General features: G+C 36.5%; 3 protein-coding genes and 1 long non-coding RNA gene across 5 annotated transcripts; 1 reads left to right on the forward strand and 3 right to left on the reverse strand.

Moving 5' to 3' along the window:
• Nucleotides 1-5,834: 5,834 nt before the first annotated feature.
• LOC137728842 (protein SRC2 homolog) lies at nucleotides 5,835-8,802 on the forward strand. The gene is made up of 7 exons (XM_068467619.1): nucleotides 5,835-6,155; nucleotides 6,302-6,406; nucleotides 6,547-6,673; nucleotides 6,797-6,868; nucleotides 7,881-7,926; nucleotides 8,033-8,348; nucleotides 8,453-8,802. The coding sequence occupies exons 1-7, from the start codon at nucleotides 6,047-6,049 to the stop codon at nucleotides 8,488-8,490; spliced, it is 813 nt and encodes a 270-aa protein (XP_068323720.1). The 5' UTR covers nucleotides 5,835-6,046; the 3' UTR covers nucleotides 8,491-8,802.
• A 28,920-nt stretch (nucleotides 8,803-37,722) lies between these two features.
• LOC137728161 (uncharacterized) lies at nucleotides 37,723-38,343 on the reverse strand. Its single transcript, XM_068467033.1, has one exon. It carries the CDS (start codon nucleotides 38,341-38,343, stop codon nucleotides 37,723-37,725), a length of 621 nt encoding a protein of 206 aa, XP_068323134.1.
• A 381-nt stretch (nucleotides 38,344-38,724) lies between these two features.
• On the reverse strand, nucleotides 38,725-44,151 carry LOC137730292 (uncharacterized). Of its 2 annotated transcripts, XR_011068116.1 has the most exons (6): nucleotides 44,096-44,151; nucleotides 43,878-43,970; nucleotides 43,723-43,802; nucleotides 43,559-43,613; nucleotides 41,476-41,521; nucleotides 38,725-38,839 (listed from the first exon to the last, which is right to left on the reverse strand). It is a non-coding gene; the product is annotated as an uncharacterized lncRNA (long non-coding RNA). The 2 variants fall into 2 exon arrangements; XR_011068115.1 differs by lacking the exon at nucleotides 38,725-38,839 and having other exon boundaries at nucleotides 41,229-41,521.
• A 4,604-nt stretch (nucleotides 44,152-48,755) lies between these two features.
• Nucleotides 48,756-51,977, reverse strand: LOC137729427 (DNA-directed RNA polymerases II, IV and V subunit 3-like). Its single transcript, XM_068468373.1, has 3 exons — nucleotides 51,467-51,977; nucleotides 51,092-51,329; nucleotides 48,756-49,315 (listed from the first exon to the last, which is right to left on the reverse strand). The coding sequence occupies exons 1-3, from the start codon at nucleotides 51,910-51,912 to the stop codon at nucleotides 49,043-49,045; spliced, it is 957 nt and encodes a 318-aa protein (XP_068324474.1). The 5' UTR covers nucleotides 51,913-51,977; the 3' UTR covers nucleotides 48,756-49,042.
• Between the last annotated feature and the right edge of the window lie 20,112 nt (nucleotides 51,978-72,089).

Here is a 72,089-nt window from a genome sequence, read left to right on the forward strand (position 1 = left end):
TTGCATCAGAGACATTCCCCATATAAAGTTTTTCACCACTTGAATTTGGTACATAGGTAGAGAACAAGTTTTTGTCCCCACACATATGCCTCGTTGCTCCAATGTCAATCCACCAATCATTTATGTCAGATACTATGTTGGTTTCTGAAACAACACCAACCAGTATATCTCCTTCAGTCACATTGGCTTCATTGGTCCTTCCATTGTTGGTGTTTGAATTGGTAGATTTCATATCTTTTTGGTAGCGACAATCTTGTGCCCGATGCCCCTGTTTTCCACACACCCAGCATGCTCCTTTGATTTTTTTTTTTTTTTTGAAGTCCTTCGCTTTTGGTGCATGGATAGCAGAGTTGTATTTCTTTTTAGCATTCTTCTCCTTGTTTTTCTAGAAATGCTTTGGCCTTGGATTGCTTACCTCAACAAAGTTGGCCTCGACTTCCATGGAAGATGCATCAACTTTGTTGCCTTTCCTGTGATCTTCTTCGACCTTTAGCCTGAGAATTAAATCTTCCAAGGACATCTCTCTGCACTTATGCTTCAGATAGATTTTAAAGTCATTCCAAGATGAAGGCAGTTTTTCAATGATTGTCCCGACTTGGAAGTGTTCATTAATAGAGCATCAGTCAACATGTAAATCATGGATTAAGTGTTGGAGTTCTTCAACTTGGCCATGACAGGTTTGGAATCCACCATGTTGAATGTCAGAAATTTACCAATGATAAACTTTTTTGATCCAGCATCTTCAGTGATATATTTCTTGGTTAGTGAATGCCAAAGGTCCTTGGCAGTCTTGCATGATGAATATACATCATACATACAATCGTCCAGTCCATTCAAAATGTAGTTTTTGCAAAGAAACTTAGAGTGAGTCCAAGCATCTATTGCAGACAACATGTCCTTATCCGCTGGCAGTTCAGTCACCACATGAGCCTCCTCTTTCACAACATGGGCTAGGTTCATTGTGGTAAAAACGAACAACATCTTTTGTTGCCATCTTTTGAAGTCCACACCTTTGAATTTCTCTGGTTTCTCAGGGAGAGGATTCTTAACGCCTGTTGCGTTCACTGATGTTTGATCCTTCACAAATTCTGTCTTTAGATTGTTGGAACAAACAATCAGAATACAACTTTATTGATAACAAGTTATAATATACAACTGAAATAACTATAATCAAATATTGTATTGCAATCAATTTGTAATTAAAATATTGTAAACTAAAAGAAACAAGAAAGTAGAAAAACTGACTTGATCGAAAAGATAAAGGCTTGCAGGTTTTGCAGTGTCCTAAAGACAGAATTGCGCCCCTACTCCGTGCTTGTAGTTCAACGAGCGTCCGTCCCCCAGGATCCAACTATCTATAATTCAAAGTTCTAGCATCGGAACCTTGAATTCTGGCGAACTTTTGAATGCTTTCTCTTCCAAATGATATGTATATTATATGCAGTAGATGTATATAATTATTCTATATCTTGTGTCTGACCTCTTTGCTATTATATAAGATATTAGGTATCCTTTCCCAACAAGTATTAGGAAGTTAAGAAACTACCCGCATATGTCAAATTCAAATTGAAGAGATAAGCATGAAATTTTGAATTTGGCTTATCCAAATACCCGTTTGGTCTTTTACCAACAGACCCATATAATATATTATTCGCACCAAATTACTATTAATATGAAGATTGTAATATCAAGTATCTTGATAATATTTACACTAACGATATGTGACAATTTGCATACAAACTCCAACAGGCCCCACCTAACCTAACAAGTACTTGGTTTTTATCTAAATCAAAGGGGGTGGATAACAATTTACGTAGAACGAGTTTATCTTCACATTAGTGTTTCTGTCAAATACTATATTATTATGTAAGAAAACTTGCAAGTGTCAACACATTATTGGACTAAGACGCTACATCAGGAGTGAAGCCAAAAAAATAATCAAAAAGAGACACTTCACACAATATAAAGAACTATTTTTTCTAGTAAAAAGAAAAATTTATTGAGATCCACTAAGAACAAAACAAACTAGCAAGTAATACACTGTTAACACAATGATAGTACATAACAATATTAAGACTGTGTTCGGTTAAGGGATTTCCAAGTTCTAAAGGACTGAGATAGAGGAGATTTAGAAATGTCGTCCATGTGCATTACAAGGAATTGTGAGAGAAATGCAAATGACAGTTTTTAAGTATGAATTTATAAATTACTTACATGTCTTTGCAATACTCATGAAGGGTATTTCTTATCCTCTCAATGTAACATTATGTAGCCATTTCTTAGCCAAACGTAGCCTAAATAACTTTAACCTCTTCTCCTTACAAATATAAGGAAAAAAAAGTGGATTTTTAAATGAGGAACCAAGTAAATTGAGCAAATGAAGAAAAAACCAAATAAATTTTTTAATAGTTTGGGATAATATGATTTGCTCTGTTAGAACTTTTGTCAAAATAAGTTACGTGCCATGCACGTGAAGCTAAATCAAGGGGCAAATATGAAAAATCAAATGGGAAAATTGTAACAATGTTCCCTCAACTTTAACCCAATTGACAAAAATGACCATAGTTGTACGTTTTGATGATTTAAGAGACAATTTGTTACAGATTTTTAGTTGAGAGCCACTGCTCCAATTAAATTGAAGTTGAGAAACCATTGCTACAATTTTCTCTTTGTAATATATGTCCTTCAAAGGAAACAAGAGAATGACCAAATGGATGAAAGCTTGAAAAGTATAAAATATAGGCAAATTGAGATTAAGTAGCAATTTGAAGAAAAACACTTAAATAAAAATGTTGGTGTGTTGATTTCTTTAAATTTTGTACAATGATGCAATAAAATAAGAGAGAGCGAAAGTCAATTATTATATTTTTTTTGTTCGTTACGGAAGTCAATAAATTAAATACTACACGATCAAAATACAAATTCCATTAATAACATGACTCAAACATATAATAACATCAACTAAGAAGGTTTTTTTTTTTTTTTTTTTTTGAGTACATCGATATATTTTTACATTTAAATGAGAGGAAGTTTGGTTAAGTCACACAATGAGCAACCTAATTTGGTATCGAATCATCATCCACGAGATTTGAACCTAAAATCTCTCACTTTCAAATGAAGAGGAATACCACCGGACCGTAATATTGATTGGCGCATCAACTAAGAAGTTGAGTTCATAAAAAATACGCGTGCAAGATACAAAGTAATAACAGTGAAACTTTTAGCTAAGAAATGACCATACCAAGTCTACATAAAATTGAGCAGCCACCAATCAATAATATTACAAGATGATGACTTTGTACTACGGTCTAATGATATTTCTCTTCACTTGTAAGTTATAGATTTTAGGTTCGATTCACGTTAAAGGCGAATTTGAACCATATTATTGCTAGTCCATTATGAGGCTTAACCCTATTCCCCACACCATCTTGATAATATTGTTTGTTAATATATATATATAAAGCTATCAACCATGAGATTGACCTAAAGACACTACTTCAACAACATGTGGTTCATATTTTCCATGTTCAACTGATCAGTTAAGAAAATTTTCAGATGGGTTGTTCCTGCTAAAGTAATCCTATCATAAACTAATATGCATTGAAATCTGATGACGAAATTCTATTTCTCGTACACTTGTCGTTTCATTATTTGACTACTTTTTTGCATTGCCACCTATGGTTCTCAAAGACAGTAAGCGTTAGTCGGACGACGGGATGGAGCCTATCATTTAAGCGAACTAAGCGGATTTGAGTAAATTTACAATAAATCTTTAATACTTTGGTTAATTTGATGGAATGAAATAAAATTCAAATGATACAAATCTTAGTACTTTAGGATATATTTCAATTAGCAATTTAATCAATTAGATAAAAAATCTTAGTAAAAAATAAAATATTTAATCAACAATTTAAAAATTAAATAAAAAAAAGGAAGGGAAGGAGGCTGAGATGCATGGAAGGGAGGGATATGGGGCAAGTTTGTGCTAATTGTCCCATTCTTTATACATATCAGTCAAATAGGATTGCTAGGTTTCCAATTTTAATTGGGTGGTAGTTTAATATATATTAAATATGGAACATTGAGACCTGATAGTGGTCACGTGGAGTGAGAATCGAAGAGAGAGAAACTCAATTTTCTCTCTTCTTCTTCCTCTAATCTTATTCTCTGGAGTTCATAACCCAGAAAGTTCTGCATTTCTCATTCCTCACTTAAAAAAACAGAAAAATGAATCGAAATGCTCAAACCGCCCTGGCCATCAAGTCGCCCGCCTAGGCTACCCAAGTGCCGCCCAGACTGCCTCGACGCTTGCTTAATCCCTTCTCCGATTTTCTTCCTGACTAGAGACCAATCCTAGCGGCCGACCATCGCCTAACGCCTAGGAGCCTAGGCAGCTACCTATACTGATTTTTAGAACACTCACGTGACAAGAATAGCCCAACCAACGCTTATGAGGAATTCTTTAGGATTAAGTTTCAAATCAAAGCTTTTCCTAATGAAAAGATTAATCACCGACAATGGTAATAAATTCCTTTGTCCTAAATCCTAAATTCCTGATTATAAGGGGTTTTGGCTTTCTTTGTGTCCTCCTAATCCTATGTCCTAAATTCCAGTGTGTCCGCCCGGTCTTCTTGTAGCATTAAATCAATCTTTTGCGAGTAAATTATGCCGACGTGTAAGCCATTTAGTACTACGATACAGTAATTATAAGTGCGAGGTTTTAAATTCGATTATTGTAAAAAACGAGCGAATATAAACCACATTATTATTAGTTTATTGTGAGGCTCAATCTACCTTGAGTGTTTATCAAATATAGCCAAATATTAGCCCCTAATTTAAAAAATGTCAGTTTTTATAAAAAAATTCAAATATATTCAAAATCTCCCTTAAATAGACACAAATAACCTTAATTCATACAAATAACTAGTTGTTGATTAAAATACTCTTGTGAGATAATCAAGTGGTGCTTTCCCTAATATTTTTCTCATTTCTTTTATTAGTACAATTAATTGAGAATTTGTAGACCAAAATAAGAAGAATAAAAACACAAAAAAAGAAAATTTTCTATATCGTAAACTCTAATTTTTCTAATATGCATTAAATGAATTTCAATTAGCTTTCCTCTAATAGATCGGCAAATGGTATTAGGTTCGTCAATCTTCCCTTGACAAAAGAAACATAATTTTTCTAATATGTACGAGAAGAATTTCTATTCCGTAAACCTTAAAAATGTGCTTTTTGCATTTTCTAAGAACACAACAGATATCTCAATTCACTACTACAATCAATGAAAACTTTCAAAATAGAATCTAGACAAGAAAAACGCCCTTAATAAAACAAAGGTGTGGAAATTAAATACAAAGCACATATAATCCAAACGAAAATTGAGATAAATAATGTTACAAAAATTGACAATTCATTATTCCATAAATATTCAATTGAAGGAAGAAACTGCAAAAGCAAAGAGAAAACGTAGACGATGAAAAATGCAAAACAAATTAACCATCTACACTCACCTTTGTTTAGGGGTGCACAAGTCTCCACCAACACTCGATGCTTTTACTAGGTCTCCACCATTTTTTAGGTTTAGTAGTGAGAACTCTTCATCTAATAGAGTTCGTTTTTTAATTTATTAGGTTTAAAGTTTAAGGGTATTTGTGTCTATTTTAATGATATTTTGATAAATGCCCATTTACCTCACTTTTTATATATAATATCGTTTGTTAAAAAAAAATGAAAAATATTAAGCTGACTGGAAACAAAATCCATTTAATCGTAGCACGGAAAGTCTTGCTATTCCACGCGCTTTCCGTCTCTGAAACTGAGATTTCATACAATGTTCGTTCCTTTCCTCCAAGTCACAGAAACTGGAAAAAAAGTTAAAAAACGAAACACGACAGAAACCCTCCGCCAATCACAATTAATCGTGTCTATATTAATTTTATCCAACCATGCTTAAGAATTTAATAAAAAGTAATAAAAAATTCAAGAAATAAAAAACGCGGAATTGGATTTGTATAAAAAGTGCAACACCGTTTGGAGAGACATGTCAAGATTTGAACTTTCATCATCTGCACCATACGACTCATCGTTGCCTCCTGAATATTCCTTCATGTCGATTTCTGGAATTCAAGGCCAGCTTCTTGAAGTCACTGGTATGATTTCAATTTCCCATTATTTTTTGTGTCAAATTATAAGATAACCCATCAAAATTTTCTTGTTTTTCTTCCGTTTTCTGTTTTTGTTTTCTCAAATTTTGAGTTTTTGTGATATGGGTTTTGATTATCTGGTGGTGTTGCAGTTGTTGGTTGTAACAAATTGAGAGATACGGAATGGATTTCTCGGCAGGACCCATATGTCTGTCTTGAATATGCTCACAACAAGCACCGCACCAGAACATGCACAGGTAATTGCCGAATTAAACCCTGTTTACTTGGTTAATTTGGCTTAAATTTTAGTTTTTATTTCTGGGTTTATGTTGTTCTTGCAATCTGGAGATTTAGATCTGAATTTTGACTCAAACCCATGTTGTAATTATTGGTATAGATGGTGGTAAAAATCCCACATTCCAAGAGAAGTTCGTGTTTCCGCTGATTGAAGGTCTTAGGGAACTCAATGTTCTGGTCTGGAATAGCAATACTGTCACATTGGACGACTTCATTGGCGAGGGAAAGTATGAAATTCTCAACCAATATGCTTTGATATATTGATTTCGGCATAATTTTAGAGACCCCTTTGGTTATTCTGAAATTTTGAGTTTGCTGATTTCCGTTATTTGGTGTGTTACGAATTTTAGGGTTCAACTTCAGAAGGTTCTTACTCAGGGTTATGACGACAGCACATGGCAGCTTCAGACTAAACATGGCCGGTAACCACATAACTTTCATCTCATTGCTTTTTATTTGATCTATCTAATTCTAAATGGTTGGATTATAATATAGGTGTTATTTTTCTATAATGTTACTTTATTTTCCTTTTTCTTCCCGTCTGGATTGTATGTGTTAATCATGTATATGAAGCTGTAGATAATTTTTCTCTGCATCAACATCACATTACATCCCTTGATTTGGTTCTTCATATTTGTTTTTCATGATAATCGAAGATTAATTTTCGGTCTGCATTGCATTACCCGAAACAGCTATTCATTGTTGGCTTGTGAATAGACCATGCTAAGCACCCTGTGTTTTCGGAGCAAACATTCATTGAGTGAATTATGTGTAAGCACTCTGTGTTTATGCTGCAACATTAATGATCATCAAGTGGCCTAAATGAGACACTCTCTAAGTAGATTGATGCCCCTAATATACAATACTATTTCTTTGTCATCTGATCGTGCAGTCTCCACTCAATACTCAGTCTCCAAGCACACAAATAGTATGATGTGAGAATACGAATTCACTCAAATGACTTTCATATGGTTTTGTGTTCCATCTATCTATTCTCAGACAGCTCAAACACGGGCTGTGCAATCATTCACTATCGTATTCTTTATGTTCTGTAAAATACAAAGGCGAATAAAAAAAAGGAGGGAATTAATTTACCTTCCTTGTATGTAGTATTGAGAACCTTAGGAAGGGTAGGCTAGGATATGAGGTTATAAGTTGAGCGATATATATCCCTCGTATTAACTAGAGTAGTAATTTACAATCTGGGCTAAAGAAGGAAAAAGGGCTGGGAATTTGATTGAAGATCTTGCAATACATTTCATCCTTCTGAGTACCAGTTTTGTCTTTCCATCTTACAGATGTGGTTTGGTTTTTGCATGTAGAAAGTTAATTAAACAAACTGTCCTAGTAACTACATCTCTTTCCTATAATTAGATTTATTCTGTTGTGTTTTGAAATTGTTTGACTTCTGACACAAACTCTTTTTCATGGTAGATATGGAGGAGAAGTGCGGCTCATAATGCATTATTCGAAGACCAATGTAAGTTGCACCTTCTCTCACTATAATGGGGTGACTTTTGAACAGTCTTGTATATAGTCATGCTAATTATCTGTCCGGCTGACCTACTGTCTTTGGGTTGCTGCAGAAACCAGCATCAAGCTATGCTCCATCTGCACCACCATATGGAGCACCACATGCATCACAAGCTTATCTATATTCAACCCCCCCACCTGCAGGTCATTATGCACCACCGGCGCCTGGACCTTACCCACCAGCGCCAGCAGGGTACCCAGCTCCATCTCCCTATCCTTCGTACTCGCCTAATTCAGCAGGGTATCCACCATCTGCATATGGTCCCCCTCCGCCGGCATATGGCCATACTCCGTCTGCCTATCCTCCCCCACCATACCCACCAACTTCAACATATCCCCCACCCCCGCAATCCTCACCCTATCCTCCAAGTAAGCTCTTTCTTTTTTATTGTTTTTTTCTTTTCTGTTTCTTAGTTCTGGCTGCTAATATGATTCATCAAATACTAATTTTCTGTTGTACGCTTTTCGATCAGGACCTTTCCCTGGACTTTATCCTCCACCACCGTACTGAGATAGAGCTCCTCCAGTTGTACCAGCAAAAGAGATAGAGCTCCTCCAGACCTCGAATGAAGATGCGGTTGGTACTAATTGTGTTTAGTCTAATACTCGTAGTTTGGTTGTTGTCTTACCGCATGGACACTTTCTTTCTCCCCGATGTTTATAAAGCGCCTAGTGTTTGAACCAGAATTTTGGTGAGCTAGATTTGAACTTGTTCCAATCATTTGTATATGTTGGTGAATAGGTCGCAATAATAATGTATGTGTTTTCTGCTGGATTTGTACTTCAATAATCCTGAAGTTATAAAAGCAATTGGTGCTCTGAATTTTCGTCAGAACGGTAGAACAAGGATGCTTTATAATCGGCACCAGTCGGAACATGGTCTATTGCTATTGGTACTATGAATTTTCATCAGAACGGTGGAACAAGGACGCTTTATAATCGGCGCCGGTCGGAACATGGTCTATTGCCATTTCTTGGAGCCAATAAAATTTCGTTCTGCAGACTTGCAATCACTTTCAAGGAGTTCATGGAAACACCATATCTTATATATGTTTAAACCGGGTTTTAGGTCAGCACTAACCAATGGGATCGTTATTGGATCACTTGTTAAGAACTCGTTGACGGGTAACTCGTGGGTAACCCGTTTCGATCTATTAAAAAAAAAATTATGGAAAATACCCTAAAATTGGATAATTTCTTAATCTTTGGACAAAAATAGAACAAGCCGGTCATGCACACCAATGCACAAAATCGAAATTACCAAAATGCTCACATATAAATACTAAAAATCCTTAGTTCATTCCATCATTTTTGTCAATTGGAAGAGAGACATGCCAAGAGAGCTCTGGGTTTCTAGGTTGGGCTCGTATCTCTAAGCTCTAATTTCATAAAGAGGAAAGTTGAGAGTGGAGCTTTGAAGTGAGAGTTTCTCGTTTGCATTAGTGTTCCATCCTTAAAGATATGATTTTTGTACCAAAGTTTGCGTTTTGGCCGGAAAGATCCATTCTTTCTGGCCAGTGAAGCTTCGTAGCTCTCTCTCTCATCTCTTTCTCTCTCTAACTCGGTCATTGTCTCCTCTTATGCAACTAATTACTTGTTTGTTCAATTATGTTTTTTGAATTTGAAGTCGAACAAAAGAGGGATGTGGAAGAGAGGGCTTGAAATGTGTTCTGAAAATCTTTATTTGTTTATGGGTTTTGTTATTTTAGATTATGGGTTTCAATCTTAGAGTTTTGCGTTTTAATTTTTGTTTAGGGTATTGAAGATTCATGGAGTTGTATTGGTGAATTTAGCTTGTGGGTTTGTTACAAAATGCTCAATATTTGTTAATTTTGTTATGAACTTGCCAAATTTTTGTGAATTCGATCTGGAATGGGTGTTTGTTTGAAAAGATTTGTGAATTACAAGTCTTAGTTAAATGTGAAAGAAATTGTACACGATATACAAACGACATGCACACAATATGCACATGACATGCACATTTGTCATCTCCATAAGATTTTCCTTGTGCTTGTATATTGTTATTAGTATATACAAGTTGTTCTCGGTTTCAAAAGGTTCCTCAAATGATGAGTTAAACCATAACAATGGATTTAGAAAGAAAAAACAAAGAAAAAGATGTAAAAACCTCCAAGTTTTGAATCCATGTCTTGTTGAAACCATCAATGTGTAGTCCCCACCATCACAAAAATAGTTAGACATGCCTAGACCAACCCATGCACAACATGGTGTAGGGGATGAGATTTGATAACACACTAGCCTTTATGTTGGAAATGAAGTAACAACATTTGGACGCATCGTTCAAGTTGGAGAATGAAAAAGCAGTGGTGGGAATTCTTACAACTTTTGAAGGTCACATGCATCACATCCTCACCACATAAACACCTTCAACACATTCCTTCTTTTACCCAACTGATTTCATCCTCATGATGGTAGACTTGTGTATAAATATACTTCTCACACATAATTGCAATAACCATTAATACCCCTTCAAAGATTAGATTTCTCAGATAGCCAAAACAATTTACAACACAAATATGTCCAAGTTCCCACATGAAACTAAGGGCTTTAAAGCAGAACGTCCTCCACTTCCGGGGTCGTCAAAGACAAATCCTACGTCATTGTTTAGCTTTGTAGACTCGGAGACGTCGTTGAAAAGTATAAATCAGGTCCGTGGGAGACTTGAGTATGAGATGGGCATCGCCGAGTATTGGAACCATAAGCTAATGAAGGCAGAAAAAGAGCATGTGGATCTCAACAGTAAAGCCAACAAAGCACTCTACCATGCAAGCAAGCAAAAAACGAAGGCTGATACGTTTGGAGAAATGATAATATTCCTAAATTTTGAATTGTTCTAGAATTGTCAGGGCCATATTGAGTCGTGCGAGTGTTCTCGGGAGGGAAATATCAAAATGGAGGAGGAACGTAACAAAGGCTTTGAGGATTCTCATCGACTAGTGAAGGGAAAGGAACCGCGTCAACCATAATGTGATTATATGACATTTTATTGTTATGCAATGTATTAGCTAAGTATTTTATGATAATAAAATGCATACTATGTATCCTTGTTATATGCACATACCATGCACATAGAATGCACATAATATGCATAGCACATGCATATAATATGCCATGCCCAAGAAATGCACACCTTATGCAAGAATCCTGTAGAACATATGCACGTCGTATCCACACATCAAGAAAATTTTGTGAAATTTCTGCAATTGAACTTAAACACAAATTAGAACATAACCAGTATTGTACCATGTCAAAAATCAAAATTTTCCACACATTACTGTAACCCCAGTTGGAATTAGCATGTTGGCCTTGGGATACTGTTCAAGACTAGGCACCAAAAAGGATGAGACTTACCCCATTATTTAAGGGTTTCATATATTTGAAAATGCACCATCCTCATATTTGTGAAATCCCAAACAAAAAAGTGCAAATTGGATACCAAATTTTGCCTTCCATGCTTTGTTTCTAAATGTATTGGTTGGCAACCTAGTTAGAAATTTGACAAGACAAGGTACATGCGGTGTAGATGTGGTGTACATGACCCTCATGTCTTGTCCTAGCCTACTTAAGGTGTGCATTGCATTCAATATGTGTAAAATGGGCTTTTTCCTCGTGTCAACTCATGAATTTCTTAATGTTTAATAAGAATATATTACAAAAGTAGTGGATTTTAATTAATGTTTTGTGTGGGTACTTAATTCACCCAAAAAGGTTTGGGAAAATGTTAATTTTCCCAATTCCATATTATATGTTTTTAGTATTCAAGATGCACCATGCAGTGTGAATATCATGACCATAGGAGATCATTCAGTGTGCTTAGTATGTGCATAGTCTGTGTACATAATGACCATGCGTTGTGCATATAATGCGCATGCCGTGTATATGGAGGGCAATTATCATTAGTTTACTTCTACAATGGTATTTGGTGGTTTATTTTTGAATTATTACGTATTTTTGTCATGGGAAGTTGCACCGTTTGAATGACCCTTATTCTCCATTTACTTAAGCTATCTTGTGGGTCTGTGTTTCATTACAAAACCACAAGTTCAACTTACATCCTCCCAAAAAAAAAAAAAAAAAAACCAGAAGTTGAAAATGATGAACAAAGGCTGCACCATCTCTTGCTCAATGCAATCTGTTTTTGACGACCTTTTTCTCAAAATTCTCATCATCGTTGCTTCCCACTCGTTAAGGGACCTCTTTTCGGCGAAGACAGTTTTGAAAAAGTTCAAAGAAATAGCCGAAGGCCCTCGCGTTTACAAACACATCAATATTATAGACTTTGAGACCGTTAACCCCTTAAATCATGTGGTGCGTCATACAAAATCTCAAACTTCATCAATCTCTGCATCCAGTGCCGCAACCTCGAGGCCTTCTACATGGTGGAGATGCAATACTTCTTCCGAGACAATAGGAAGAAGCCAGAATTTAGTGGCTTAAATGTGCAATCTTTGAGGGCCAAGTAGCAACGTACATGTATGGTGCGATGTTGGTGTGTCATGGGTGGGATTTCAAGCACGAAGGGCTCAAACTTCTCTATTCTCTCAACCGTCACAACTCGGGATGGTTTAGTGTAATGGAATGCTGAGAGAGGTTTCAGCTGTGTTTGTTGGGTTTTTGGGTGCATAGGGAAATAAGGTCTCGAATCCTAAAACTTTACCACAACAACATTGCCACCAAACCTTGCAACAACTGTGGAAGTCCACAGGATCTGGTCACACTCTAATTGCATTGGGATGCATTTGACCATGAAAAATTCACTACTTGTAATGCTTGTAGACGACATTAGGAAGAGAATATATTTTGTGATATATTATGTGGTAGAGATAGGTACTAAGTTTGTTTTTTTTGTTCATTTAATTTTGTTGTAATCGCAGTGTTTAAATTGCAACACAACCTTTTGTTTTCCTTTATGTCTCTCATGTACTACTGAATTTGTAGTTCTATTGACTTTGTGCTTATAAATTTTTCTTCGTACAAATACACAAACAAGCAGCCTTAAAAACTAGGCATAATTACAAAAAACTAGCCAAATGTGTGATCATTACCATGTCATCGATCTACCTTGCTGCCACTTTTTCCCACTCATCAATGCTTGCATATCTTTTATTATTTTCTTTGAATATTGTGCATGAATGATTGACATGCAAACAAAATTTACCTTCCATGCGCCGAACATGCACAATATATGCACACGACATCTTCATGTCCCCTAAACGAATAAAAAAATCACAAATAATAATCAATGACTGGTTCTCTAGCTTTCGTGTGTGGTTGGGTTCTCGAGGGTTATTTGAATTAAGAGTGATGACAGTTGGCTATTGTGCATACACAAATAAGAATCTTAAAAAAATAGGCATAATTAGGAAATTGTGATAATTAATTATGAAATTGTGCATGAATGACTTTTGGGTTGCATGATAGGTGGTGTATTTATTCATGCTTGTCCAAGCATAAACCACCTCAGTTGCAGAACGATGAAGAAAGGCAAACTATGAAGAAGGGCAGAGTGATGAAGAAAGGCACAACGACCCCAACTTTTATACAATCTCTTCTAAACGAACTTCTTTTGGGAATACTCACAAGGTTGGTTCCTGCTCCTTACATTCCTTATATTCAGCAAAATTGGTGTACAAGAAGTTTAACCAACTCGTCCAACATGACCTGCATCTTCGAACACATCAGCATTCGAAGATTTGAAAGGGCCGACCTGTTGACTTCACAGAGGAGACATGAAGAAGTGTACAAGTTCTTGGAATGGTGCACAGAGTGGAACAATCCCGAGGCCTTGTACACACAAGGGATGCAATGATACTTCCGACACAATAATTCTGAACTTGGAATTGATTATCTGAAGACGATGATCTCTAAGGGTCATCAAGCATCAACGTACGTCTACGGTGCAATCTTGCTATGCAAGGGAGGATGAAAAAGAAAGAGGCCTCAGCCTTATGCATTCTCTGATCCATCAGAAATTTGGTAAGCGTAATGGAGTATAAAGAAAGAGCTTGGCGATTTTTTTGGTCAATTTGGGTGGACAGGGAAGTTAAAGGTAGAATAATAAAACTTCACGAGGACAATGTTGTCGTCAATGCGTGCAACAAATATGGAAGTGCACAAGGTCCTTTCACAATTCGACCCATTAGGATTATTGGTGCCATGACAAATTCAGTAGCTACAATTCATGTAGATGGCATCAGGAAATGAACATTTTTAGTGATATGTTAAATGGTTTTAATAGGGACTAGATTTGTTTCTTTTCTTTTAATTTTCTTCAAATTTAGTTGTCATGTACTTTTTGTTAGTAAATGGAAAAGGGAGAAGTTTTTGGTAACATTAACAATGTTTGCTTTCTTAAATGAAAAGATGCACAACACAAAAGAATGAACAAAGCATGCTTAAGTCTCCAAAACTTGATGTCGTAGGTTCAAATCGTATAGGGCATGATTTTGTGTCGTTGTTAATCGCATTATGTCAAAATTAGGCTACAATCATTGAGCACAAACCCAAATTTGACCTCTTTTAATGCGCAGAACATGATCAAGCCATGCAAATAATATGCACATAGCATGTACACACCATGCTCACTAGATGCTTACAATATGCACATTTGAAATGTACCAAAAAAAAAAAACTTTGAATTATCAGTAATCCTAGCAGCATTCCTCATTTGTAAATTAGTCATATGAGCTACAAAAGAGATACAAGAAGTCAAAATGGATAGGAACACCCCATAAAAGAATCGAGTAACAAATTTACAAGCGATATAAGAAAATAAACAAATACATTCATTTGGATACATATTGTACCAAGTTTCTTCAGTTTGCCCTGCACAAAAGCCTTCAACAGAGGCTAAAACATTCATATTGTCAACAATGTTTCCATAAAATTGTCAAAAATTGTCAACATAACCTAAATAACAAATCTATCTTGTACAATAATAAATGTGATTCCTGAAGCTCAAAAGCCTTACAAAGGCCATCAATAAGAGTATTGAAATTTACAACAGTAGCCACTATAACCTAACCTTTCTTGCTCATCTTTCTCAAGAAGTTGAAAGCATCGTTAACTTTGACAGCATACGATAATCCATTAAATCCAAGAACATAACCCTCCCTTTGAAATGACATGAGACCGCATAAGAAAAAGTATAGAAAAATTTAGAAGATATACTTTAAAAACTATAATGTATATCCTTCAAAACCATTCTCAGATCAAGAGTTTTGAACATTTCTATAATCCAATGTGAATCTCAAGATTAAAGAACCTATATATATGCTGCAAAGAATCATCCTAACTATCCACCAATACTAAGATGTAATTTTGGAAAATGAAAATCATAACAAACCATATAAACAAGTTTCAATTCACACAACTCCACAAAAGGTACCAACACTATTCCCAACTCTAATGACCTAGAATTCAATTCCGCATACCAACTAAAATCAACTTTCCCCTAACAAAATAATTTCTTCAAAAGTGCAACAAACAACAGATCACAATAAACTCAAGCTCATTTCTACAAATTAAAGCATCAAATTTCATACAAAAATACAACAAATTGCAGAATTTAAGCTAAATATAAAAAGCAGATGAAGAAAAAAAGAGTCATAAAGATCCTAAGAAGCAAAAACCAAGGAAAAATGAAAGATGGGTTTTACCTATGCCGTTGTTTATGTTCCAGGTCGCCGGTGGAGTATGAGAAAGTGGGGGAGGCGAGAGAGGTTTCCTCATGAAGATAAAAGAGTCATAAAGATGCTGAGAAGCCAAAACCAGGGGAAAATGGAAGATAGATTTTACCTGTGAGTTGTTCATGTACCAGGTCGTCCGCAGAATACAAGAAAGTGGGGGAGGTGAGAGAGGTTCCTCTTTCTCACCTCTTTGTTTCTCTCTCTACAAAATTAGAAATGAGTGTTGCAATTTTTTGAGTGACCCATTTATATGGGAAGGCAATTATGTTATTTCAAGGTGTAAGAAAATCCTATTTCTGTCAAGTGGCTGTACATGGCGTGTGCATTCTCTTTGCATATTAAAAAAAAATATATATATATATATCATATTTATGTCCCAAGATTAAGATATTGTCCCATTTTGGGATTTTTTTCCAAAATTATTTTGATGATTTTAAAGTTAAACTACTATAAAAACTTACTATAAAGTACAATAGCCAAAGTGTATATATTGTATATTAAATTTGCCAGATTTTTAACTTTAGATGATCAAGTTTCATGGTTTGAATGAACCTCCAGATGTAATATCTGATATTCTTTTTTAGGATAATCTTACTACTTAATTTGGTAGGAGACGCTCTTTTTCCCTTCCACTAGGTTGAAATTCCTGACAAGGTTTTTATCGAGATCCATTGTTAGCATCGTATCCCCTTTCTTTGTACGTGTTCTACCTGGTTAATGAATATCGTACTTATTCTCAAATTTGCATTATTGTATTATTATTGTAAATAAGTTAAAAAATTGTTTTTTATTTATTTAATTTTATTATGAGAGTTTCTTTGACATACCCCGACCCGGAATGTCCACTAGGACCCCGAATCGAGCTGTGCTGGCCTACACCTGGAAGGTGACGAAGCCATAAAGTGTGATAGTGTATAAAATGTGAATAAATTAAAACCTAAAAGTGCTTAAGTACACGAGTGCGCGATGAGCGGGTCTGGACCCATGTCACGCGTGATACAGAGCATATGTATAGTACAGTAAGGTAAGATAATGATTATACCATCATAAGAAGACATCTGTACTGAAAAATGCCACGAATCCTCGTCGATACGGAACTTTGCTGCTAGAACCTGGAGGGGTGCAAAAATAGAAAATGTGAGTGAGCGAAACAAAACTTTTCAAATCAATTTCAATTACCAAAGGCAGTAACCCCTCGCTGTAACACCTGTATAATTTCCCGGAAAATAACAGGCGTGACTATAACTCAAAACAATAACCAAAATAACAATCTCACAGCTATGTCGTGTCAAATATCTCAACAAGAATAAGTAACCCAGGTGAAATAAATCAATATGAAATGGTATGTCAGCCAGATCTACCTATTGTGACATGTACGGCTGAACCAATAGCTCATCAACATGCTAGTCGGATTCACCTCATGTGACTTGTATGGCTGAATCAATAGCTCATCAACATGCTAGCCAATAGCTCATCAACATGCTAGCCAATAGCTCAATATCATGCTAGCCAATAGCTCATCAACATGCTAGCCAATAGCTCAATAACATGCTAGTCAATAGCTCATCAACATGCTAGACAATAGCTTAATAACATGCTAGTCAATAGCTCATCAACATGTTAGCCAATAGCTTAATAACATGATAGCCAATAACTCAATAACATGCTAGCCAATAACTCATCAACATGCTAGCCAATAGCTTAATAACATGCTAGCCAATAGCTCAATAAGTATACCTGCACACGAGTCAGAACCACCTAAAGTGGTCTGTACGACAAGACTGGGTGTAAATAAATACGCTCAAGTGCTACGATCATGTGAAGATTGTGTGAATAATTACGGGTCACCTACGAGTCGGAACCACCTATTGTGGTCTGTACAATGGGATTGTGCACCTGCCTTGGATCCAAGATGAGCGTTTGGTGTGGGAGGTGAACATCATGTGAATGACTGTGCCCTGGCCATAGGTGAGAGCACTAACACCGAGGTACAGGTTTATGAGCTCTAATGCATCTAATATAACATGTATGACTCATGGACAACCTGTACGACAATGTCGGAGTTGCCTAAAACATAAATGTAGTCATGCCATAACTCCATCATTTCAACTAATTCCATAAACTCACATGAACTTACCTATGTGTCCTGCGTTCACCTTTGCACTTCAAAGCATTCACAATAATTATGTGCAGATAATATACATATGGATATGCCATGATACAATCTAATACTGAACCATAACAGTGTTTCCAAATATATATACAACATGGTGTGATATGCATAATCTTTAACGCCCCACTTCCAAACTATTTATTTTCAGGAATAATTATCGTTGATAAGCCCAACTAGACACTAGTTTTATTAACTATCATTACTTACATTTCCGTACTTTAATTTCTTGATTCTTCACACATTGATTTATGACCAACATTTAACCACCAAATCATAAGGTTAAATCTCACATTTAGTCTCATTTATTATATGGATGCATCTAACGTCTCATTAGACTGCCTATGTACCCTAAACAGGGTTATTGTCTCAATTATTTAGTCTCATTTATTATATGGATGCATCTAACGTCTCATTAGACTGCCTATGTACCCTAAACAGGGATCAAGCCATTCGTAGTTCAAACTAGTACTTCAAAGCATTCACAGTAATTATATGTAGGTAATATGCATAAATCAATTTAAAAACGTTTGTGGAATTATCAATCATATATATATATATATATATGATATACACGATAGAAAGGAAAAGACCCACTCACCTGAGGTATGTGCTACGACTCCCTAGCATGCATATTGAGACATTACGAACCAATGTCGCCTAGAACAATTATCACTTCACGTCTTAGAGTTTTTACTGATAGAATACATAATTTACCAAAAAACACATCCCTACATAATTCACTCCGGAAGATCTGCATCACGGATTTCCGATCCCTGACTTCCAAAGATTCACATTATGTTCCTAGAACCACATCCTAATATTTCATTATGATCCAACGGTCGAATCTCCGCCAATTGCCAAAACCAAGTGGCGGTCAACACTTTATTTTATGAACTAACAATTCCAATTCGGGAAGATCCGAACGTCGGATTCCCAAATCGTAAGTTCCTATAGTCCAAAAATATTACGTAAATGTATTAAAGTTTGGTGACGATCCAACGGTCGGATCGTCGATTCACACTTTTACCAAATAACATGACGTAGAGAATTTAGGTTCCAACCATCAACCTAAGACATACAATTACCAAGACTGAACTCAAGGCATCTAATTTAGCCTAAGAATGACATCGACAGCCCCCTGGCTACGCGCCGCCGTGGGTGGTGGTAAGTCGCCCCGACTTGCCGGAAAATCCAATTATTTCTAAAAATTACCAAATTTTACAGAAATGAATATCTCAATGAGTAGAACAAGGTTTATACCTAAAGCCAAGGCCAATTTGGCCGGAAAACACCTCAAACTGGCCACGAACTGCCGAAAACCCTTGCTTTTGGTGTTCTTGATTCGTCTCCTCCAGTGCTCGGCCGCTCCTACCATTGTTTGGGCTTTGTTCCAGACCTCAAGAGGGTACTAAAGGTGGTGGTAATTGGATGAAATCATTTCAAAATTTGGTAAATCCCGGGCAAGAACCATCGCACCTACCAGTGCGATTTCTCCCAATTTCAAGCCCAAATCTCTTGAAATTTGAGGTATAGTAGGAAGAGGGAAAGGCTAGATGGTGTTTGGGAGTGGTGGCTGGGTCAATTTCATGGAAAACCATATGAAATTATGGTGGAAACAGGTCGAGGGTTATGGGTCGAAAACGAGTCAAGGGGAAAGAAGTCATGGTTGGCTGTCACTCAACTTTCTCCTTTCCCTCCCTGATCTCTCCCTGATTCGTTCCTCACCTCCCTCTCTCCTTGCTGATTGGGCAGTGCCCATCTTCTTTCTCTCTTTCTCCTCTGCTGCCATCAGGCAGCCTCCCCTTCCTTTTTTCCTTCCTTCCTCATTGGTTCTCCTTTTCCTCTCTTAAAATTGATTGGTTACCACTCCCACATGGTGGGAGTTTGAATTAATTTATAACTAAACTTTAAATAACCAATTTCAAATGTCTGTAACTATACCGATATAATTCGGACTCACAAACGGCTTTCGCCTATGCGTTCGTACCAACGAGTACTACGAGGATATGCTAAAAGAATAAGTCATACATCTCTCTAACCGTCGGTCAAAGGAAGTCAACGTCCTTGCCTCTAGGGCATTTTCGTAAATTCATTCTTTTAAAATTTATAAAATCGTAGAACTAGGGACAGATTGTCACATTCTTATTATCATTACTCAAATAAATTTTACTTGATCTGTTCTCCAAAATTTGAAACAACTAGCATAGTATTAGTATAGGAAAAAAGACAGACTTTCAATTTTAGAGTCAACGACATAACTCAATTTTTTACTCTCTCATGGAGTCATACTCATAATGTTTTATCCTCTTAAAAGTGGGATTAAAACATCATAAAACACATAAAAATTAAAAATGTCAAAGTAATTTAAAAGTACCAAACACATTAGTAAATTATAATCATTAATTTACAAGTGTGAATAAATACAAAAACACTCATGATCGCACCCTCTATGCTTTGAGATGGGTACATTGTCGTTTGAAGTTTTACAACCCTACAAACCCTTGTGAATAGTATTTTTAGAGGAGTTCAAAATACATAAAAATTCATAATAATTAGTGTACAAGTGTTAAAAATATGAAAGAATATATAAATGCTCATGATTGCATTCTTCAAGTGTAGACAATGATTACATCATTGTCAAATTTTTAAAACCCTCCAAACCCTCATGAATAGTGTTTTTTATTTGAGTGCAAAATTAATAAAATTCAGAATAATTATTGTAGAAGTGTGAAAAATGTAAAAATAATATACAATCACTCATAATGAAAAACTTTACAACTTTTATAAAGGGGTCAACTCTGAAATCTAACAGCAAAATCCACAAACCTTAGATTTATATTTAACCGTCGATTGTCGCTTACACTTTATTCTCTTACCGGATTTTGTTTTTCAGAACTTTTTTTTTTAAAACGTAATCTTTTAGCGGATGTAGAAAAATGAACGGTTCAAATCATTGATATCACGTTCCGATATTTTTGGTTAACTGAAATATGAGTCGATGTTATATAGTTTCTAAAAACTTTATAAACCCTAAGAAATATTTTTACTAACGGTAAAACTTTGAATGTAATAGTAACGATCTGAACCGTTCATCTTCCTGCATCCTCTGAAAAATCATGTTTTCAGAAAAGAAAATTTGAAAAAAAAAAAATTTGGTTAGAAGAATGGAGCGTAAATGTAAACAACAGTCAACAGCTAAATTTTGATCGATAGTTTATGTGATTGTAGTGGCAAACTACAAAGTTGAGCTCTTCACGATAGTTGTAAAGCTTGTCATTACGAGCATTTATATTTTTTTATTATATTTTTCACACTTCTACATTAATTAATATTTATGTGATACTTAAAAGACAAATGTGTTTTTATGTTTTGAATTAATACTTATGTGACAATGTGGTATGTATATACTAATTTAGTATTATACTTTTCAATTGATTATTTATTGGTTTAAAATATATATTTTTTTAACTGGTAGTGGGTCAAGGCATATTACTGTTGAGTTCACGTGAGGTCATATTGCATATTAATATTAACGGGTCGAGTTCAGGTCGGGTCATATTACCCATTCATTTTAACGGGTGTTACACGACACGATCTATTCAAATTTTGGATATGACATGAAAACAACACGAATACGAAAAACACGACACGAATGCTAGATCTACATGGCCGGAAAAGCTTTATGTTATGGGATTAATGTTGCGTTAAAGGTGATATCAGAAACCGATCAGGAGGATTTTGCTCGAAAGTGAAAAAATTCAAGCATACAATGCGTGTATATGATGAAAAACAATAAGTGGTCGGGTGAATTCAATCTACGATGAAGCAAATAAAGTAGTTCCTGAAGTAAATTTCCAGTTTTCAGGCAATGCTTCTCTCACAATAATTGATCATGCGATCAGCATGTGATTCATGTACACACCCTGTCATATACAAACGTCTTTCTAGAATCTATATGCGTGACTTATACTGATGAGGTGTTGTATATATACATCCGTTCCATCATATGCTAGCAATGACTTCTGCCCGAACCCTAAAGTGAAAAGCAACAAAATAAAATTGACATGTTTTGATTTTTTCATCTTGACGGTAGGAGCAATATTATTGCTTGTCCATGCAGTGATGATCTATCCCATTCGATCGAATGAATGTTTTCAAACGCAAAATCAATAGTGTTATAAAGTAGCCCATTACGAAGGCGTTGATGAAAAAATGTGGAAAACATATACATGCATGGACGGTGGAAGTGGAGGGATATTGCTAGTTCACTACAACCTGTTAAACTACTTTGTTTTTTCTTTTTCATCAATGTATATGTTTCTCTTATGATCGACCACATAATTGCCCCCCCCCCCTCTCTCTCTTTCTCTCTCTCTCTCTCTCCCCACTTTCACCACCTTTACTCTCACAAAACCTTTTAAAAATATATGGTGGGTTGAGATTAATTCTGGACAGATCGACGGATCGAGTCAAAGGAGATCAGTTCATCTTTGCCAATTGGGAATGACTTGAAGGGGTTTTGGTCAGGGCTTCATGGGCTATCATTTGGGAGTTTGAAAGGTTTATACGTTCAGTGGATGACATGATCACACACTCTCGAGTACTTCCTGTTTTGAACACTAAAATTAACGGATCCACTACTTAGTACAAATCATTCTGGTCTTTATAAAGTTGGGTAGTTTGACTTTGAAAGTTTTGCACCTTTTTGTTACTTCTGTCATGGACTTGTAGTTGATTAAGTACGAAAATGATGATAATATATCATATATGTTTGCATTGTTACCCACGATTTAATTGTTAAATATGATGCTGACACATTAATTTATTTATTAGTAGTTAAACAAATCTGATTAAGTAAGAACCTATAGCTGAAGTGGTTGGAACATGATTTGAACCTGAGATCTTTGTTTTTTTTTTTTTTTTGTCAATTGAAACCTTATGTTTAAACAAACATGATTCATTAGAAACTTGCAGAGAAATGATCGCATTGGCAAAAGAGTGTCCAATCAGAGTGGTGTTCATGAAAGTTCACAACACTATTTCTCGAGGTAACTATTTTTTTTATTTATTATTATTATTATTATTTTTTCAAAATGTAACTCAAAGTGGCATCTTTTGAAAGGATACAAGTAAGTTCACATGAAAGGTGTAGCAAAATCTATAACTAGTGTAGGCCAGAAAATGCTTTCTAAAATTCCACCAGAGTTTCTAGGTTCTAGCAACCTCGAGCCTTCTGTATAAGTCCTCAATTAAGTTGTTTTTCATGTGTGTAAATTGTTGTACAACTACAAGAAAGTGCTACGTTTCATTGTATCCTAGAGGCATATTAATGTATTACGTTCACTTTTGAAGACAAATAGCATCTTAGAAAAATCATTGTTGCCACGTGTCTCTGAAGCATAAATAACTCTTTCTTCATCCATACCCACAAACATTTTCAAACACCAACTAGTACTGTTAATCTCGCGTCCATTAGATGGAACCCCAAAACTAGTAATTACCGAATATATATTGTAAAATCTCTAATGGGCATTGATATACCATTTAACCCTGTTAAATATTGCCATAGGTAGGCAAATTTGCTCCTAGATAGCTGCTGGGCTCACATTCACAGATGATTATAATGTTTTGTTTGTCCACTCATGGATAGACAACTCAAAATTCATTGGAAAAGGGTCTCATTTAAGCAGTACAGATTGTATAAGTGGAAGAAATTCATTTGTCAGTTCCAGTTAAAGTCAATTTGATCTGTCTTGGGTTTGAACTCTTGTTTGTTTCTTCAACCAATAAAAGGTTAAAAGGTAGGGGCTCTGTGATGGCCATGAACGAAGAATACTTAATTAATTAATATACACATTTAGGTGTTTAAATTTGGTTAACTAATATGTTATTATGTAATATAGTTCTGATGATGTATAATATATTTGCCACATGAATTGACAGTAGAATTACTGTATGGTCACTATATATCTACCAAATTCTTGTTTGGTTGGGTTTGGCATTGTTCATCGGCTGGTTGCCACAATAACCACCGCGATTGTTTTTTCTTTTTTCACCTACACTAATGGCTGTTTGTTAATTCGAAATCAAAAGAAAAAGAATTGAATTGAGAAGTGTGAGACCATGTTTTTCTGGACCCAAGATATGTGGCACCCTAGGTGGCAGAAAGACCAGAATGCCCACAACAAGTGATGTTTAGACGAAAAAGCTGAGATGCCTGATGCGGATCAGAACAAGTTACTTTTATAGGCATCTTAGTCAAGCTGGACTACCCTCTGTTGGATCGGACAAGCATTAGTCAAATGAAGTCAAAATACCAAGCTAAATCAGACATGATAAGCTTAAGCTCATTGAAGATATTACTTGTCTCCCAAGTGAGGAAACCCTAATTAAAGTCAAATTAGGATATATAGGCAACATAATCATAATTCGAGGAAGATTGGGTATCTTATCCTAAATTTCCTCCTAAATAGTCTCACAATTTGATGAAGATTACTTTCCTTATAAGAACTCTCAAGATCCTTAAAAGTACACTAGCCTGGGTATTTATCAGAGATTTCTATATCTCTCTCTCAGACCTATGGACGTCACATCTCTCTATCTTCGACTTCTCTCACTAAGTCTTATATTCTTTACTACAAACATATTCTATCTATGCCTAACAGAGGCCCTTACGCCGCCGTCTACGCATAGACACATTTATGGAGAAGTCATCTCCCAATGCCCTGCCATAGGCTGTTCATCAAGGATGGTTTACTCCATTCTTCCTTACAACTACATCAATGGTATGATTCTCCTTTCCTGAAGATATGTAGGCAATCCTTCCCGGATTCAACCACATCTCCCAATCAACCCTATTCTCCCTTCCTTGGAAATCATGGGCAAGTCCAACCGAGTTTCGCCTCTGTCCGCGGTTGTGCGCAAATTTGGTTCCAACAATTGGTGCTTCATTGAAATTGAATTCACATTCCCCCGTCCAAATCACTCTATCGACATGCAAATCTACTACTTGGATTAAAAGTGATCAAACGAAGGAACTTTGGAGTAATTCCAATTGGAGTAGATTTATGAGTGTTTCAAGATAATTGTATCAAAATTCCATAATTTAATTCCAAGTTGTTTGACTGTAGTGAAGAATAGAATGTCCAGTATGCACCTTTCCTAGATTGACGTTTCTAGACGTTTTGGGTATTTTGAGGGTCAATATGGCATATATCGAGGAAAGTTCCTTCCAAAGATAAGTTGAGGATGTCTTAATCTTTAAAAATGAGCTTTCAGGACGAAATAGGAGTTGATTTAATGGTAAAAATTCTATTCGAGAGAGACAACAAAAACAAGGACAACGGTCACAATTACTTCATGATTGACTAAAGAATCACGAGCCCCAATTCCCTATGGTGTGGAGAAGGTTTCTATCGCAAGGCTTGGATGTTCCTAGAAAAGCACAAAAATTGAGGGTTTCTAATACCTTTATTTATTTTGTTCTGATATCTTATTACTTCGAAAAGTTTAATTACTTTACCATGAAACATATAGCCCTACCTGACTATTTGTTATCGTTTTGCGAAAGGGGTATGTGTTGATTTGCACATCCCTTCTTCCTTTTAGATCCTGCAGCGTTGGACTAAATCAGTCCAACATTATTCCGGTGGAGCCAGTAATTTCGACGACGACACAACCTTTCTGACGAATATGGCGTAATCTTAACACAAGAAGTACATTGCAGGAAGGTTACCCCTAGAAAAAGCATAAAAATTCAACTCCGAAACTAAGTCTCGAGTTCCGTTGGAGTTTCAAACTCAAAAATGAATCATGATAGTTTTACAATGCAATGTAGCGATCATGCTACAATACAAAGAATTACAAAAAGAGATGAAAATTCCAGGACATAGAGAGAAGCATATCGAATCCAGGAAGCAAAGACATGTGTGACTCCATGTGGACCTACACCATATTGTAAGGTTCAAATCATAGACATCTCGACTAGGGCAAGTGCTCGCAAAGCTGGACAATGTAATATGCCTAATACCCACTTGGCGCACTTGAATAATTCAACGAAAATTTGACTTTCCGGATAAAATTAGACATAAGGTCAGTTGGAGAAGAAAGCTAGGACACTCAAGATTGTTGTATCAAAGTTTCAAAATTTTCTACAAAGCCAATCTTTCTAGTTTTACATACGAAGACAGTTAAAACCGCATTCATGTCAGAACTACGCAGCTATGAGAAGGTGAGGAATTAGGACCTTCCCCATTTTTCCCATCGACGTGTCATGTATGCTTGGAATGGAAAGAAGTCGAGGTACAACATTATTATTTTTCCAGAATTTTCCAGAAAGATAGAACGGTCACAAATTTGGCACTCAAGGTAGTTGAACAGCAAGTCAGCACAAGCAACGCATGACAACAACACCTCCAACTTGTCATATTAAACTGTACCTGCTCGGAGAAAATTGAGTTTCTTGCTGTACATTATCGGGAAGATATGAAAGTCAGCTTTTTGTAGAATTTTGAGGAACTCAATTTTGAGTTACGTGGAAGACCTTCTTGTTGTTTTACCACTCATTAGAGCATGCTGGAATTTTCTGTGGGAATCCTTAAGTTCTTCCTCCGAACTCATATCAAAAGATGTATAATGTGCTGCAACGACATACGAGTTCAAGATGCACACAGTCATGAACAACTCAAAGGTTAACCTAAGGGTTCCAACTAATTCAAGTAAGCTTCGATTAGCTAAAATCGAAGGTCACTGCAAAGCATTGCGTACAACTCCACACTTGTCCTCTTCCACTACTAGCTTGTAATGGAAAAAGACATGGGGCATACCATATAGAGTAAGAAAATAAATTGAAGGCCCATCCGATGGGTGAATAATCTTGGTCTAAACCATGGTAGCTCTCCAAGTGATACGTACTTTTGATTAATTAATTATTATATACATGATTAAAATGCATGCCCAGGACAAAATACCTAAAGCTGGGAATTATCATTTCAGATCCTTGCCATCGTTTGTTCTTTATTACACCTTTCATTGATCGATGTACATGTAATACCTTAAAATTCAAAGTAGTTAGAGGAGTCTCTGTTAAGCCCATCCTATATTATACGGTTAACAGCTTAAGAGGCTAAAGCCGTAATAAGCACGGTTACAATTGAAGGTATAAGGGCACAAGCACATGGTGCTCTGACCCAAAAGTTTAGTGTACCATCTAGCCTCCGGAGAGATTATATAGCCAGAAAGGTTGTGGTGCAAGTGCTGCTTTATAATTTATATGGCCACTACCATCTTCAGCTCTTGCATAATATGACCCCTTCTGACTGAAATACTCTCCCCAGAATGAAAAAGAAAAGAGGAAAAGCATGATCCTCAACTCTCAATAATATCTCCATCCAGTATGAACTTTGACATTTCAATAAGACTTCGTGTAAGAACTAATGAGTCCAGAAAAATTAGTCTTGATCCCTACAGTTAAAATCTAAAATATTCAACATTATTTGTCTTAGTACGTAGACTTCTTATCTTTATTATTGCTAGAGACATCCCAAGTGTGATGCAAGCACAGTTGATCGATGAATGTTACAAGAGGGAGAGAAAAAGCAGAATATATAATTAAGAGAGAAAATCGACACGCAAAATAAAAATGGGTAATGTGGAAGTAATGACAGCCTGATCCAGATCTAGTGGTTGAACTTGGACATCAACATAATCATAATTGTATTCGGTTTTCACAATTTCCTCATTCCTTTACACAGTATATGTATTATGATTATATGTTTGTAAAGGTCCTTAGAGGATCATCGCTATAATTCCAACTTGTTGAAAAAAGGGTAATGTGGAAGTATTATCTTAGTTTTGAAGTAATTATTCAAAATGTCTATATGTAATAGTCATATTGACATTTGTACATTCAGATATTGAAAAATGAATATTCTTCATGGATTTATTAGTCTTCACATTTTTAGAGAAGGTTGTGAGTTTATAACTTTACATCTCATGAACAATGACTTGTTCTGTTGTTGAATGAAAGAATAAAATATAAATAAAATAATATTTCATTGTTTCTGATAAAATAAAAAATAAAAAATATCATTGTTTCTGGTAAATTACATTTTCATACCTTAGGTTTTGGGCCTATTTCAATTCCTTACAACATCTTCAAAACATTTCACTTTCATACTTTAAATACTATTTTATTTCAAAATAATACATCCATTACATTTTCCATCCATGGATCCGTTAAGTGCTGACGTGGCTACCACATATATGAAACGTGGCAAAAAAATTTTTTTTTTTTTTTTAAACCTAAATTTTCACAAAAAAAAAAAAAGGGTAAATTACATTTTCATACCTCAGGTTTGGGGCATGTTTCAATTCCTTACAAGATTTTCAAAACATTTCACTTTCATATCTCAAGTACTATTTTATTTCAAAATAATACATCCATTACATTTTCCATCCATGGATCCGTTAAGTGTTGACGTGGCTGCCACATATATGCCACACAGTTGCCAAATGTGTGCCACGTGGCAAAAACAAAATTTAATTTTTTTTTTTTAAACCTGAATTTTCTCAACAAAAAAATCCCTTCCCCCCAACGACCCACATCCCCGAAGAACCCAAAACCTGATGAAGAAGAAGGAAGAAAATAAATAAAAATAACCCAAACCCATTTCCCCACCTGTAAGAAGAAGAAGAGGAAAAAAAACATGCAACCCAGTTCGTCCCCCAACCCCACATGCCCGCAACCCAATGACCAACCTCCCCCCCCCCCCCCCCCCGGGGGACCCCGCGACCCATCTTCCTTGCACAAAGACCTCGAATCACACCTAATCTCGTGTGGTTTTGTGGTAGATTCATCCTGGGGAGTTTGAGATGGGGATTTTGAGTTTGAGATGATTTTTGGACTGATTTTGTGGTAGATCCACCTAATCTCGGGTGGGATTTTTGAGGGTGGGTGATGGGGGATGGGAGAGAGGGGTGGCTTGGGTGGGATTTTGGGGTGGGTGATGATGGATGGGATAAGGGGGTGGGTCAGGGATGGTTGTTTTTTTTTTTTTTTTAAATTCAGGTTTTTAAAAAAAAATTAAATTTTTTTTTTTGCCACATGGCACACATTTGGCAGCCATGTCAGCACTTAACGAATCCATGGATAGAAAATGTAACGGATGTATTATTTTGAAATAAGATGTTGTAAGGAATTCATATAGGCCCCAAACCTGAGGTATGAAAATGTAATTTACCCTTTTTTTTTTTTTGAGAAAATTCAGGTTTAAAAAAAACATTAATTATTTTTTTTGCCACGTGGCACACATTTGGCAACCACATGGCATATATGTGGCAGCCACGTCAGCACTTAATGGATCCATGGATGGAAAATGTAACGGATGTATTATTTTGAAATAAAATAGTACTTAAGGTATGAAAGTGAAATGTTTTGAAGATGTTGTAAGAAATTGAAATAGACACCAAACCTGAGGTATGAAAATGTAATTTACCCATAAAATAATATGGTTTCATTGTTTCTAATAAAATAAAAGATAAAAAAAATAAAAAATGTCATTGTTATTAGCACTAAAAAAAATTCATTATGCCATTTTTATCTTATTGTTACACACATTTATGTTATATAATATGTTTCACACATTCATTCACAAGATAAGATCAAGAATCGGCGACCTACATCCACACATATACTATGTTTGTTTTTCTTGCCCAAAATGCCAAAGGAGATGAGGAAGCTTATCGATTCAACGTGACCAAATGTGTTAAAGTTTGATTTAGAGTATGTTGATTCAAGAGAGGAAAGGAAATCACAAAAAATGGAGATGAATATGAGTTTCTCTCTCTCTCTGCAAAATCGTAGAGAATGTTCTTTTTTTTTTTAGTTTCATTCCACACACACATTGCACTGCATAACGGTTAGTTATGCATCTGGATTCTCACCATTATATCAAGAAATATCTCATCCACACATCTAACTAAGTTCAAGGATCCTTCCACATGTCACTTAGACAAAATTACAATATGAGCCCTACCCTTGGTGAAAATAACCAAAATGGATACACAACTAAATACAAGGCTTATTATACTAAACTCAGATTAGCTCAATGCTTATACACTAACACTCCTCTTTAAGCTTTGAGCTGATATGACTCCAAGTTTATCTCTTTGAACCTTTCCCTTGGTAAAGCTTTGGTAAAAATGTCTACTAGTTACTCTTTGGTAGGACAATAGAATAAATCGATAATTCCTTGCTGCAAGGCATCTTTGATAAAGTGATACCTTCTGTCAATGTGTTTTGTCCGTTGATGAAACACTAGATTCTTAATTATTGAAATTGAAAATATGTTGTCACACTGCAAAGGAGTTACTTCAGTTTGTTGCTCCCCAAAATCCTCCAGAACAAATCTGAGCCATATAGCCTGAGCTGTGGCTTCTGATTCACTGATATACTTTGCCTCTGCAATTGAGAGTGCAACACAATTTTGCTTAACAGATTCCCATGAAAAGACTCCGCTTCCAAAGGAGAATGCATAGCCTGATGTGCTTTTGTTGTCATCAATGGAACCTCCCCAGTCACTGTCACATTATCTAATTAGCATTGCATTCCTTCCTTTTTCATACTTTAGTCCATAATCCAGTGTCCCTTTGACATATTTGAGAACTTTCTTGGTTGTCCCATGGTGCTTATTTATGGGACAATGCATATATCTAGCTAGTAAGCTAGCTACATACATCACATCTGGCCTTATAGCAGTGAGATATAACAAACTTCCCACAATCTTCCTATATTGCTCTTCATTTGTTGCACCACTTCCATCATCGTTGCTTAATTTTTTAGTGGCAATAAGAGGGATAAGAGGGATAGAGACAGATTTGCACTCACTTAAGCCAAATTTATTCAACAAAGAAGAAGCATACTTCCTTTGATGAATGAAAATACTCGAATCAGTTTGAATCACTCCCATTCCTAAGAAATGATGGAGAAGTCCTAAATCTGTCATTTCATATTTCACCTTTATGTCTTCTTTGAATTCATCCAACATCTCTTCATTGCTTCTTGTATACTCTATGCCATCCACATAGATAGACACAATTAGTATATCTTTCTCTCTTCTTGTCTTAGTATAGAGAGTTGCTTCACTTAAGCTTTTCTCAAGTCCACACTGAGCAAAATAGTTGTCAATCTCCCCATACGAGGCTCTAGGTGCCTGTTTTAATCCTTAAAGGGCCTTGTGCAATCTATAGACCTTATCTTTCTTGCCATTAATCATAAATCCCTTAGGTTGGCAAACATACACCTCTTCCTGCAATTTTCCATTCAAAAATGCATATTTAACATCTAGTTGGTACAACTTCCAGCTTCTTTGTTCAGTAAGAGCAATTAAGATTCTAATTGTATCTAGTCTAGCAACTGGAGCAAATGTCTCATTATAATCGATTCCTGGTCTCTGCACAGACCCCTTGGCAACCAATCTTGCCTTGTTCTTTTGCACTGAACCATCCAAATTCAGCTTAGTTTTGAACATCCATTTAACTCCAATGACTTGTTTATCAATTGGTCTATCTACAAGCTCCCAAGTCCTATTCTTCTCAATCATTGACAATTCTTCCTCCATTGTTTTTATCCAGGACTTATCTTGTGCAGCTTCTTTATATTTCTTAGGCTCCACAATGTAGAGATTGCACCGAGCTAGTATATCACTTATATTTCTCCACTTCACTAGGGTATGATCATAGGGCTGAGCAATCTTTTAAGATTCATGAGTGACCCTTTCTTGTTCCTCAATGCTTGGAAGGATACAAGAACTAAAGGAATGCTCTTCAACCTCACTCAATTTATGTGAACTCACACCAATCATATTCTCAGGTTGATTTTGAATATAAGTCACAGCAACAAAATTCTCTAAGTTTTCCTTCCAATTCCAGGTCATAGTTTCATAAAAAACTCCATCTCTTGACAAAATCAACTTCTTAGTATATGGATCAAATACCTTGTACCTTTTCTCACATGTTGCATATTCACAAACACATCTTTGACACTTTTTGCATCAAGCTTTTGTCTTATCTCAGTTTGTACATGCACATAACAAAGCGATCCAAACACTTTTAGATGACCAATACCTGGTTTTCTACCATTGTAGGCCTCAAATGGAGTTAGATTGCCAAGAGCTTTTGTAGGTGAACTGTTTAGAATGTAAATAGCTATATGTGTAGTTTCTGCCCACAAGAAATATGGCATGCTTTTATCATGAAGCATTGCCTTAGCCATCTCTACAACTCTTCTATTTTTCCTCTCCATTACTCCGTTTTGATGTGGAGTATATGCCATAGATAGCTTCCTTTGAATTCCTTCAGTCTCTAAGATGTCGAACTCAGTTGACACAAACTCACCCCCTCAGTCACTCCTTAGACATTTCACTTTGAAACCACACTATAATTCCACCATTGCTTTGAACTTTCTAAAGCAATTTAGGGCCTCAGATTTGTGTCTTAGGAAATAAACCCGTGATATCCTTGTGTGATCATTAATAAGAAGCATAAAGTATTTGTTCCCAGCAATTGATTCATTTTTCATGGGACCACACAAGTTAGTGTGTATTAGCTCCAGTGGACTACTTGCTCTCCAAGCTTGCTCTTTTGGGAACCAATCTCGATGTTGTTTTCCTAACTGACATCCTTCACTCAAACCATCAACATCTTCTAGATGTGGAAGACCATGCACCATATCATTTTCCCTAAGCTGCTTGAGACTCCTGAGATTGAGATGACCTAGCCTCTTATGCCAAGTCCAGGTACAAGGAGTGATACTTGTCTTTAACACAATTTGATCATTGTGCATCAAGGACAAAGGGTAACATCTATTCTCTTTCATTCTTACTTTTATAACCAGACTATCAAGTGATGGTCCATCAAAAACACTGCACACTTTTCCCCCAAATAGCAAGTAATATTCATGCTCATGCATTTGGCCAACACTTAGCAAGCTCTCTTTCAATCTTGGTAAATACATCACTTCTCTAATATATTTCCTTCCTTTGGTTGTATCAATCACAAGAGATCCCATTCCTGCCACATTAACTAGGTCACCAATTGGCATTTGCACTTTTCCTGCCACATTGTTTTTACATCAACAAGAAGATTGACATTTGCTGTCATGTGGTTGCTACATCCACTATCAATATACCAATTTCCATTCACCTTTGCTTCAGTAGTTGCTGATAGGAGCATATTTATGCGACTTTGTTAGCCTATTTCCTTGTATTTAGTGAGTTAGTTTCTATTTATTATAGTGATTTAAGCTATTTTCGTATGTTTGTAGGTTCAATTGGCTAAGTGGCAAGAAAAGGCAATTTGGAGCATTTTAGAGCGATTTTGGGCTTGGAATGGATAGCACATGCATGGAGCAAGGTGGATGGACGAAATTGAAGTTCAAGAAGGCTAAGAATATGCTAATGAGATGGAAGAATTAATTCAAGACAAAGAAGATATGGAAGTTCAGCAAGAAAGAAGTAAACATAAGCCAAACTACCTTATTTTGTCTTAGCCAATCCTAATCCTTCACTACCTAAGTTCCAGCTGTTAGGGGGGTTCCTAATTAATTTAGGACACTTAAATATATCATTCTAGAAGACCTAATCCTATTCCTATGGGGTTGCTGCACCTTTTCCTTCTAGAAACCCTTTCCCTTGCCGTGCAAATCCCTTTCCCTTTCTCTCTAGGATGCTGTCACATCCTTCTTTCCCTTTTCCTCTTGGATTCTGAGATTTATTTACCCTTTTTCCTTGAGGATTTGGAGAGAAAATCTTTCCCAAAATTAATTAATTAATGCCTTACTTTTTCCCTTTATTTTGAGACTTTTTGCCGCACAAAAGAGGAATGATTCATCCATCCATCCATCCTTCACCATAATTCACACTAGCCATCCATCACACACAATAACCCAACATCATACACATCAAACTCCCTTGTGCCGCAAATTTGCAAGGAGAAAGGAGAGAAGACCCTTGGAGCCATGCCTGCCATTCAAGTTTGGATTGTTGGAGCGTTTCTAAGTGTATTCAATCTTTTGTTTTCAATGTTTAAATTTAATTATTCTTGTTTAAGTGCGAACATGAGGAACTAAACTCGTTTTGGCCAGAGAAGAATTCAAAGCCATGAACATATATGTGATATGAATTGATTTCATTCAGTTATTGTTTCGCAAAACATGAATGTGATTTGCTTAACTACTTGATTGATAACTTATTCTTGTATGTTGATTAAGGGGGCCTACTTAGTTTGCATGCATGAATTTGATGCTAAAATATAAGGGAGTTTGACCTAATCGTTATGAACTTATATTTATAAGTAGTGGAGGTTGCTAGCCACAATAGTGTTAAGTAAATTCTTGGCAGGAGTATCATGCAGTTCATAGTTACAAATGCCTTGTAAATGCTTATGATTTTCATAGAACTTAATGATCTTTGATATGTATCTCTATCATGCAGTTCATATAGGGAACTTAATAAGAATAATTTGGTTACGTCGCCGAGTCCAATTCAATGAATTTAGGAAAATCTGATGGTTAATTTGTGCGGTTCACGGTTAACTTTGGGCAATGTCATTCATGGTTTATTGGAATAATAATTGGAAATCGATTTGTATGCATATGTGTCATGTGTGGAGAAGAACCCTTTAGCTAGCCTATCACCCATCAATTCACCCAAATTCGTATCAATTTACTTTGTTTCTGTAATCTATTTATTTAAGTTCTAAATTCGTCAAAACCAATCCCCCTTTTAATATTTCATGTTTACTTAGTTAGAACCTGTTTTAATATGTTTCCTTTAGTGTTTTGAGTCAAAGTTAAGTTAGAATTCGTCCAAAATCACTCTTAGTTTCAGTTTTGAGTCAATTTACTTGTTTTGTGCTGTTTTGAGTCATTAGAGTCTTGATGCGAGAATTATACGCACACAAATTAAACCCTTTTTTTTGTCAAATTGTAGTAAGTATATAAGTAGGGATCGTTCTTAACCGGGGATTAGGAGGGATTGCAAATCACTTGGAAACTGACTCAAAAACGTAAAATAAAGTTTAAAACACTAAACTAAACACAAAGAATGCAAAACTAAACTTTAAAACACTCAAACAAACCAAAAGACTCAAAACAACACAAACACACTCAAATCTGCCTAAAAACCACTTTCTGGGCAGTTTTGAGTATAAACACAAATTTGGACGAAATTAAGTTGTAACTTGACTCAAGACTCTTAAAAACACAAACTAAATTGATTTCTAACTAATTTGACATTAAAGTAAAGGGGGATTTAGGTTTATACGAAATTAAATTAAATGAACAAATTGCAATTAAAACATAATGTAAATATGAAATTGATGAAATGGAATGAATGGATGATAGAATAGCTAAGGGGTTCATCTCCACACATGTTACACTTGCATAATAAAACGATTTCCAATTGCATTTCAATAAACCATGAATTCTCAATGCTCCAAGTTAATTAGGTCCGCTTAAATTAACTTTCAGATTTCCCTAGATTCATTGGATTGAATGGAATACGCATTACAACCAAATTATTCCTAATCAAAGTCCCTAACTATGGAATACGCATGATAGAGACATTCAACAAAGATCATTAAGTTCAACGGAAATCATAAACATCGACGAGGCATTCGTTACTATGGAATACGCATGAAACTTATGCCAAGAATTCGTTTAACGCGATTGTTTATAAGCAACCTCCACTACTTGTGAATATAAGTTCGTAACTATTAGGTGAAACTCACTTATATTCTAGCGTCATATTCATGCATGAAAATTAAGCGTGCACTCTCAATAAACATACATAAATAAGTTATCAATCAAACGGTTAAACGAATTGAATCCACAACTTATGAAACGCAATTAGAAGTAATCAAATCAAAATGCAAGCATAAACATATATTTCGAATCCCCCCCCTAGCCAAGGGGGGGGTTTAGTTCCTCATACGTACAAAATAAAGAGAATCAAAGAAACACCTAAACATTCCAACAACTCAAACTTGAATTGTATGAATGTTTAGGCACTCTTCTCTTCCATTCCTCATTCGTACAAAACAAAGAGTATTGAAATTAAATATTGAAATCAAAGAAACACCTAAACATTCCAACAACTCAAACTTGAATTGTATGAACGTTTAGGCACTCTTCTCTTCCTCTTCGTTGTAGCACAAGGTCTAAGGATAGTTTGATGGTGTGAATGGTTTGGGGAGTGGTGAAAATGGAAGGGGGAGGCCACGGCAATGGGATGATTTCTGGTGGTGAATGTGCACGGCACTTTGGATTCTAAGGGGATGTTGTTGGTGTGTATGGATGAATTTCTGAAATGGAAGAAGTGTTGTGAATGGAATGAATGAATTGTGGCTGCAATGCATGCTTATTTATAGGTAAATGAGAGGGGACATGACAACTAGGAGGTGGGTGGAAATGTGGCTGCAATGTTAGTGATGATTATGAGTGAATGCATGTGGATTAAAGTGGAATGACAGCTAGGAACTTGGTGGAAATCTGGAATGGTGATGGGAGATGCATGTGGCTGATTTATGCATGTGATTAAAGGGTGGGAGTGCATGTGCTTTGACATGGTGGTGCAATGATGAAAGAATAAGTGCATGTGGCTGAATGCAAAGGGAATGCAAAGTGAATAATGAATGCATGTGCAATGACAGCTAGGTTGAATTAATTAAAGGGAGTGCATGTGGCTTGGTTGGAATGAATGGAATGCAATCTGAAATGGGAGAGCATGTGGGTGAAATAATGAAGGAAATGCATGTGGCTGCAAGGTGTGAATGATTATGATTGCATGTGGGTGAATTAAAGGATGGAATGCATGTGAATGATGGCAGATTGTGTGGGTGAGTGATTAGGTTGAAAATGCATGTGGATTAAAGGTTGGAATGAACATGAAATGCACGGCAATGATGGTGTTTTTCTGCAATGGTTGCAATGATGAAATGGATGGGAGTGCATGTGGATTAAAGGGGGAAGGTATGGTTATGGTTATGATAAGTGATAAGTGATAAGTGAATGGTTTGGTCTTCAATTTCGTCCATCTACTTGGCTTTAAGCATATGAAATCCATTCCAATCTCTAATTTGCTCCAAAAGGCTCCAAAAGGCATCCTTTTGCATACTTTGCCCTTAGAACCTGAAAACACACAAAAGAAGCATAAAGGACTAAAATAACTAAAGAAACATAACGTAAATGCACGAGAACAAGCCATTTAAGTCGCATGAATATGCTCCTATCAAGTCTAGTTTTCTGTTTTTGAGTCTAGTTTAGTGTAATTGAGTCTAATTTGTGTAAATTAGCATCCCTCCTAATCCCTGGCCTAGAACGATCCCTACTTTCACATACTACAAGTATAAAAAAGACGGTTTAATTTGTGTGCTATTATATATCACATCAGTTGCACAGTTAGCATAGAATAGATTACCAGATACCTCCATTTGATTTGCACAGTTAGCCTTTTGAATAGCCTTACCCACAATGCACTCCCTAGCTCAATGTCCAAATTTATCACAGTTGTGACATTTGGATTTTCCCTTATATCTGCACTCACCAAAGTGAAACTTTAAGCATACGTTGCACTGAGGTTTTGTCACTTCTTGATTCATGGAGGATGAAGAATTTGCATTTTGTGCAGGACCCATAAATGACTTTTGCTAAAACTTAGGCTTTGAGTCCCACTTCTTGCCTTTTGCATTCCAGTTCTTCTGAGACTTAAATCCACTGGATTGAGAGTTACCTCTATTTTGTTGCCCTTTTGAACTCACAGAGAAAGAGGCAAATGCTTTCTCACTAGCATCAACAGTGTGCATATCAAAACGCTGTTCCTGGCTTTTTAGAATTGCCAACCTCCTGTAATTCAATAGTCTCTATACATTTTGTGTTCTCAATCACAAGACAAATGGGATCATAGGGTTTGCTAAGACTGATTAAAACCTTTTGCACAAGTCTTTCATTCGATAACACTTCACCAAACGTCTTCATTTGGTTAATCAGTTCATTCAAACGTGTAAGATACCCAGATAATGATTCATCATCACGCATTCTAGTATACTTAAATTCACGTCGAAAATTTTGGAGTTTAACCGACTGTACTTGATCACCACCATGGTATTCTCCATATAGCATATCACATGCCATCTTCGCTAAATCGGCGTTGGCAATTCGAGGAAATATTTCATCAGAGACTGCACTTTGTATAATACCCAAAGCTTTTGCATCTTGCATATATGCAAACACTGTTTTCTCATTGTCTTCATCTTCTAAGCTCCCTTCAACCTTCTTCTTCTTTGAATCTGAGGTCGTGACCCCTTTTTCAACTAATTTCCATAGCCCATGAGATTTGAAGATCGTCACCATCTTAATTCTATAGAACTCGTAGTTCTCATAGGAGAAGATCAGAGTTCTCAGCTCATAATTTCCAGATCTAGCCATCTCTTAGCTTAAATGATAGGAAAATAAATCGAATTTGGTTTCTATGGAGTTTCAGAACGACTCAATTGCTTCAACGTTGATAACGTCAACTTCACAGTTCACGCACAGATCTCAATTGATCGAACCTGGCTCTAAGGCCATGTTAAAGTTTGATTTAGAGTATGCTAATTCAAGAGAAGAAAGGAAATCATAGAAAATGGAGATGAATATGAATATGAGTGTTTCTCTCTCTCTCTGCAAAATCGCAGAGAATGTTTTTTTTATTTTTTTTATTCTCATTTCTCACACACATTGCACTGCATAACGGTTAGTTATGCATCTGGATTCTCACCATTACATTAGGAAATGATCTCAACCACACATACATACATACATATTTGCATATCCAATGCGTGACCCAAATTGCTGTGCCAATGTCCTTCCCTCCTTCACATCTCTTCTGTTAAACAGTTAATATTGACGCTGCAAATATCGGCATCCGATGTCCTTGGCTTCCCTTGCATTATTCAAAGTGGCCACACCACCAAAATCTCATCAAATATTGCCGAAACACACAACCAATTCAACAGTGAATCAAGAGACAAAAACAAGTAGGAGAGTGGTGGAAGTAAAACCAAATCATGTTGATTCTTGTACAATAATATTCATTAAAATGTGAAGACATGATCCAAATGTACATCTTTGCTTCCATGCAATACTGAACACGATCATGTTGTTTGGTTCTCCCTAGTAAATTCATTGAAAATGGATTTAATTTATGAGCAGAGCTAGCTAGCTCAGAAAGACATTAATTGAACTGAAGGAGCTTCGAAGGTGTACATGGCCATTTGCTTTGTTACTATTTAATGAGTTTCATGTTCTTTGATTCAACAAATAGTTGAAGTTGAAGAAACATTACATTAACACCAAAATCTTCTAAGTGGACCTTTATGAAATTATGTAAATCTTATTTCATATGGACCCCAAATGGATGGCCCACATGTGTCATTCACATTACTTCACATTTACATATATAGGCTTAATTATTAGTATGGTAATGTTGGGGTAACCAAATTTCTAAATCAAATTTGTATACCAAATGATATGGATGTTGATGATTAGATTATTACTTAAATGTTGATTAATGTGCTTATTTCCTATTAGTAACACATCATTTAGATTAACAGTTTGGTTTAAAAATTTTGGGTAAAGTACAAAAAACTACCTCAACTATTGGTGTCACGACACTTTCATACCTCATCTTTTAAAATTGACAATGTCATACCTCATCTTACGAAATTGTGTCAATGTTATACATTCCGTTAGCTAGGCGTGTATTTCTCAGTTAAATACTGATGTAGCTTGATCCAGAACCCATTTTTTATTAAAAAATTATTAAAAACTAAAAAAAATCATTTAATATTTTTAAATATTAAAATATCTCTTTCTTCTTCCTCCTTCTTTCTGGGTTGCGGGAAGATGGGGAAGAGAAACGGGGGAGGGACGAACGAACTGGAGGTTTTTTATTTTATTTTATTTTATTTACTTTTTTTTTATTTTAATATTTAAAAAATATAAAATGATTTTTTTTAGTTTTTAATAATATTTTATTAATTTTTAATAAAAAATAAATCTCTGATCAAACCATGTTAGCATTTAACTGAAAAATACACGGCCAAACTAACGAAAGATATAATATTGGTACAAATTCTAAGAATGAGTTATGACATTATCAATTTTAAAAGATAGGGTACGAATATATCGTGACACCAATAATTAAGGCAATTTTTTGTACTTTACCTAAAAATTTAATATTCCTAACATCATTCTTATTAGTGTGCTCCTGAAATTTATTTTGATTCAACTTGTCCTCTGAAACGCACGAATGTATCTCACTTTACTCTCCATTAAGTTTTTCATCCATGCCGCTAACGTGGCAACCACATGGCCAAAAAATAGATTTGTTGTCTTTTCCCCTTCTCCTTCTCTCCTCTGATCATTTCACTCTCTCTCTCTCTCTTCCCTCACCGGCTTCTTCTTCACGCTCATCCATATCGACCATTCCCACCAAATTTATCAAATCTCTATTCCGACTGAGATCACAATCCAGATTCGACTATGGAATTAAAACTTGTTCATAAGCATGGATTTTTGTTTTTTTTTTTTTGAAAGAACCTCCGGAAAGTTCCATATTAGACTGAGCTTCTAATAAAACTATATATGAAAAAGAATACAAATCTGAAAATACCAGGTCTCCAGATCCAAAGGTAGAGCGATTCGCGTTTGAACAAGAAGTTGAAATTGTTTAGCTTTTGTTTTGGGAAAGGAATGAAGAATCTAGAAAAAGATGAGTAGGATGAAAACATGAGGAACAGAGAGAGAGAAATGAACCAGGGGAGAGAAGGAGAAGGGGAAAGGACAAAAATGTCCTCTCATTCTTGCCATGTGAATGCCACATCACCAACATGCATGGAAAACTTAACTGAAATAACGACATAGTTCTCATTGTTCTCGATTAGCACTTGTACTTCACTCATACTTCACTCAGTGCTAATAGACATGGCTAAGGTAAATCTATCTTTTTTTTTTTATATGAAGAAAATAATACTACAATTTGATATTGATTAATGATGACAACTGAGGTAATGTTACAATGCCTTTTTCGTGTTGTTTTTTGATTTGGATAGTATATGTTAATATAAAAAATTAAATACCCTTAAGTTGAATCTACTTGGATCTTTATCACACTGGATGTTTCATATATATGGAAAACCCCCGAAAATGTGAGGTATTGCGGCTAACATTTTTAATCTAAAAGCCTAGAAATCATAAGAAAACAAATGTTGAGCTGCAGTAATCTCACACAACAATTTCTAACCCCCCGAAGATTGGAGGAATTGCGGCTAACATTTTTAATCTAAAAGCCTAGAAATCATATGAAAACAAATGTTGAGCTGACAGTAATCGCACACAGCAATTTCTAACAAAAATTTGACCATAAAAATGTAAAACCATCTTTCAATCAGTATTTTTCATCTTATATTGCAAATGACCTGCTGCCATGGCTATAAATTCTTTAGGTGAAATCATTGTTCTACTAAAAAAAAAATAGAAACGGAGAAAAGGTAACGAAGAACATGAGTACATGAATACCTCAATTCTGAAAACAAAGAGGGAGCCATTTTTCAGCAAGCTCTTCCTGTCAGGAGGAACAACAAACTGAGAAAAACAAATCATGGATTCACAATATAAAACTTCATTCTTCATGTATAAATTCAGTGTGTGTGTAAAGCTCAATTGGGGTTTCAATAAAAAAATTTCTATTAATCACATCTTATGGTGGTGAATCACAACTTTTTCCTCCCATCTTATGGATTCATGTATTTTTCCCAGTGAATTCAAAATGAAATCAGAATAACGGATTTAGTACAAACAAATTGATGAAATTTTTTGAAGCTCCTACAGACACAAACAAATTGATGAAATCAGAATAACATCATCTCCATATGTGCCACGATATATAACCATACTGCAAAAGTTATTTCAAACACACTACTGTTTATATCTGCACAACTAATAGAGCCATTAAAAGAAAAAAGCAACTATCTTATTTGATAGCAAGCCAAGTACATTTTAGACCATAGAACATAGAAGCAGTAGTGATATAGATAGAAATATAGATATTTTCGGACTAATATCTAGGTTCTTTTTTTTTAATCAAATACGATTTCTTATTCGAATTGCAATATTCCACATGTATCTGACAACGTATAAGTCACATTAGAATGATAGCTATCGTGCAAACCATTTGATAACACATATTTATAGAATTAGTCAATTGTGTGCATTTGAGTGAATGGTATCGTATTTGATCTCAGGTGCAAATTCTACTCTACTGGAAGAAGTATATTGTCTGCAATTTTGTTAAAATAAATAAAATAGTTTAATATTGGAACAATGCTTTTAAAACATGAACATTTAATGTGGAGAAATTGGAAGTTGAAATCAGTGGAAAACGACACAGGATAGAGAACAAAATTCAAACAATGTTGTGATCAAAGTTGGAACTCCGTTGAGAGTTCAACAAAAAGATTAGTTGAAAATGCACTAACAGACCAACTTCAAAGAAAATATAGTGTCAAATGATGGTGCTAGGAATAGAAAAAAAGCAACCTTTATATGGAAAGTGAAAATCGAATCCTTTAGCTATCACATTGACATGCTTGGAATGAACAGCACGCATAAACGTGGTTAAAAAACAAATAGAGATGCAATATCACCAAAATTATCTCCCTGTTATTTTGTATTGTGATAAGATTTATGCTAAACAGCGTTTTCACCAAAATTTAATAATAAAAAGACTAAAATAACATGAGAGAAAGAGTTTACTTCTACCACAAAATCATAAAATTAGAAAGGAAAAAAAAAAAAAGGAATTTGATAACATTGTATCTTAAGAAACCCCCAAATTTCGAGGAATAATTGCTTAATGAAATGATCTTAGTAAAATTTTAAGTTTATTGGTTTTGCTTTATGTTACAACCATTTGACAATATAGTTGCAATGCAATATGCATCCAAGACCAACCCATCACATTCGAAAAATTGTAAAATCGAAATGTGTGTCATAAGACAAAAACAATAAGAGAAGAAGAATAACTACTTTTTATTTAACGTCTTTCTTCATTATGATGGCTTTATCATACTTTACCATCCTAATTTCTACACTTATCTTTCTAAAGTTCATTATCCAAAGAAGTCCATTTAAACTATTCCAACAGATTCCTTCCAATCATATAAAGACAAATCCTATTTTTGTAAGCTATTTCTGCAAGTATTTTACGATTTAAGAAGCAATTGTAAACACATAAAAACACAAAACAAAAAACCTAGACACCGTGTCAGTGTGCGTGGGTGTGCATGTTTCTCCAGTACCTTTTATCAAACAGGTGGCGTGAAGGTGCTACTACGCAGGATTGAAGATTGAGTACTTGAAAATCATAGGACTCAAAAGTCATATTTAAGAAGAAAGAAAACGAATAAAATATGACATGAATACTCAAGGATGGGCAATCAAACTGAGTCCAGTGAACCCGCCTAAAATTGGGCCGAGAACCCACCAGGAAACCCAAATGAAAAACAGAAAGAAGACCCAACCTTAATTTTAAGTAATGTATATGTTGGATTCTTCCATATTTATGAAAACAGAAAATATGATATGAAACAAACGTTCTTGCCTGTAGTTTTGAGGATGTTTGGGGTTAACTCAAGTTCTTGAGCCAAGGATATAATCTGTCAAATTCAACCACAAATGAGGTTAAGATTATTGTCAATAGCTAATACAACATACACTAAAAAGGTTTTTGACAATGAAGATATAATCCCAAAAATCATACTCAACCCGCATTGCAGAAACGAAAACCGTAGCTTATATACATTCTCAATGTCCTCAGCAAGTCCTCTCTCCAATGGCTCTGCAATCTACATAAGGTTTTTAGAAGATTATAATTTAAAAACTGAATCACATAAAATTTCTGAAATTAGGTTGCTTCTTACCGTAGTTATTTTATTCTTGTTATTGTGTATTTCAGCAAAACATTTGATTGACAAAGACTACACTGTTTCACAACATGAAACAACAGGATCAACCTACAAACAAAAGCATATCCATCAAGAAAAGAAGATAATAAAATTTTACATTCTTAAGGGGTGGAAAAATTACTTTGAAAAGAAAAAACGTGAAGAGAGGATGAGGATTGGGAGCAAACAATTACCTTGACTTCTACTTCCAAATAAAGCTCTCTTAGGTCCTTCATTATTCTGATATAGCCTGTAACACCTTAATTTATGTTAAAAAAAAAAAAAAAAAAAAAAAAACCTAGATCTTAAGCACCAAATCTTTCACTTCAAATTCCATAAAAATAAAACCTCTGAAACAAAAAGTTATTGGGCTTTCTCTTGTGAGGAGGAGTTCAAAACTCACAGTTCTGCAAGATGGGCATCGGCCGTAGATTCGATTGGTCTCGGATTTCACATTCGTTTTCTGCCCTTTGCAAAAATCACAGAGCAGCCACCTCTCCCATTGCAATCCTCGCAGAGAATCGCCACTTCAGCCTTGGAAAAAAACTTGGAAAAAACTGGAATCAAAGCAAAAGCATGTAAAAGAGCGGTGCTATACCTGTGGAGCTGGAGCATGGAAAGGCTCTGGTTCCTTGCAAAACAACAGAATAAACGTTTACAAATCTAGCTTTACAGAGATGCACAACCAGTCGAAAAACGGATACTGGAAACAAAATCCCCAAAGAAACGAAAACCAAATTTACTCAGGAATCCGGTAGTAGCGAGGTCTAGTTCTCTGGTCATCAGCGGTGCCGAAATCGCCTTGTCGGAAAATCGGGCATCTGAACACATAAACAAAACAGCCAAAATTAAAATAAAATAAAATAAAAACCAAAATTTAAACATAAGTTGTATCTAACGCCACCCAAAAACAAATACCCGAGGACTCGAGCTCAGTTTTGAAAGAGAAGTCGAGCTAGAATCCTAGAAGTCGTCGCCGGCCAATTGAATCATCAGGCAACGATGAGTGGGTATTTTAGAGAGAGAATCAAGCGACTGGATAATTCGATTTGCCGTTGGAGATTGGAACCATCTGGATGAATTTTGGTTTTCGGGATTCTATAGTTGATGAACGCAGGTTTTTTCTTTTTTCATTTCAGGAGAGATGAAGCAATTGGAAGCAACCGGAAGCAAATAGAAATCCGGACAAATGGAAGCATAGCAGAACACGTGAGGTTTCAGAAGGAAGCAACTGGAAGCAGATAGATGATGGACAGGTGGATAGAAAGACAAATAGGCACAAAAGAAATGATTAAAGTTGTCAGGAAACCCGGACACATGTTTGTGGGAAAAAAAAAGATTAAAAATTATAAAGAAATGGGTTGTAGGGAAAAAATGATTGAAAAATGTGTGTGGAAAAAACCAAAAAATCATAGAGGATGGAAAGGGCAGATCGTTTTAGTAGATAGTAATTTGACAGCAAAGCAATAGGGGCAAAGGTGAAATAAAAGAAAAACGTGTGAGGAAAAAATCGGAAGAGCACAATTTCTGAAGCCTCCCTCCAGGCAGAAGTGGAATGAAAGAAAGAAGCAGGGACAAAAGTGGGAGTACACTGTACAATAAATAGTGTCCACAGAAACCAAAAAGGGTAAAAACGGAAATACATTGGCGAAGGAACAGTAAAAAGGACACAAAGGGAATTAACTAGAAAGTTTGAGGCGTTTAGTATACTAGCAATGTAATTTACCAACCACGTACACCTTGAAAATGATTATTTAATCCAATATGTGCATTTAGCAGTACATTTATATGTAAACAGAAGTTTACCCAAAACCCTAAAATGGATAAAGTTGTTTTCTTTTCAACCATGAAACGCCAAACAAAGTTTCACGACCCACCAGAAATTTCTTTGTAATCAGTAGTCTCATTTTTCAATTTAAATTTTACAATGCTCCGGTGTGTATGGTAGTCATCAGGTCAGCGTAAATATGTGTTAGGAAACTTTTAAGTCGAATTAGACTTGAGCTTTGAGAATGTCCTCTTGTCTCCCTTGATCTGTTTCCGTACAAAATCCCGAAATATCTCTAAAGAATTAGCACGTCTTAGGAAATATCACGGTTAGATCAATAACTTGAAGATAACATAATTAAGCAAATAATAGATTTCTCAAGTGAGGCATAGTGTGGAAACTAGAAGTTCATCAGTTTAGCATGTTAAGAAAGAGAGTTGGCATGGTTGCATGGTGTTCTCTGTATGATATGGGTTTCCTAGGGTGGCAGCAAGGCTCACAATGGTTGGAATACTCAGAGCGAGATTACGAAGAATGCTAAGGTTGCAGAGTGATGTTTTTGGATTTCTTTGGTTCTCTGTGTGAAGCTGGAGGATTGGGCCATTTCTCTAAGGTTCTTGCCCTATGCTTGCAGATTAATAGTTCATTCCCAAGAAATTTCTAGTTAGGGCTTGTCTCTCCCTTCCCTTTCTTCCTAGTTCTCCTACTACCCCTTATTTTGGTGTAAGGAGGCTAGATTGTAGAACCTACATCATGTCTTCTTCCAAAGGCATGTGTTTCTTGGGTTAACTTTCTGCAGGTAGTACCTTTGGTAGCACGTCTCATGGCTTTCACACATTGGTTTTCTACGTGAGTTAGGAAGGGAAAGTCTGATTCTCTCTTCATTAAATGCATGTCTAGGTTGGCTTTCACGTGACTCTAAGGGTCAGGGCTTGGTTCCCCCCAAACTAAGTGGGTTAGCTTGCTAAGGAAAGGAAGAAACTAGGCTGGTTTTCTCTCAAACTTACCCATGTGGAATACAAAGGTTATGGGCTTAGCTTTTTGGGCTCCCAAGCAACCCAAAATCTTCCACAATTTTGACTCCACGTATGCCCATGAACTTCTGTAACCATTCACATCACAATTCACTTGACAAGTCATGGGCATGTGACTTAGGCTTATCTTAGCATGAGTTTGCACGAGCGTGGCGTGATTTACACAAATGTGTGGCTTGATTAACGTAGCATCGCATGATTATGAACATAACTTCTTGATTCCGCACATTTTCCATGTATTTGGGCTTGAATTGAGGCTTGTATGACAATTGGGTTTCGAGACTTGATTGAGCTTGCACGTGATATTCTTGGGCCTCAACAATGTGCTACCAAAAATCTAACGATCAAGACTCTTGATGTATAATAAAAAAAATCTCGTTTTCATTTGAGTAAAATAATGGTAAATACAATGCTCCACGAATGTATGATACCCAGTATATACTTTACCCCGCTGCATTAGGAACCCCTCTTTTGATTAGGGTTAACTGAGGTAAATTCCAAATGGTCCCAACTCCTTGTTGTGCATAAGATGTGAGATATACTAGATTTAGACGGCATGTCCCATATCTGTGAAACTTGGCTGCCATCCTGCAAGCATGCCTGGTTTATCAGAAAGAGATTTGACAGGCTAAGAGTTCAACAGTTTCAAAGGGTTTTGGACTTTGAAAATTGTCTTTGTGGTAAAAGGTGTGTTTGGTGACTAATGCCTTATCTAATTCAAGGCCGCTAGTTATTGGTATGAGACATTTTTCTTGGTTCCCCATGGAATAACTTGACAATTATTTTCTTGAAAACTTTCATTCATTTTACTCCCAACTTATTTATAAGACATTAAAGAAGTTTTTTTTTTTGTTTTTTGTTTTTTGTTTTTTGTTTTTTTTTTTTTGTTCTTCTTAAACTTGATGTATGAAATGTTGAAAAAAAAAAAATCATGTATAACTAACCACCTACTATAGTACAAACCCACAAAGCACTTCAAGTGCTTCTATTTTTTAAAAGGAAAACTAATGAAAAGGATTTGAAAACTTTGAGTTTTAATGATAAGGACAAAATAAAGGGTAAAGTGAATAGTACCAGGATTGACTTTTTAGTGAAAAAATATGATTTTTCGTTAAAATGAACAGTACCGTGAGCTTTTCGTTAAAACTCCATTTTTTAAATCAACTTCAAAGTGCGTATACCAAAAGCACTTCAAGTGTTTTTTTTTTTTTTTTCCACAACAAAAACTTGTGTCTACTGTCATAGATTTTATGGTACAACACTCTAAGCTGGTGTGCCGTCAACTCTTTCCTTCAATCCTTCCCCTTTGAAAGGAAAAATAGAAAAAGAAAACTAAATAGGATAATAAAAGTTTCAACTGATTCTGATACGTTTTCACTTGAAATTGAGGTAGTCATGAATCGAGAAAGTCCTAAATATAAAACAGAACAAATGAGAATGTGATCAACTGCTCACTGGCAGGCAAATATGAAGCATTCTTTCTCCTTTCTAAATAATTAGGGTAAAACCACTACTAGAATATAAGCGTTCAACTCAAAACTAATTAACCTAGTAGCGTCATTAGCTCATATCTAAGCCCACTTTGACCTCGTTATTTTCTGACTATTATGATACTTCATTTATACGTGCTAAACATTAGTATTACGTAGCTTGTAATAGTCTCTACTCTGAGAATGTAAAGATCCAACTTAAAACCTGTTGACAGTGAGTCCAGGGGCCTAAGATTGCTTAAACACTTATGTAGAGCCCGTTCAGAAGGTTGGTTTGTTTATAACTTAAAAAAAAAACAGCTTTTGACAATATTGTTAGGGAAAAAAAATAAAAAAAGAAAAAAAAGAAAAAAATTGTTGTTGAGGTAAGGAAAAAAACACTTAAAGTGCTTTTTGGTATAAGCACCTACTATGCCCTTCTTTTAAGAAGAAGTGCTTTTTCAAAAAATATTTACATTTTATTATAACTTTCTATGTGCTTCTAATACCTTTTAACAAAATTTTTCCAAATGGGTAAGTAGACTTTCCTTAAACGCATGCATCCAATTTACACACAACCAAGTCAAGCTTGAAGTTCTCAAAGAGGATTTTGCAAAAGCAATACTTGGTTCAACCTTGACAACAGCAACAGAAGCTATAACATATATTGCAAGCTCTACTGGAGTCCGCTTCACGTTGTGCTTCAAAATGTGAGGAAAGCATAGCAGATAATAAATTAGCATCCACATCAGAGGGGGGTTGTATTGGCAGTAAGCCCAGCATATAAACATGTCCCACAAAGTAAACTGAAGCCACTTATCTTGTTGAAATCTACGGAGGATCAATTTCAGAGCTCTTTACCCATTTGGATCATCCTCCTCGCATATGTGCACCTAATTCACCAAACTGGTCATCAGCTTCTACAGTATCCTCAGAAAGGCGCACTGCGTCCAGCTTCTGTTTCAGGACTTCTATAGCATTGAGGAGCAACTGAGCAGCTTTAATAGCACCGGTAGATTCCACTGTGAATATAAAGCTATCTTCTCTTGCAGTGATATCCACAAGCCCAGACTTCCCCATAGCTTCTGCTTTCTTGATCACTTCATCATCATAGGTGTATGCTTCAGGTTCAAACACCACGACCTTTCAAAATGAAAAGTTCAAAAAGAGAAGAATTTTACAAAGGTCACAACTTAGCTGATAATTATTTTATGTAATTTAAGCACTGATAATACTATGCGAACTTTTATTGACTACTATATGGTTTTGTTCCTTTTATGGTCATAAATCATAATACAACTCAAATGAACTAACCAATGCAGCTGGGGTCTGAACCTACTACATCATCCTTCCATTATATTTGTACTCAGCTTTCTAGATATACATAAATGTCTCAAATGCACACCAAATAATTAGGCGGGAGCATCGGCCAGTTAATTCAACCTCTACTATAGAATGCATGGAAAATTAAACTGAATCATTCTTTGCCATAGCAACAAATTATTGTAGAGATCGAGTGCCCCTTCATGTGATATTGGTTTCATGCTAAAATTTTGTTTAAGGAAATGATTTCAATATGGCTCCATTCAAGATGATATATTCCACATAAAGAAACTTTATCTCATTGCAGTCCCTAGCCCTGTTATTTTGGGCATCATTTCCGCTCTCTAATTCCAACTACATCTTGTATAAACGCACAAAACCTAGCAACATGAACTAGAGCTTCAAAACTAGGACCATGCTTAAACCCCATAACCACCAGTGTCTTCTACATCTTTGCTACCTCATGATCTGTGTCTGTATGTTCCCTCCTAGAAATCACATATTCCTGCAAATAAAATATTCTAGACGTCCTGCAAGTATAGCAACTGACAACCTACTACTCATGCCATGATGTAGCAACTGACGCGGAATATCTCCAATCTACTTAATAAAGGACTGGAGATTGGCTCATTCTTTGAGCAATCTCCCTTTTTCAAGAGTTAAACAGCAACAAGATGGTATGCAATAAAAGATAATGAAATGTAAATAAAAGTTTGATAGCCGGTAAGTACTTAGTTAAATATCAAATCCAAATTGTGTAAAGGTTAACTAGATTACTCCCGAGAAAGAAAAGAACTGCAGGGCCCACATACCACTGAGGAAAACAACATAGTAGCTCTATTACAGAATTGTTATCACGAATACAGCAATTCAATCTTATGGAAACTCTTCACCCACAAGCTTATTACTTAAATATGTTAAAGCCCCCTAAATATAGTTGATTTATGTTCCATCATGCCCCTTTATCTATGTTTCTTCAGGGGAAAACAAAAACATAACATCTTAAACACCCTTTGATTACACCTAATAGAGGTTCACCATCATTTCAATGCACATGATTTTCTTAAAACTCAGCAGGACATACAAGTTTAGTTTGACAAGGTAAAACAGCCATACATATTATAGGTGACCAATGACTTTTACATTGAGAGACATAAGCTTACACCGAGGACACTTGAAGGGAAATCAAAGAATTGCAAAGGAATATAAACTCTGACATGGACAAACGCCTCCCATATTATCATAAACAGGTAACAAACATTCCTCCAGATAGTACACTTACAAAAATGAAACTCTGCTTACATCTTCCATCTCCTTTAAGAAGCACCAAAGTTCTTTGATTACTTAAGTATACTTCATTAAATGTGTACTTATAAATAGTATAGCGGGGACGAACAAAGAAGCGGCTAAATGATGCTTATAAAATCAAACCTACCAATAAAACGAATCAGATAACAAGCATCCCAAATGCTCTAAAGCAATAACCTTTAAACGATGTCTTTAAGCAAAATTACCACTGACACAATCACAAACATGCAATGGAACTATCATAACCATAAAAAAGAAGCACGGAAGTTAGGAAACCAACCAACCAACCTTGTCGGTTTTAGGATCAATGTCAAAGACCTTGGTGGGACTACTCTCAACCCAAGCCTTCTTCTCCTCAAGAGTCAAAGTATCCATCAGCTCCTCATTGATTCGAATGTCAGGTTCATACATGAAAGTGACAGTGGCCGCGGGCGACCACTTAGCATGATCTTTGCCAATCCCCTTTCTGGCAATGGCCCTCAGCCTCAGCTCTTGCCCCTTTCGCAACTTCACAATGATAATTCCCCTAAAACCACAAAAGCAAAGCAATCCAATTGCAGGCAGACTCAAAATTCAACACAAAAAATTTCAATTTACTTCAAACGAGTACAAGTAATGATTTTGCGAAACCCTAAACTCGTGAGAGAGGGGGAAAGTGCATACTTCTGTTCGGAGGATTCGAAGCCGGAGGAATCAGAGAAATCAACGGGGACCACGGTGTGGTCGGAGCTGAGGAGGTCCTTGCTGGTGACATCTAGGGTTTGGTCGGAGTGGCACTTGGCGCGGAGGTGAAACTCGACGGAGCAGAACTCGCACTGTCCGTCGCCGTCGCAGGCGTCGCAGTCACGTGAGAAGCGCATGCTCATGGCCCGGTCGGAGGTGAGGGGGATGAGGCCGAGTCGGTGGGCGATGAACTCATCGTTGAGGACGGAGGAGTTGATCTCGATCTCGACGAGATCGATGGCGACAGTGGGGACCTCGGCGATCATCACGCGCCGGAGCGCGTTGGCGACGCTGGCGTCAGTGTCGCGGAGCTCGAACTTCAAGCAGTCGTCACGCATTTCGCGGATTTTGACGCGCGGGAGTCTCTGGTACGATTTACCTTCCATTGTCACTAGTGTGATTGTCCGGGGGGAGCGAGAGGGTTTGGGTGAGAAGACAGAATGAGCAGAGATTTACGCCTTTGGGCCTTTAAACAATATCAATAGTTAAAAGAGTGAAACATTCAAAATATCAAAATATCAAAATATCAAAAATTGTCCTTCAAGGATTTCAAAAATTACAATTAAACCATAAAAATTTAAAGTAATTCATCACATTTTAATTTTGAATGAATTTTAAATCTAAAACTTTAATTAAAAAAAAAAGCCTCTCATGTTAGGGAAATTTGGAAAAATAACCAGAATTTAGATAGATACCATGTAGAATTATAATCATAATGTTAAATTTATGATAATTGAAACCAAAAGTTGATAAAACAGTACTAAAATACCCATAACAACTAAAACCTTACTCATTTGCTGCTCTTAGAGCAACTCCAGCATTAGAGCCCTCCCCACAGGCTATGCACTATTCAATCCACCTAATGAACAGTAACTGCCCTTAATAAATAGTAATAGCCCTGGCAATAACATTTGCATCTCCACCGCTACACTTCAATAGCCCTAGCAATAGGCAATAAAATATTAGTATTTTTTTTATTTATAAAATAATACAAAATAATTTTAATTGTAATATCGGATAAGATTTTTAATCGTTCTCGTTGCGCTACGTGTTATTATCCGAAGTATTATTAAATAATACAAAATAATTTTATTTGTAATTTCGGATAAGATTTTTAATCGTTGTCGTTGCGCCACTTGTCATAAAATCTAAAAAGTCAATTATTGGGGATGGATTTCCGATAAATTTTTTAATCGTACTCGTTATGCCACGTGTCATTATCCGAAAATACAATTATTGGTGATGGATTTCTAATAAGATTATTAACCAATCACGTCGCGCCACGTGTCATAATCTGTTCACAATCTTTGAGGATAGATTTCCATCAGATTTTTAACGAATGACGGCATGCCACGTGTCATAATCTGTTCACAATCTTTGAGGATAGATTTCCATCAGATTTGTAACGAATGACGGCATGCCACGTGGCATTATGTATAACCTAATCCTTTCTGAATCCTCCATATAATCCACCATCCATCCTCACAAATCTCACACCAATTTTCTCAAGATCTCTATCATTATTCATAGTTTCTGCTTCCTTCTTCACAAAAATCTGTATCATTATTCATAGTTTCTGTTTCTTTCTTATAATGTCTTCTTCTTCCTCAAGGATGATGTGGGAACTCGATTAGGAAGAGGAAGAATTGTTTAACCAATCAGAAGCAATGTTCAATCACCAGGGGGCAAAAAATGAGAGGGAAGAGGATGAGGAGCGTAGAATGAGAGATGACGAAGTAAGAATGGGCAGAGCCTTACATTCCCATCGAGTCGTCCAAGCTATGGCTCAGATTTGCAGGCCCAGCCGTTCCGGAAACCTTGATAGAAGCAAGCAACGACGAGGTATGTGATAGGAGCATATTTACGCACCTTAGTTTAGCTTGTTTTTGTGCATTTATAGTGTTTTTCCTTAGTAAAGTAGTCTTTTAAGCTAGTTCTATGTGTTTTCAGGTTTTAAGGGCAAAGTATGCAAAAGGATGCATTTTGGAGCCTTTTGGAGCAAATTAGAGCTTGGAATGGACATCATATGCTTGGAGCCAAGAGGATGGACGAAATTGAAGACTTGAAGATGATGATTCCTACTTGAGCAAGGTTTCTTAGTTGAAATAGGAAAGTCCCTAAATGGAAGATGGGTTTCCTAGTTGAATTAGGATTCCTAGTTAAAATGGGTTTCCTAGTTGAATTAGGATTCCTAGTTAAAATGGGTTTCCTAGTTGAATTAGGATTCCTAGAAGAATGAAGATTCCTACTCAAATAAGGTTTCCTACTTGATGAAGGAAAGTCAAAATCCATATGGTCTCAAGTGAAGCAACAAAGAAGCTTTCCAAGTCCAAGAAGGAGAAGAATTCCAAGATGAAGAAGGATTAGCTTTCCTAATCCTAATGCACAAGGTTTTCAGCCACAAAGAGGAGTCCTAAACACTTTAGGACACCTTATCCTAATCCTATAGGGATGCCATGCACTTTACCTTATCTTGGAGGGTTTCTAGAAGCCTTAGATGCCCTATCCTATCTTTGCCGTGGGTTTTATCCAAATCCCCTTAGTTTTTAGGCTTTCTAGAAGCCCTAACATTATCCCTACAAAGGTGCCGCACCCTTATCTCCTTTTCCCTACAAATTTGGCCCTTAAAACATGATTCTAGGAACCTTATCTTATCTCCTACAAAAGTGGCGCCCCAAATCCTTCTAGAAAGCTGATTTCCCTTGCCTTGCAAGGCATTCTAGAAGCCTTATCACCTTATCTCCTTACGTGCCGCACCTAGGAAGCATTATCCCTTTCTATTTCTGATTTCTAAGCCTATTTCCTTGTGGATTTGGGTTATTCAAGTCCATATCTGATTACCCTAGGGTTTTAAGTGCCTATATATACTCATATTAACCCCTAGATCAGATGACCACCTCTCATACACATTCATTAATTCCAGAAATTCGTCCAACCCTCTCCACACCCTTACCGCAGCCACCAAACACCTTTCTCCTTAGTTTTAAGCTTTGCCGCACCATCCCCTTCCCCTAAACACTACTACATCCCTCCATAACCATACATCCATACACCTAAGGCCCTAAACCTGTCCCTAGACCCTTGCCGCACCAAGGAGGAGGAGAAGGAAGCTCGGGAGTTCATGCAATTCGAGTTCGCGTCGCTGGAATTTCTAGGTGTTTCTTTTCCTTTGATTCAATGTTTAATTTCAATTCTCTTTGTTTTGTGCGTATGAGGAACTAAACCCCCCCTTGGTTAGGGGGGGATTCGAAATACATGTTTATGCTTGCGATATGATTTGATTACTTCTAATTGCGTTTCATAAGTTGTGAATTCAATTTACTTATCTATGTGAATTACATTGATTTGTGTGTGTTGGTTGAGAGTGCACGCTTAATTATCATGCATAAATTGGATGCTAGGATATAAGGAAATTTCACCTAATCGTTATGGAATTATATTCACAAGTAGTAAAGGTTGATGATCTCAATCGCGTTAAGTAAATTCTTGGCATAAGTTTCATGCAATCATAGTAACAAGTGCTTCGTCAATGCTTATGGTTTTCATAGAACTTAATGATTCTTGCTTGTATCTCTATTATGCAATCATGTAGGGGACTTGTGGGGAATGTTTTGGGTTGTCGTATGCAATCATCCAATTCAATAACGTTAGGAAAATCTGAAGGTTAATTTAAGCGAACCTAATTAACTTGGGGCGTTGAGAATTCATGGGTTATTGAAAAGCAATTGGAAATCGTTTTATATGCAAGTATAACATGTGTGGAGATGAACCCCTTAGCTAGCTTCCCATCCATTCAATTCCATCAAATTCGTTTTTACAATCTGTTCTAACTTAAAAAGTTTGTTTTGTTTTTAAATTCGTCCAAAACCAATCCCCCTTTACTTTGTTGAGTCATAGTAGTTAGAAATCACTTTAGTTTGTGTTCTTAAGTGTCTTAGGTCAAGTTAAAACCAATTTTCGTCCAAAGTTGTGTCTAGTGTTCAAAACTGCCCAGATTGTGTTTTTAAGGCAGTTTTGAGTGTTTTGGTGCTGTTTTGAGTCTTTTGGTTTGTTTTGGTGTTTTAAAGTTTAGTTTTGCATTCTTTGAGTCTAGTATAGTGTTTTAAACTTGTTTTTACGTATTTGAGTCAGTTTCCAAGTGATTAACAATCCCTCCTAATCCCCGGTCCAGAACGATCCCTACTTACATTCTTCACTACAATTGATAAAAAGAGGGTTTAATTTGTGTGCTTATAAATTATCGCATCAAATTTTGGCGCCGTTGCCGGGGATTAGCAACTTTGCTAATCCCTTGGATTTTTATTTTCGTTTTTCTTATTAGATCAGATTCTTATGTTATTTTGTTTCTTGTTTTAGGTACTTGTTTATGACTCGGAGTTCTAATCCGGTTCACGAACATATTTTAGACTTTGACGACGATTTTGAGCGTGAGTTGAGACGTAAGAGGAAGAACCCAGAACCTAGTGAATCAAGTGCAAGTTCCGAGTCCGTTTCTGAATTTGAAGAAGAAGTGGAAGACATGGCAGCGGACAACCGAACAATCAAGGAGCTTTCCGCGTCGGGATTGGCCAATGCCGCACCCTTGTGCATCCAATACCCAAGGGCGGCTCAAGACAAGACTGCTGAGTTCGAATTGAAGTCAAGCCTGTTACATCACATTCCGAAGTACCATGGGCTATCCATGGAAGATCCGAACAAGCACTTGAAGGAGTTTGAAGTCGTTTGCTCAAGCATGACTCCGCTGAACGTGGATGAGAGCATCTTGAAGATGAAGGCCTTTCCCTTTTCTCTCCAAGAGAAAGCGAAAGATTGGTTGTACAAGTTGGCTCCCGGAACGGTCACATCATGGGAGAGCATGAAACGAGCTTACTTGGAGAAGTTTTTCCCAACTTCTCGAGTCATCCTCCTACGAAAAAGGATAAGTGGAATTCAACAAGATGAAGGTGAATCCTTTCCTACTTATTATGAACGTTTTAAATATCTTGTTGCTTCATGTCCACAACATCAAATGAAGGAGGAACTACTTCTACAATACTTTTACGAGGGACTTCTACCTATTGAACGTCAAATGCTAGATGCCTCAGCGGGAGGAGCCTTGGTGGACAAGACCCCCACGGCTGCAAAGTCCTTGATTGCTAATCGAGCATTGAACGCTCAACAATACGAAGGCGTTGGACAGAGGAGTACCCCACGGCAACACCAAGTCAATGAGGTAAGTGCCATAACCGAACTTCAAAATCAAATGGCTAACCTTACTACGTTGCTTTCTCAGGTGGTGGAAGGTCCAAAAGTCAAAACCGTAGCTTCTTGTGGCGTATGCTCCATGCAAGAACACCCTACAGACAAGTGCCCACAATTAATCGAGAATGGAGGGTGGGAGACACTCAATGCCGTGGGATATGGCAACCAATACCAATCACGTGGTGATCCGTTCTCTAATACTTACAATCCCGGTTGGCGTGATCATCCGAATTTCAAATGGCGAGACCCCCAACAAGGTCAACAACAAAGTGGATTTAGGCAACAACCCCCGAGTTTCTATCAAAAGCCGTTGGCACCACCACAAGCCCAAGCACAACCTGCCCAAAGCAATGTAGGTAATTCAAGTGATAATGATAAGATTTTTCAATTACTTACTACTTTGACGCAGGAAGTCCAAACTCAAAACAAAGAGAGGCAAATCCAAGACAAGAGGGTGGACAACTTGGAGAAGCAAGTGGGACAGATTGCCGAGTTCATGGGGCAATTTCGTGAGCAAGGAAGGTTGCCTAGCTCAACGGTGGTCAATCCGAAAGGTGGATTCGAATCTGCAAAAGCTATGCATTTGCGAAGTGGAAAGCAAGTCGGATCTGACCTCAAACCATCCAAATCACGTTCCAACGAGGAGGACGAGTTGAGAATTGAAGAGGAGGAGCAAAGGCCACTCACGGCCAAGGTGGAACCAAATGTGCCGCAAGTTCCAAGTGATCCCAAGTCGTCCAATTCATCCAATAAAGGTAAGAACGTGTCAAGTTCGGTTCCTACTAATGATTTTCCTGTGAATGTTCCTTTTCCTAGTAGGTTTAAGCAAACAAAGAAAGAAGAAGCGGAAAAAGACATTTTGGAGACGTTTCGGAAAGTTCAAGTTAATATCCCCCTTTTGGATGCAATCAAGCAAGTCCCGAGGTACGCCAAGTTCTTGAAGGTTAATTTAAGTGAACCTAATTAACTTGGGGCGTTGAGAATTCATGGGTTATTGAAAAGCAATTGGAAATCGTTTTATATGCAAGTACAACATGTGTGGAGATGAACCCCTTAGCTAGCTTCCCATCCATTCAATTCCATCAAATTCGTTTTTACAATCTGTTCTAACTTAAAAAGTTTGTTTTGTTTTTAAATTCGTCCAAAACCAATCCCCTTTACTTTGTTGAGTCATAGTAGTTAGAAATCACTTTAGTTTGTGTTCTTAAGTGTCTTAGGTCAAGTTAAAACCAATTTTCGTCCAAAGTTGTGTCTAGTGTTCAAAACTGCCCAGATTGTGTTTTTAAGGCAGTTTTGAGTGTTTTGGTGCTGTTTTGAGTGTTTTGGTTTGTTTTGGTGTTTTAAAGTTTAGTTTTGCATTCTTTGAGTCTAGTATAGTGTTTTAAACTTGTTTTTACGTATTTGAGTCAGTTTCCAAGTGATTAACAATCCCTCCTAATCCCCGGTCCAGAACGATCCCTACTTACATTCTTCACTACAATTGATAAAAAGAGGGTTTAATTTGTGTGCTTATAAATTATCGCATCAGTATGGAACTCTTAGATGATTATTTTGTTCCTAATAGTGCATTCCCTGATACGTACTTTAAACGTCGTTTTAGATTGGAACGACATTTGTTCAACAAAATCATGATTACTGTTTGCAACCATGATTCTTACTTTGTGCAAAAGAAAGATGTTTTTGGTGCTATGGGTCTACTGCATGAGCAAAAAATTACTGCTGCCTTGCAGATGCTTGCATATGGAGCATCTGCAGACCAAGTGGATGAGATAACGAGGATAGGGAAATCAACCATTCTTGAGTCCCTGATGAGGTTTTGCGGAGCAATCGAATCTATCTACACCGCTGAGTACCTCCGCAAACCTACAAACATCGACTTGGAACGGCTGTTGAAGAAGGCCGAGATGCGTGGTTTTCCTGAGATGATTGGAAGCATTGATTGTATGCATTGGACGTGGAAAAACTGTCCAAGTGCATGGCAAGGCGCTTATGGGGACAGAAAAGGAGCAAAAAGTATCATTCTGGAGGCGGTGGCATCTTTTGATACATGGATTTGGCACGCCCTTTTTGGGGTTCCGGGAGCTCAAAATGACATCAACGTCCTTGCCCAATCCCCAATGTTCAACGATGTCCTGCAAGGAAAGGCACCAAAAGTCACGTATGAGGTCAACGGACATATGTACGATGGGCCATACTACCTAGCTGACGGCATTTACCCGCGATGGTTAACATTTGTCAAAACAGTGCCACGTCCGCGAAGTGCAAAGGAAAAACACTTTGCAAGCTGTCAAAAGGGGTGCAGGAAGGATGTGGAGCGTTGTTTCGGTATCCTCCAAGCTCGCTGGGCGATCGTCAGGGGTGCTGCCAGATTGTTTGATGTAGAGTCGCTTCGATCCATCATGATGACGTGCATCATTCTTCACAACATGATTGTGGAAGATGAGTACGATTATGAAGCCGTTGATGAATATGAACCAGACACGATGAACAATTCAAGAACACGTATATATTGTGCTCATGACGCCACCGATGAGCCCATGTAACATGAGCCATTACACAGGGATGGACGTTACAATGAAAGGCTCATTCAACGATATACTGCATTTCAAATGCCAGACATGCACAATGCTCGACAAACTGACTTGATAGAGCACCAGTGGGCATTGAAACAAGCTGAAGATAATTAAGTTCATTTAGTATGTTTTTTTGAATTTGGTATGTTTATGTTATTTTATTTGGTGTGTTTTATTATTTGGTATGTTTATGTTATTTTATTTGGTGTGTTTTATTATTTGGTATGTTTATGTAATTTTTTTAGTGAGTTTTTAATTATTTTGTATGCTTATGTAATTTTATTTGGTGTGTTTTTGTCATTTCAATAAATATTCTCTTAGTATAAATATTCTCTTAGTATAAATAACTTACCAAATTAATTTGAATAAATATTCAATAAATTGGAAACAACATAAATAATACAAATAATAAATTACAACCCAAAGTGATTGGAAAATTATGGGCTCCGATTACAAAAAGTATTCTATTCATCATCACTTAACCAATTTGTGGTGCTAGGATCATCTTCTCTTGTGGTGCTACGACCACCTTGGCTTGCTATCGCTTCTCTTGCACGCCTCATTCGCACCACGTCCGCTTTCTCTGACTTCCAAAAAAATTTAGAATTTGGAGACTTCCCTTCTAAAGGCGTGTTCATAGTCTCACGATCTCGTTGAGCCCGTCTTTCTTCTCTAACATGTTCCTTTTCTTGCCTAAGTAGCTCTCTTTCTCTCTCATTAGCCTGAAATTCTCTCTCAATAGCTGCAGCTTTTGCATCCTCTCTAGCCTTATCAGCCTCATATTTCGCCAGTTCCCTCGCCAAAGTCAATTCACCTTGGCGAGTAAGTTCTTCCATGAACTTTGCATAATCATTCTTGGAAGCACTCCCTTTTCTCTTTGAAGCCTTCTTACCTTGAGGCTTAATTGGATAACGGGTCGAACCCGACGCTTGTTCAAGGAGGGGCGTTTCAGGCACTTCTTCTGCATCATCTTCATGAACATGCGAGACATGATCGGGTGTAGAGTGTAGAGGGGTGCTGTTCATGTGCACTTCTGGACCGACTGACACAACTCTAAATTTAGGACAATCTTTGACAATATTCCAACATTCCCACCGGTTGAATGATTTATTTTTGCTTTTGGTTTTGGCAGCGTACCAAGCTTGTGCTTGAAGTTCCTACACAATGCGGGAGAAGAAATAATTATAATGAAAATGAGTAACAAATAAATAATACAAACAACATAATTATAATGTAAGTAGGTAACAAATAAATAATACAAACAATAAATAATAAATTATGTAGGTAACAAATAAATAATACAAACAAATAATTATAATGTAAATTTGGGTATCAAATAAATAATATATTGTAACCTGATCCGAGTAATTTTCCCCACTTCGAATATTACTACTAGCTTGTGCCAAGGCGTCTCTCCACATACTAAACGATTGGCTAAGTAATTTCCAACGACTGGACATCGATTCTTTGGTTCTTTGCCCACCAATTTTCTCAAGATAATTGGTATGAATAAAACTCCACATTTCTCGCAACTGCATCTCATTACCCGTAAGCGAACTATGAGTAACTTCAACCCAGCTAGTTCACAACGCAACATCTTCAATAAGCGACCAATTCGTACCTGCACCAGTGGTCATTTTGTTGAAAAAAAATGGATTCAAACTTTGAGACAAAGAAAGGAATGTGATTGAAAGTAGTTGAGAAAATATGAAATTGTTGTGTAAGGTAGATGATAATGAGAAGGTATTTATAGAAAAGTAAAAACAATTTTTTTTTGAATTTTTTAGAATTTTTTTAAAATTTTTATTCAATTAATTAATCTCTGCCATTGGATATAAAAAATTTTGAATTCCAACACTTCAGATTGTGCCACGTGTCACAACGGTAACTTTTCTTAATTTTGAAACTATTTTTTCTTTTATTTTATTTATTTATAAAGCATATTAATATCCACCGTTGATCTCAGATTGAACGGTGGATATTAAATAAGACTTTTTTATTTTTTTTTACAGTTGAGATCAAACGGTCCAAATTAAATAACCGTTGAGATCGAATGGACCGTGGGAAGCCACGTGGCTTCCCGACGGTAACTGAAAAAATTATTTTTTTCTGATTTTGTGTCGGCGACGCGCCCCCACGGGCGAGTGGGGTGCACGCGCCTGACACAAAAAATATTAAATAATGCATGACGCCATGCTGACGTCAGCGCTGACGTCACATGGCCTCGGGCTCTCGGGCTCGGAGCTCGGGCCTCCACCTTCACTCGGGCTTGCCCACGCTGGAGCTGGTCCACGGGGCCTCGGGCCCCTGTTCTGTCCCCTGTCCCCGAGCAAATGCCCACGCTGGGCTTGCTCTTAACCGTGAAAAAATCAACCTTCAACATAAAAAAATATTTGAAAACAAACCAGAGGGGCTTCAAAATTCCCAGTCCCCAGATCGCTGATTTGGGTTCAACTTTATTTCTTTTGGCACCATTTGTGAATCCCCAAATTATTTTCCATCTTGAAATCTAACGAAACAAATAGAATTTGTTAATTTTGATTTATTCCATCATAAACTTGGAAGAAAGCCGAAAAAAAGACCCACTTCTCACAATTTTTTTTGTTCAGAACGTTGTTAAGTTTTGGAATACATAAGTAAAAGAATGGGGAGTAGAAAAAGAAAAAACAGAAGATCTCCGCTCTCAATCGTCAACTGGATTCATATAAGGACTGAAGAAGAACTAAAAGAGCTTGAAATGTGATAGCTTAGAGGATTTAGGAATTTTGTGTTCAAAGGCTTTGACTTCGAATCCAATTGAAGGGGAAGTGGAATCTGTTGAATCCGTCTACGGTGGCTTGCATATTTTAATTTTGCGTTTTGGTAATTTTAAGAGTATATTATAACTTTTATGTCAACTTATGGTTATAATTATCATAAATTTAAAAGGGTGGCTATAATTCTATATGAGATCCAAATTGTGGTTATTTTTCCAAATTTCCCCTCATGTTAGTGGGTAGTTTCATGTAGACTTGACGTTCGAATCGTGTTTCTCGTGTTTATGTCGTTTTTATGTCATACCTGATAGTTTAACGGGCCGTGTCACGTAATACCCATTAAAGTAAACCGGTAATATGACTCGACCCGTTACTCGTTAAGAAAAATATATTTTAAATCAATAAAAATGAAAATGAAAAACATAATTTGACCCAAAAAAATATAGAACATAATACTAAATTAGTATATACATACTAAATTTTGGAGTTGATCTCTTCATGAAAGTTGTAAAACTTTTCATTACGAGTGATTACATTTTTCATACTTCTACAATAATTATTATTAATTTTGCACTCAAATAAAAAATAATGTTCATGAGATTTGGAGGGTTTTAAAAACCTAAACGACCATGTAAACTGTCACATCCCGACTCGGGACGGATCACTTCCCAGGCCCGCTCCACCACCGTAGCACGATATTGTCCGCTTTGGGTTTACCATTCCCTCACGGTTTTGTTTTTGGGAACTCACGAGCAACTTCTCGGTGGGTCACCCATCATGGGATTGCTCTAGCCCCATTCTCACTTAACTTTGGAGTTCCTACGGAACCCGAAGCCAGTGAGCTCCCAAAAGGCCTCGTGCTAGGTAGGGATGAGAATATACATTTAAGGATCACTCCCCTGGGCATTGTGGGATGTTACATAAACATCGTCTAAGCGTTGAGGATGCAATTATGAACGTTTATTATGCTTTCACATCCTTCAGACTTATACATTAATGAATATGAATTTTATTTATTTTGAACCCCCTTAAAAATACTATCCATGAGAGTTTGTATGGTTTTAAAAATTTAAACGATCATATACCCATCCTCAAAGGGTAGAGGATGATGCGACTACGAGCGTTTGCATATTTTTTTCATATTTTTTGCACATGTAAATTAATTATTATAATTTTTTAATGTGTTTGGTATTTTTAAATTACTTTATATTTTTATTTTTAATGTGTTTTATGATTTTTAATTTCAATCTTTGCCTATAATATACTATAAAAATAAATAAATAAATATAAAATTTATATAGAATAATAATTAATAAACAATATATACATATTCATTATACATATTGTATTTTATAGTAATTTTTTTTTTAAAATTAAAATCATCAAAATAGCTTTTTTCGTATCGTGTTGAAACAGGTTACCCGTGTGTCATTCTCGTGGAAACCTATTAAGGACTCCTTATTAAAAGGTTATTATATTGTGACTCGATAATGATCCGATTATTTATCGTGTTGACCCAAAACCCGTTATTTTCATGTAGTTTACGTGTCATGTTAATGGGTCGTGTAAGAAATTGTCAGGTCTAGTTTCATAGTTTGCTTCATTTTTTTTGAATAATTTTTTAATAAGAATATAAAATAGTTATTTAAAAAAATAAAAGAAAAATCTATATCTTCTATATATATAAGGGGAGACGGCTAGTTTGGTGAAGCATTCATAAATGCCAAGAAAGCCCCTTTGTTTTCCTCACAATTGAAATTAAAAAAAAAAATGAGGACAAACTGGTAAAAAAAATAAATGAATAAAAAAACAGTATTTCAAGAAAAAAGATCAAAATAAAAAGTAAATACATGTTGAAAAAGATGTACGAAGAATAAACACGAACCAGTTGACAGTTTTCTTTTCTCTACAGGATCCCCACGATCTAGATTGAGTTTAGTGGGAGGTTCAACAGTAACTACCCACACCCCACTAATATTTAGAGATGAATAATCAGAAGGAAGTCAATTTTCGTTTTCAGCAGATTAGTATGTGGTTTCCATTCATTCCAAACATAAAAGGATTGAAAAAACAGTCACAGATCTTCTTCTTTATTTTTATTGTTCTGATTTTTGTGCTCTGCATGGAGGGGGCTTTTCAAAATTAGGTACACCACTTTTAGAATTACGTATTAATTTTGTTTGTTGCATTGATTTCAAATGGAATTTTTGATTCAGACAAATTAGATTGGAGAAGGAATTTCCACAGTTGAACCTGAGCCCGTACTCGAATATTGAGCGGTACAGTTCCCGATTTCTTAAGGTTTCGGATATCCACACAATCTATTGGGAGCAATCTGGAAATTCCCACGACCATGTGAGTTGCGATTGTTCTTTTTAAAGTTTTATATATACAAATTTGAAGCTTAACTTCAAATTTATTCACTATATAGTGTAATTCTTCAGTGATTAGATATTCTGAAATTTTAGAACACGGGGATTTTTAAATCCTCTCAATTAGAAAAGGATTGAAAAGGAATTTTGATTCAAACAAATTATAGCATGTTTATCATCTTAATATAACACAAATTATAGCATGTTTATCATCTTAATATTACAATAAGAGGCTCAATAGGTTACCACATGATTCTCTAAGGCTTTTCCTCAACTAGGTTCTTTGATTTCTTTCTTTTGTTTCAAGATTCGGTTGAATTGGTTAAAAAACAATGCAAGTACTCAAGGTTTTGTTCGGAATCATTGTTGAGTTTCTGAACTTGCATCTATAATTTCTGATTAATTTCTCAATTAGGATTATTTCTTACCAATTTCCTTTGAGATTCGTGCATTTGTTTGTTAATGCTTTGTTTCTTCGTTTTTATAGGAAATGAAACTGCTCTCTTCCTCTTCTTGACACCCACGTTGATAGCATTGATCTTCAAGAGTTAAAGGTGAGGTCTGATCTGCATTTAGTCCCTCATCAATAATTTTTTTTACCATCCCTTATGTAAATTTAATTTTGTAAATTTTTATTTCAATGGATTTTAATTTTTTTTGACATAAGAACGTGAACATCATTAAGGTATCTTATCTATGAATATTTATTCTATCTGTATCCTCATAAACTTAGTTTATCTTTATCGCTTTCCTCATAACACTACATTAGGGGAGCCTCATGATCCTTATTATCATTAAAAACAGATGTGTGATACATTTATCATTAAGACTTAGATCTTATCCAACAATTCTACATTCAAATTCCAGCCAATAACTGGAATCCCTAATTTAACCAACTCAACATACATAATTTTTAGGGTCAACAGTATTATTAGTTTCTTTAAACACTAATCCTAGTAGCAATCGTTCTTCTTATGGCTACATTTTCACAAAAATAGAAGAATCAACACGTGTCATCAAACACAGAAAAGATAAGAGGACGAGCATGCACAAACGTAAGGTCTCGTTTAGCAACTTGGATTATGCTGACTATTTTAGTAGAATAGGATAAATAGCCATCGGATACCACTGACTATATTAATTAGGCATTTATATAATATCGGACTAATGACCGTATTATTTATATTGTACTGGATATGAATTCCATTTAATTATCTAGAAACCCAAATACTTTTCGAATCCTAATCTTCAAAACAAAAAGCAAATAAAAAAGCCCCAAATTAGAGCAAAATCTAATTTTAAACAAAAAATTGGCTAGATGTGTTATAAACTTTGTATTTAAGTGTGATAGTGTAAATCCTATATTAGAGTAACACGTCTTCTACACAACCCTACAATAAATAAAGGTACGGCGTAGGGAGAATAACACGTCTTCTACACAACCCTACAAACACATTTCTCTCTCTTTTCTCTATGTGCCCCTTCTCTCCACGTCAGTTAAATATAGGACACAACATGTTATCAGTAGGCTTCTACCGCTGCGCTTAGGAATTTAATGTGGGAGTTTTCTGCATCAAATCATTCATCAATATCATCACGCAATCAGGTTTTTTCAAAACAACGGTTTTTTATTTCAATATTTTTGTAGCCCTAATTGCATGAACATTCACCATAATACATGACCCAACTTTATATTTTTCAAATTTTAGATTCTACGTAAATTGTATATGCGCTATATTCATAGTTTATTGAATTATGTGAATTGATATTGCCATGAATTGAATCATATATCTACTCATGCATTGAATTATATGTTGAATATGCATGAAATTGAATTAAATTTGTAATCTAAAAAAAATATATATATAGATTAGGGTTTCGTTGAAAACCCATCAACTGAGTGAGATGCGGCTGGCGAGCTACCATGCCGTCAAGCCTAGCATGCCAGGCCAGCAGCCTAAGCTGCTGGAGCTGAGCCAATCCATGGAGCCAGCGGCTCCACGCCCCCGGAATGCAGAACCCGATGCCATTATCAGCATCACCACTAATTTTCTAACAAAAGCATGGCCTGTAGCCATGCCTAGCCACCACGGCTGCCATTCCCAACAACTTGAAGTCGCCTCCATCAAACTCAAACCTGAGAGTTTCTTGGTTCATTGACCTCGAGATTCCACTCTCAGTCATCTAGGAAGATGTTCTACAGTGAACTGTAACTTAAGACCGCTGCAAGAAGTGACAGGTCAGGTTTTCTTCCCCAGCAAGCGCACCAGCATACAGCTAGGGTGTTTTCTAGTCCAAGACCAAGCTTACTTTGGCTTTGGTTATTCTCGGCCTAGCTTAAAACCAAGTTTTGGTTTTTGGGCTTGCATACTGCAGCCCATAATAGCTCCTTATTTCGGCCCATTCGTGACACCAGCCCATGTGGCTCTGGTGTCCCAGTGTCTTTGCTATAGTGAAACCCAACCTACACGGCTATTGTGGACTCCCCGCACCACGACACATCGGATCCCAACCTTTGGTTGGTGATCCGTGTTCCCCAACACACACAATCAGTGCCCCCTTCTGGGCCTATTTTTTGGGCAAGACCTTTTTTTGGTAGCCCGTTTGCTACTTTGGGCCTGAAGCCCCCTAGGCCTGATCAGCCCATTCCAGTCCATTTTTCTAAGCCTAGGCTGCACGATTTCTCTCTGCTCAGCCTACCTGTGGGCTTTGGTCCTTGTTTTTGGGCCCCGAGCTTAATTGTTTATTTCTTTAGACAATTTGGGTTTTATAATTTTTCACCCACACTTTAATTTTGGCCCAAAGTCCAAATAATTAATTCAATTTTAATTCTAGACCTAAAGATCTATTTGCATATTTTCTTGTTGCATATTTCTGTATATATATATTTGTGCTTGTCTGCAGGAACATATGAACCTAAAGTTCATAATTCTTTCGAAACCTAAAGTTTCTAGAAACATACCTTGTTTGAAAACCTGAAGTTTTCCTTAAAAAAATCACCCATGAAAACCCGAAGTTTTTTCATGTAAATTTAAACCATTAAATGTTTGTTCAAACCTGTATGTTCTACTCCTATGTGAATGGTTTGATTTTTTTTTTCCATTATGCTAATCACATCTTATCCATTTATTTTGTGATAGGAACATGTCGAATTTGAACAAACTCGACTTCACTGCTTTAGAGGTCTCTAGAAGAAACTACCTCAAGTGGGTCTAAGATGTGAAACTCCATCTCACCGCAAAGATTTTACGTCCCACCATTGAAGATGAGACGGACAACTTGGTTGGCGAAGCTGAGAAAGCCATTGCCATGATCTTCATCCGAAGACACATTCATGATGCACTGCAAACCGAGTACCTTGCTGAGGAAGATCCACGAGCACTTTATGTTGCTTTGGTTGATTGTTTTGATCACCTTCTTGCCTGAAGCAAGACATAACTGGCATCATTTGTGCTTCAAAGACTTTAAGTCTGTGAATGAATATAATTCTGAAGTTTGTCAAATCCGATCACTTCTCAAGTTTTGTAGCGAGAACTTGATTGAAGAAGATCTCTTGAAAAAAACATATTCGACCTTTTCTGCTACCAATATTGTCATTCAACGACAATATAGGGCTCAGAAGTTCAATAAGTTTTCATATTTGATCTTTGTTTTACTTCTCGCTAAAAAACAGAATTAGTTGTTGATGAAGAATCATCAAGCTCGACTTATTGGGGCGATTGTTGTGCCTAAAGCACACTACAACACAAACCAATGCCCAAAATGCCAACATAGGCATGGTAGGGGTAGCCAGAAGCCACATCGTCAAGGTCAACAGAGCCAAAGGCAAAGCACTTGAAACTTTGGATATGGACATGTGCTACCACTGTGGTTCAAAAGACCATTAGTCCCGTGTTTGCCGTGCTCCCCAGAAGATTGTAGCTGAATATCATTCTCATCATAAGAAGTTTGAATCAAACTTTATGCAAGTGGATGAAGCAGGGAGTACCAAGATGGAGGTTTCTGACTTTCATGAGGATATTACCAGGGGTGGGCAAAAGGGTATAGGAACCGCGAGTCAGGGTGCGTAATTAAGGTTCTGGGGCGGGTATAGGCCGGTTCCAATTTTTTAATAAAAGAAAAGGGGCGGGGCGAGGCAGGCTGGGCAATGAAATTTTAGGGGCGGACCGGTTCCAGATGTATAGAAAAACGGGGCCCAAAACCAGCCCGTTTATAACATTTTCCCATTCCTCTCCTATTTTCTCACACTTTCTCAAATACTTTCCTCTCCTCAGTCCTCCCTTTCGGATCTTTCGATTATCCATCTCCTTCCTTTCGATCTCTCTCTCCCATAGTTTTTCTCTTTCTCTCTCTGGACGCCTCTGTCACAAAATCTATAATTTAATCTCAACGAGGAGAGAACAGGCCGACTCGGAGACTCGCTGACTCATTATGCATTTCCCCAAACCTTCTTCTTCTTCTTCTTCTTCCCTAGTTACTCTCTCTGTCACTGATTGATTATCAAGCACAAAAAGCTATCTGGGTCTTGGAGATAATTATAAGGAGAAGCTTTAGTTTCGGTTTTTCTGCCATGGATAATCTCTTCTCCAGTCGCCCTCGGACTTTATTGCTCGGTGAGATATCATATTTCATCCGATTTTGTTGTTGGGTTTTCTTCAATTTGATATTTTTTTTTTCTTTGGTCTCAATGACATGGTTTTTCCTCTAAAGATGGATTTTTTTTTTAATTTTATGTTTTGATCTTTATTGGATAGAATATGAAATTGGAAATCGAAAATGTCTAATTTGTTGGAATTATTTGACTTTTGGTTCAAAAATTTGAATGGAAGAGGTCATTTTGGTCCATTTTTGACCAAATTTTTATGTTTTGATTAAGTTTTGTTGTTAACAATGAATTAATGTATGAAGATGGCTTGTTGCAGAGCGGAGAAGATGAAGATAGCTTGGTGCATATCGGAGAAGACGAAGATGACTTGTTACAAATCGGAGAAGACAATGGGCACAAGGCTCCAACTCGGCTGGTGACCGCCCAATCTGGTGTGACTCGGCCAATTTCGAGCGTTTTTACTCGATCGACGACCTCAATGAGGTCGTCCCATGGCTCCTATCTGTGCTTGCTGGAAAAAAAAAATTGTAATTGGACTCGTGGAACCGACTTGAATTGGTTTGTTTGAAACGAGTCGGGTTAGGTTCGGTTTCAAATTTAGGAATCTCATAACCCAACTTGGCCCGCCTCGTTTCATTTATAACCGGTTCCAGTCTGGTTCCTTCAAATTTGGGCTGGGCCTGGCCCATGCCCAGCCCTAGCTATTACCCTTATGGAAAATTGAAATCTTAGACATGAACCATTTTTAATTGAATTTTAGAATAATGGGGCCGAATTCCACATAGTGGTCGAACCCCACTTGTTTATGGTTTAAGTTTACACAATTTTCCTTTATGTTTAGATTATTCGTTGGTGATTTGTTTTTGGATATTAATTTTTTTAATTACCATCCTTGAATACTTAAATTATTTTGAATGGATATTTGTTTTTAGAACTTTTATGCATGCAACCGATTCAAATTAATTTTTATTTCTAGGTATGACTAGTGGGAAAGCTAGTTGTCTGGCAAATAGTGCAACCATGCACACCGTTTTGTGTGCACACATCGATTTTACTAACTTCATACCTAAGATGCACCTTTGACAACCCTTTCAGGCCTATCCAACCTGATTGAAGGATATGGTAAGGCATGTATAATGTTGTCCAATGGTACCATATTGACCATTAATAAGGCACTTTATTCTCCATGCTCTGGAAGAACGTTATTAAGTTTCAAGGACATTAGAGATAATAATTACCACGCTGAAACCTATGTAGAAAACGGAGTTGAATTTTTGTGCATAACTTCCTACGAATATGGCCAAAAGCGTATTCTAGAGAAGATGGAGTGTATCCCGAGTGGTTTGTATACTACAACCATATGCCCTATAGAAAGTCACTATGTGGTCGGCCTTACCTCTGGGATCGCGCACGAAATTACACCTTGGCATGATCGTTTGGGACACCCTGGAGGAACAACGATGCGATGTATCCTTAAATCATCGCACAAGCATGCAATAACTCGAAGTCTAGGTTCGCTTCAAGGAATCGCATGTAAAACCTGCTATATGGGAAAGCTTATTATTAGGCCTTCTTATGACAAGATTCGTTTGAATCCTCCTATTTTTCTACAAAGGATTCAGGGGGACATTTGTGGATCAATTCACCTTTTCTGCGGACCATTTAGATATTTTATGGTTTTGGTTGACGCTTAAACACATTGGTCACACGTGTACTTGTTGTCCACAAGGAACGCTGCATTCTCCAAACTGTTGGCTCAGGTTATCAAGCTCAGGGCTCACCACCCTGATTATCCAATCAAATCTATTCAATTAGATAATGCTGGAGAATTCACATCTAAAACTTTTGATGACTATTGCATGTCGGTTGGTGTTGAAGTTGAACATCCAGTACCCCATGTTCACATCCAGAACGGCTTGGCAGAGGCATTTATTAAGTGCTTACAAATGATTGCTCGGTTGTTGATCATACATACTAAGTTCCCGATCGCTGCTTGGGGCCATGCAATATAGCATGTAACCATGTTGGTCTGCCTGAAGCCTATTGTGACCTAACCATATAGCGCATTTTAGTTGGTTATCGGATACGAACCCGACATATCGCATTTGCGTGTTTTTGGTTGTGCAGTCTATGTGCCGATTTCGCCGCCCTTACGAACAAAAAATAGGGTATGCAGATATGATTCTCCTTCAATCATTCATTATTTAGAACCTTTGACAGACAATTTGTTTACCACTCATTTCGTGAATTGTCACTTATATGAGACAGTCTTACCGTCGTTAGTAGGAGATAAGAACATCAACATTCCTGAAGAACAACGCGAATTATCGTTGACGACTTCTACTTTGTCTCAATTAGATCCCTGCACTGCTAAGTCCGAAACTGAAGTGCAGTATATATTAAATCTTCAGAACGTAGCTCAAAGCATGCCAGATGCTTTCACCGATCTAGTGTGAGTGGCAAGATTACATATTCCAACTGGGAATGTGTGCAAAGATGGATGTACCAAATGTACAACAAACTTCACTCTTAGAGTCTCGGGACGCCACTTTGGCCAATCCACATACATTAACAGCTAGCCAATCTTCTGTCTCTACACAAAAGCATAGCAGACCACTTGGTTCAAAAGATTCACACCCCTGAAAAAGGAAACCCACAGCACAGGCTCCTATAGAGCCTATCGTGAATCTGACTGTTGCATACTCATTTTATTCAACTCATGAAGACATTGTAAAATACAGGATCGTCCTTGAAGAGACGAATCCACCTCTCGAGAATCATGAGATTTCGGTCCATTATGCTAAATTGGATGATGTTTAGTGTAGAAATGAGATGATTATCGACGATGCATTAGCATATGGAGTAGCTACTGAGATCATGTTGAGTGATGAGTGGGTTTTCATTCGAAAGCGTAATGAGAAGAACGAAATTGTACGTTACAATGCTCATCTTGTTACGTAAGGCTTCTCACAATGCCCCGAGATTGACTATAATGAAACTTATTCACCTGTTATG

The sequence above is a fragment of the Pyrus communis genome, chromosome 3, assembly GCF_963583255.1.
Source record: "Pyrus communis chromosome 3, drPyrComm1.1, whole genome shotgun sequence".
Lineage (NCBI taxonomy): Eukaryota > Viridiplantae > Streptophyta > Magnoliopsida > Rosales > Rosaceae > Pyrus > Pyrus communis.

Coding starts and splice junctions, on each gene's coding strand:
- LOC137728161 (XM_068467033.1), bottom strand. CDS start 38,343: ATGGCTAGATCTGGAAATTATGAGCTGAGAACTCTGATCTTCTCCTAT.
- LOC137729427 (XM_068468373.1), bottom strand. CDS start 51,912: ATGGAAGGTAAATCGTACCAGAGACTCCCGCGCGTCAAAATCCGCGAA. Junction 51,330..51,466: donor TTCGAATCCTCCGAACAGAA/GTATGCACTTTC, acceptor TTGTGGTTTTAG/GGGAATTATCATTGTGAAGT. Junction 49,316..51,091: donor TTGATCCTAAAACCGACAAG/GTTGGTTGGTTG, acceptor TCATTTTGAAAG/GTCGTGGTGTTTGAACCTGA.
- LOC137728842 (XM_068467619.1), top strand. CDS start 6,047: ATGTCAAGATTTGAACTTTCATCATCTGCACCATACGACTCATCGTTG. Junction 6,156..6,301: donor CCAGCTTCTTGAAGTCACTG/GTATGATTTCAA, acceptor GTGGTGTTGCAG/TTGTTGGTTGTAACAAATTG. Junction 6,869..7,880: donor CTTCAGACTAAACATGGCCG/GTAACCACATAA, acceptor TTTTCATGGTAG/ATATGGAGGAGAAGTGCGGC.